General features: G+C 40.3%; 1 protein-coding gene across 1 annotated transcript; it reads left to right on the top strand.

The window, feature by feature from the left end:
• The first annotated feature begins 21,579 nt into the window (after positions 1-21,579).
• Positions 21,580-56,469, top strand: LOC149300636 (pumilio homolog 3-like). Its single transcript, XM_089485124.1, has 19 exons — positions 21,580-22,217; positions 28,871-28,928; positions 32,421-32,514; positions 32,735-32,941; positions 33,805-33,940; positions 34,320-34,395; positions 35,019-35,112; positions 35,295-35,361; positions 35,913-36,087; positions 36,203-36,306; positions 37,311-37,389; positions 37,615-37,713; positions 45,246-45,299; positions 45,922-46,002; positions 52,649-52,791; positions 54,014-54,236; positions 54,637-54,724; positions 55,265-55,355; positions 56,337-56,469. Exons 1-19 carry the CDS (start codon positions 21,580-21,582, stop codon positions 56,467-56,469), a joined length of 2,640 nt encoding a protein of 879 aa, XP_089341250.1.
• Positions 56,470-56,739: the final 270 nt, after the last annotated feature.

Here is a 56,739-nt window from a genome sequence, read left to right as displayed (position 1 = left end):
GCAGACAAAACACAATCATTTTTCAGAGGACATTCCATTCGCAGCAGAGAGGTTGGACTACAGTGCCATTTACGTAGACCCAGATAACACGGTTTGTCAGGAACAAATGAATGCAGGGATTTTGTGCTGTATTTCTTAAATTGGTAGTTTTTTTAAATAATGATTTCATGACCACCCAAATTCTGTAGGGCCAACCCAGGAAGCTGCTCCTGTGAGAAGAGCTGCGTTGGCCATACATGATGCATAGTTGAATTGGTGAGATGCATTACGCATAATAAATCCAGCAACCCCCTGGGTTAGTGAATACTAACGTAGTTCCAGATTTTCATTTATATATGACATGTAAATACGAGCACAAACCTATCCTTGATAACGATATGATAATGAAATCCAAAAATCAACCAGAAGGGCCATTACGGCATGCACAAAAAATAGATCTTTCAACAGTAACTATTATTTTTTTAAATTATGCAAAAAAAAAAAAAAAAATTCTAGACTCTACTTTTAAAACTCTAGAACACCAGAAATCACTCTTGTGACATTGTCGATTGTTTTGTGTCATTAACTGTGTTCAGGTGTGCACCTCCATCTCTATGCTGGACGCTGTGCTATATGTGTGTCTTTATGAGGGTTAATCTTCAAAAGAAAACATCCATTTAGGCCCCTTTTTCCAATGTGCAATAGGAATACATAAGCAGAGTATCTTTCTTAGGTACATGATTATTTTATTGTTTGGTTTTTTTTATTTTGTAAAAGCAGTATACATTTTGTTAGGGACATAAAGACACTTATAAAATGAAGTGGCCCAGAAATCATTTTTGATCATCGTGCATTTCATTTTCAAGTAATGGAAATGACTCCTCTCCAGTTAAAACATCATTTTCTGTTATTTTCCGAGCAGACGTCATTATGTAGCAAACCAAATGCATGTTGGAGTCCATTTATACAGAGACCTCAACATTAGTAATTATTATCCTTCTTGCGAGTGCTAAATATTTGCCACGGTCTCATTAGGCCAATTACGATGCCACAATTATGTCAGTGAATTATTGGGAACAGACCTCCTCACTACATAGCTTCATCAATCATCTCAGTTTATTCTTTTCCCTGCCATATTTTTCCTTCTCTGTTGATTCTCGGTAAAGCTGGATATGTGAGGCTATAGCAAGAGATTTTATTAGCATGCTGATGGACTAACAAGATCCATGCTTGCAATAAAAATGAAAAGGTTAGATAGACTCAAGAGAAACTAAAGTTAGAATGTGTGATTTGGGAGCGAAAATAAATTAACCATATTTCGCTTACTTTCTGGGAGCAGATTCTGCAGCCCAAGAACCGAATATCCAGTTATTTCATTACATTAAGTTCCATGCCAGTAGATTATATAGCGTGTATTTCCTAAAATAAAATGCACTCAAAATGATTTGTTTTAATGAAACAGTGACTACTACTAATCATGTTGCAAAGTGTATTAAGGACACTTGAATATGCATTTAGTAAAATCATCCACTTAGATGTTTTCAAGACTCTAGATAATGGGTTATCATTCTAGAAAAAAACATCTTTGTGTAACAAAGAGGGGAACCCGTTTCTTGAAAGTCATATACTTGGTCTGATATATGCCTCTGTATGAACTAATTTTTTTTACACGTATACATAATGCATTAAATAAGTTTGGAAACGGTGATCCGTCACAAATTTTCTTTTGGTCATTTTATGGCAGAGACAGTGGCTCTGTTGTCTGTTGTCAATCACACTCATTTAAAGGGAAATGCTAAACTAAAGACTATTGTGAATCATGTTACGGATATGTTTTAAAGTCTCAAGCCGCCCATTTTTTTTTTTCTCAACTGAGGGAACTAAATACCGGCACCTTATCCCGCCGACAAAACCCTTTTTAGAAAAGCGAGCTACTTTTCTGTTTAGAATTACTACAGACAGTTTTTAGACAGAGTATATTTTGTCATTTTTTAAATGAAAAAGGATAAGTTAAAAAGTATAGATTGTTTAAGACTAAAATATAGTGTAAATGAGATACATTGTTCCCAGTATCCTCTTTGTTTTGTGTGTGTGTTTGTTTTGATCATACAGATATATTCCCACAAAGCACTGGATTGTCTGTTTTCTGTACGTGTGAACCCATCTCTGATACTGGCGTCTGCCTCCCACCTCTCACAGTGTAATGTTCAGAGTTTGCTAGTCAAACCGGATACCAAGTAATAGCAAATATTTAAATATAGTGGAATAAATTACGTGATAGATACTGAGCCGGGCCCCCAAAACTATCAATGTTTTAGGTTTTCCGGAAAGCAGAGCTTGTCCCGTTGGAAGCGGATTCTTCCCAACGCATATGGTGCTTGCCTGTGCTCATCTATGTGCTAACTATAGCGACAGCCAGCGATGTGTTTGTATGTTATACATTCCATCGGGACCAAATACTCATACGTAAGATTTTTTTTACTTTTATAAATTCTCACTATGTTTCTAAATGTCTTGTAAATGAACTGTGCAGGCCACTGATTTTATTATAATGTTATTCACTATGGGCATTCTCCCCTCCTCCCAGTAAAATCATTTTATTAAATCATTAAATCAAGCTCTGTTACCCCATACTTTGTGCCTACAACTTTGTAGTCTTCTGGTTGTGGAGTCCTAGCTGTTGTGGACATTTGGCACTAGTGCTGGAGAGCTCCTTCTTTAAACGCCCCATTCACGACCACCTGCTTGTTTTAATATTTTGGCGAGTATGTAAAAGGATCTGCACTACAATAACATATTTATCAGTTTCTATTATTTAATAGTTTCTTATTTAAAGCGTTCTGTAACCCTTTGAGCATTGTCAAATAAAAGATTAGTGATTAGTTGATAAACTTTACTCAACCTGTGCCTGTTACCTGTTCAAAAGGTGAATTTGACCCAATGGTTAGATGTTCTATGTAGATGTTTATTAAGAACCTTCGTGGTGCTACAAATTAAAAGTGATCATATAGTTACAAAATAGAGTGGCCAAGTCAGTAGGAACATTTAATTGGTTGCTATGGTGATATGGCTCCCTTTAAACCTTTGCACTTGAAAGGTTCTTTCTAAAGAATTTCGCTTGTTTGTTATTGAGATATGCAGTACTTGTATTGGTTATCATAGCATCCAATAGATATTGCTACACAAGAGCTTATCGCGCACAGTCCTTATGTAGACTGTGACAACATAATCTTCTGCATAAAAGCATTTAGTTTATCTCTAATGGTAGATTATGTAGCGTCCTCTATCTAGAACATCAGTTCCAACATCTGTCTGCCTTCACTGACTGAAAGTCATGTCTGCCTAAAGCATTTTCTCTGTGTCTTGTCCCCGTCTATGTTTTGAAGATGCTGTATCTAAAAGAGCCACATGCAGAGCTATGCGTCCATAGTTGTATAATGGTAAGAGAGATGCTTCTTTAAAATGACTGTTGGTGATACTGTATCACTGTAATTATACTGAAACTAATTTACTTGCCTTTGATTACTTATGTATCTGGATTTATTAAATGTCTGTGTACTAAAACATGTTCATGTATACAGCTGCCTCCTGCTTTTGAGGCAAATGTTCCTTACGTGCAGGAAATAGATATCGCCATGCTAATCACTGGAGAGAATAAAAATCATTCTTTACTTGCATATAGAACTGAATGTAGAATCACATGGCTTATGGAAATGGACCTCTGCGTTCTTGAAGCTTGATAGCTTAGGTCGGAAACACTGGAGAGCATACATGCAACATTAAGGCATAGCATGTCTCAAAGCAAAGTGATATTACTAAAGGCTTTATGTAGGACCAGATCAGAGCCATAAAAATACAATATTGTTCTTTCTTATGCTCATAAATGAGGCAGGAAAGATGTTTAAAATTATAGAATCATCCATGTAGCACAAGTCCCCAAAACGATTTCTTTATCCAATTCCACTCTGAAGTCCTGCAAGTAACATTAGGTCCAATGTCAGGTCTCGTAACACGGCTGCTCCTTCTCTTTATCATTATGTTCATACAGCTGTACAATACTCAAAGGGTTGTAGTTTGATAATTTATTATGTTGCTCTTTACTAATGATTTACTGTAAATGCTTCTCAGTTTGCATGCTTTGATCATTGCTGCTAGTGGGTGTACGTGCCAGTATAGAAATGAATATCGTTTACCTATTTTGCAAAGTATAAAGCCACTTTCAAAGGTGACGGCCTAATTTTGTTTTGTTCTGTTGGATTGTTTAACTGTTAAGTTACGTTTGTACGATATGCCTTATTTTAACGCTGGCTTTTAATACATTGGGAATGAAAGCCCTGAGTTCCAAACATTTAAATACATATACCTTGTCCGTTTCCATTTAAATCCATATGTTGATGTACCTCTACCTGTAAGTATAAGGTAGTTGGATAACTGAGCAGGGCCACATCTACTATGTGTGTCGTGATGCAGTACCCTTTCATGGAGATGACATTAAAAGAAACTTTAAAAGTGAAATAATGTAAAACCTTGAAATTGCTCAACTTTAGGTATGCCTTCGTCAATATAGACAAAACTAAGCAAGGTGCTGTTCCACTTGGACAAAACATTAATTGCACTCTCTAATGCTAAGTGATTAAACCTTAGCAGATCATTTGCTTTCTTCTTGTTTTTAAAAATGTGTTTCAGTCTCAGTGCTTGCTTTTTTTGTCACGTGACAATTAAGCGCTCCCATCAAGAATATGAATAAGGCGAAATTCTACATTATTAAACAATTATTTAACAGTAGGTGGAACAGCACCTTTAGGCCGTTAAACTATACTTCTATATGTAGGTGATATTTCCTTTGGTGCCACAAGCCCTCAGGAGTTGGGGCAACGTCTTAAATTTCTAGCGTACGCCCATCAAATGCGCTTGTCAGGCATAGTACATTAAACTTTAAACCGGTGTCTTCATTAATATACATGCCTTAAATCAAAACACATTCTGTTACCAATTTGCTGTTCTCATCAGACAAGTGAGGATCTATCAATGGTTAGATCGCTAGTCTAGCGCTGGAGTAGCTACCTAAAGCCAATGCTTTAAAGCAGTGTGATGTTCAGACGAAACAGAGTGCCTTTATGTTAAAGTGAAGATAGGAAACACCTGGACAAGAGAGCGAGAGAGAAAGAGAGAGAGCGTGCCTGCAGTGAGCTAAACTAGAACTGGTTTTTAGTGTTCCTCATGCCATTAATCTGGGACTCCTCAGGGCTTTCTTACCCTACACGATTAAAAACACCTCCCCTTCTGTTATTTTAGGTTGTTCTTTTTTTGTTTAAGTGCCATTTTTTCTTTTTCACTTAATAAGTGGCAGAGAGGACATTCCTTGAGTCCACAAGCACAGACGCAGAGTAACAGTGAGATATTTTTAGCGTTTCTGTTTTGTTTTTTTATTTTATTTTCACATAGAAATAATGTTACGAAAGTAACTGTAAGATAGGCAGCTTTTTTTTTTTCCTTAGTAGAGTTTGTATGTATGTGATAATGTAATGTTCCTTTCCAGTTTTGGTTTACAGTTGAATATACATATTATTTAAAACTTATTTGGAAAAAAAAACATGTGATGAATCCCCCACTCCTTTTTTGTATAATTATTAGATTTTGTAAATATGTATTTCCTGATGTGATTTTTGTGAGAAATGCTACATCTTTTAGTATATAATGTCCTCTCCAAATTGGCAGGAGCTAAATGATAGTTTGTGGGCAATTTGTATTGTGTACTGTACAATAACTGGGGAACTTTTATATTATAAAAATATATATTAACTTTTAGTGTGTTGTTTTAAAAAAAATGACTGGAACATACTAAAGATATTAGTAGGATTTTTCTGAATATTTCAGACATGAACTCAGGCTAGCTTTCTTGTGTTGTTTTTCAAAACAAAATTGTGTCTTGTCTTTTAAAAATTAATAAATTTGTTTTCTTGTTACAAATGCTGTCTATGTTATTTGATTTCCCAGCATTCACTCCTTTGTCGTAAAAAAAAAATAATTGAGACATTTTTGTATATGCACATCACACTTTAATTGGGAAATACCACTATTAAGGGCGCAGTTTGTCACTTCCAACACCAAGTCACATTTGAACAGGTAAAATAGCTCAGAAAAATGAGATCTTGATTATCTCACTGTATTAACTTTTACCGCTTCTGCTGCAGGGCTGCTCTACTTATCCACCAACCTCTCAGAGTAAAGTAAAATTCCCTTACAAAAGAAATCAGTGTAGATAGATGGTAGATCCAGTTGCTAGCTTTGGCTTATAAGGTATTTGAAACACTCAGTTCAGAGCCATAGAGAACATGTTTACCCAAATGATGGCTGGAAGTCAAGGACAACAACAATTATATAATAGATCAATAGACCAATAATAAAACACATATTGTTAGCAGTTTTATTTTACAGATAAGAAAGCAATTCTAAGAATTAAGACTGGTTATGAAGTTCAAGAACACATTGTGTAACATAAGGTAGAGAACATGGAGTAAATCTAGAATAACAAGTCAAAAAATGAAAAACAAAAGTGAAGCTTGATTCAAGAAGAGGTAATTAAAGTATAATTCCTTAATAAATGTTAGCTGCATTAAAGTATTGTATTGGAAAAGTTAAAAGGTTAAGGATACATAAGTTAAACGTGACCAAAGCAGTTAATAGCTACCATTTTGTCAAATATTGTAAGGAAAGATACCTCAAAACATGCTTTCTGTACAAGGAATTATGTTTTTAATGTTGTATTTTATTAAAAGAAAAGGTTTCAATAAAGCAGTGTAGGTGGAAGAGCATTTTTAAATTAATCATGAATATATTTGGTTTAAGCTAAATGTCACATTTCTGATCTGATAAAGATACCAAACCTAAAAGAGATATTGCTGAAAATGTGTTGCCTTGATGGATCATTTACATAAGAGGTGGAACACAACATTCTTTCCGTCTCTAAAAAAAATTATAATTTTGGGTCAAGCTTTTGTTTCAATTAGAAACTTCATTTTCTTGCTCTGGTTTGTCATTAAACAACATATGCACATTTGAGGAGTTTTGAAACTGAGTCCTGATTGCTGAAAAATATTTGTGGAAGATTGTAATTAAATAAACATTTTGTACCTACATGAATATTTTTTTCTTTTTCATTTCATGGCAAGCTTTAACTATATATTTTAGACTGGAATTGTAATTTGTTTTTTTTTGTTATTCCCCAGGCAGGATCAAAAATAGCACAACTGACTGATAATAAAAAATTAAGTTTGCACCTGAATAATTTTGAGAATAAAAAGAGTTGTTATCTTGGCAAAGGGAAGTAGCACAAAGCATTGACTAAAAGGATTCCAATAATTGAGCCACACATATATTTATCATTTTCTTTTTTTATAAACCTATGTTGTGTTTTCAATTGTTTGATATCCATGACAGCAATTCTAGGTATACTTGCACAAAGTCAGGTATCTTGTAGCCATAAACAATTATGCCAAACAGGTGATAATGGTCATCAGTTTGATATGCAGGTTGAAACATAATCATTAACTGAAACAGAAGCAACTGTGCAGGATGAATAAAACTGGATGAGGAACAGCCAGACTCACTAACAATGAGGTTGCAGAAGATAGTTTAATGTTTAAGGTCATACACCATGGCAAGACTGAGCACAGCAACAAGACACACGGTAGTTATACTGCATCAGCAATGCCCAGTCTCCCAGGCAGAAATTTCAAGGCAGACATGGGTTTCCAGATGTTTTGTCCAAGCACTTTTGAAGATGCACAAAGAAACGGGCAATGTTGAGGAACGTAGACACAGTGGTCAGCCAAGTAGATGAAAGGCACATCATGCTTACTTCACAATTGGAAGATATACAGGAGTGCCGTTAGCTTAGCAATAGCAGCAATGTTGGGAAACTGGTACAACCATCTACTGTCTGAAGAAGTCTGGTCATAAATGGTCTTCATGGAAGACATGTAGCCAAGAAGCAATACTTGAAAAAATTTGTTCACCAATGAGCTTTGCAGACAACAGTGAAGCATGGTGAAGGTTCCTTGCAAGTTTGGAATGGAATGGAAGATTTGGTCAAAATGAATACTATCCAATACTATCAGGGTGGTATCTGATTTCTCCCAATTTGTTGTGCAGCATGACAATGACCCCAAACATACAGCCAAAGTCATTATGAATCTTCACCATAAAGAAAAACAAGGAGTTCTGTAACTGATGGTATGGCCCCCACAAACTGTGTGCAAGTGTCCCTAGAAGATTTGATGCTGCTTTGAAAGGGTGGTCACACCAAATATTAATTTGATTTACATTTTTCTTCTGTTCGCTCACTTTGCATTTGGTTAAAGGTTAAAAATAAATTAGTAATAAGTCTTTCTGAAAACATTCTTGCTTCACAGCATTTTTTTGTACTTGCTTAACGCTTTTGCACAGTACTGTGTAAATATATATAATTTTAAACGACTTGAAGTCTGCAAAAAAATTTTCACTACTATATAAAGGAAATAAATCACCCTTTCTACATTTTAATTGCATTTTAATCAATTAACCCCAGGAATGGGTTCACTACAAGGAACATAGTGACACTGCCCAGACATTATAAAAACTTCCTCATCGTTATCTGCTGAAAGTTGTTAGTTGGTGTTACCAAGGTAACATCAAAGTAGACTTTGATCTTGGTAATTTATCTCAGAGCACCTCTGTCATTCCACATCTGTATCATTTTTAGTTTAGTTTTTTGTCTGAACCCAAGACTATGACTTTTCTGCATGTGGCAAAATTATTAGGATTGGTAAAAAAAAGTATCATTTGACATTTTTATATGATTCCCACATTTGTGTCTTTGATGGCCTATGTATTTTTTCATAGTTAAATAAAAAAATAAAATCAAAATTGAATCCTCAGAAACAAGTCTGAAGCAGGAATTTAATAAATAATCCACATTTCAATAAGCTTTTCAGAAACCTTAAATTACTTATGGCTCTACAATTTGCTGTTGATGGTTGGACAGTTTTGTGGATAATTATGAATGTGTATCATTTTGAAACTGTTCTCTGCATTAAAATGAGACACAAACTGTGTATTTTAGACTCGGGGAAAATCTGCTTATCAGTCTGACACCTCACAAGTTGCCTGAGAAGATGGCACATTGAGGCCAATACTATCATACAGTTGTATAGGCCAAGGAGGCCGGTGACGGCATTTTATTTTATTTATTAAATATGTATACTATACATTGGAGGCAAAACCAGGAATAGTCTATGGACAGCTAGTCCTTGGGCCCAGACATACACAGTCCAGATAAGACAAGATGTACACGTCAATGAACAATCAGCCCGTGTTTGGAACATATGTTCTTTGTATACATAATTATCTATTCACAATAGTTTTATGTGCATTTCAGATATGACAACCTATTTTTAAGGTATTAAATGCAGCAAGTATCACTGTGCAGATCTAAAAACTCACTAGCAGCCAAACTGAAAATTTCAACTAAACCATAAAATCGAAGATTGCGTTCTACTAGATGTGAAAAACCACTTCTTTCAATGTAACATTTGATGTTGAAATTGCTTGAAAATTTGAAGGTCAAACATAGATATTACATTTTCTGTTGAGTTGGCTTTTAAAATTCACTCTTGGCTGGTTCTGGCACTCTTAAGGATCCTATCGAGTGCCAGCCAATAAAGGTGTTCAGCCTGCTGGCCACAAATTGAACTATCTGCTGTAACCATCATTTACCCCTGGAGGGGTGTTACTTTCTTTATACTTAACTCCACATAATAGGTTGTCTGACTCACTGTTCTCCATGTGGGTCAGTGAGACTGGGAGGTTGAGCAAGAAGACTAAAGAGTAGGGAGAGTATGCCTGAGGAGAGAGACGAAGAGGAGTTCCCCACCTGGAATGTGGGGTGGCTGCTCATACTCATTTAATGTAGTGCGATAACATTTTTAATCTCATCTCTTTTCAGCGACAGCATGATTTAATAAATAAAGCACTTTTGTGTACAGCAGCACAATGTTTTATACCTGTAAGTATTTTAACTGTATTAGTGTTTAGTTGACATCAGTTATCAGTTTATAACATATTCTGTATATAGCAAAAAGTATTTATTTTTTTCACAGAATGCAACGTTCCCATCAAGCACTGAAGTCAGCTCCATCTCCCTAACAAGCTGCAGATTTTCTTTGAGATGTGGGAGGCTTGGTGCGCTGTACATTAGACCAGCATGTAGAAATTACTTTGGCCGTTTTTCTCTGAATTTAGAAGTTAAGACAGGTCCTCCAAATAACTCGACATCTTTCCCATACTAACCGTCACTACTACATCATCATCATCACCACAGTTCTTTATAAAATTAGTACCTTGGCAATATGTAATGGTTTTAGTACAGCACTTAGCAAGGACAGAAAAATAGCCGAACACATCTTAATCGCAGACATTACCATCCTGTACAGTATGCAAGAGTTCTCGTTTATTTTAAGGAAAAAAAATGATACTTTAGAATAAGACAAAGAACTGCTTAATTGCCAAAGACTGTGACCATGTAATTGATGTTCAGAAATTCCTGTTGATGATTTATGACAAAATAAGATCGTCTGGTATGGGAAGTGTCTTTATCTCTATTAAGTCAATTAAACCTTATTAACATACATTTCATAAACAGAGGTTCGTTCCTAAAACTCTTTTAACTGACCTCCCAGCTTCAACTTCTGTATGAAAATTCTTGTGTGCACCCTTATTATTTCTCACGTGTGTTTTCCATACATCGGTTTCTGGAATTAAAACCTCAAAATGCCTCTACCTATATTTTAAGCAAATCACACCGCCTGGTCATCCAATACATTTGGCTACTACATATATTTTCCATTACAACAGCCCTATGGACGCAAGCAACAACAGAATGAAAAGATAGACCTGCTTGGCCCGTCACTAAGGAGAAACTTCTTGGGTTCGTCGTTGCTAGGTATGACTCCCTAAGGCTTGTTGTGGTCTTCCTGTACCATAGATATGGGACATTTTTTTTTACATCCATTTTGCTTGACCTGTTTTCTTTTTCATGTATCAGCAACTTGTGTTTTTCTTGTCTGTATGACCTGCAAGACATAGAACAGAGAAATCTAGAATTTAATGGCCTAATTTTATTTATGTAAAGGCTCAAATATTGATCAGTCCTTGATCTTTTCTTAGATTTAGGATAGCCATGCATGTTTAAATTCCCTCACGGTACAACCATGTCTGCTGGAAGTCTGTTCCATATATCTATCATCCTCTCAAGACATGAAAGTTTTCTTACATTACACCTTAGCCTCTGACTCTCTAGTTTTAGATTTTTTCTAACATATATAATGTATTCTAAATCATATGCCAGCTGAGGACACATGGGGGTATGTTTGAGTTTGAGAGGGGGAACTGATGGATTCCTGGGGAGATTCCTTAACCGCCTGCCCGGTCCTCTCTTATTTCTAAGTCACTCTGTGCTCATTGTGGGGGGACACAGGAGCCCTAACCAGACTCCCATGAACTAACCGGTTATGGGGGCTCTACATGCATGAAAATGCTTGATGCACCTTGCTTGGTGCTGTCTGATGGTTGGAGTGGGCTGCTGTAATAACTTAGGACAGTACATGCGCTAAATACGCTAAGCTATGGCTAGCCACAGCGCCAATGCAGCTCCGGTGCAGCGGCCTCCCCCTTCTCTCCACAATGCTGGTTCTGTCTGGCTTGAAGGGGTTAACTTCTGGTGTTCCAGCAAGGGTAAGCATCGTTTGCTTCCATCACAAATGTCTAGAGAAAGTAGTCCCTTTTGTTCTGACAATGTACTCAATAAGTTAAATACTGGAACCTTGTGTAACTGGCAAAATGATTTATTTCAATGTTATTTTTTCAAGCATTACACTGTTAATAATACAGTGAAGTATTCTGGACTTAGGTGGCTGGTCCAGGAACTTTGCCACAAAACCGGAGGACGCATCACCTTCTTGGCCAATTGGGCCCTCTGGTGTACTGTTGCCCAATTGGTTGGTTACACTAGAGGTTGGTTACACTGAGAAGGCATATCCTGGTGCTCAGCTGGGGAGCTGCTTTGGGGTAGGCTTAGGGCAATGGCCATGGTAAATAAATCACGGATGACACATCCAATATGACTGTGTTTCAATTGACATATGTAGACAACAATTGCATGATACATAACACCACCTACTAATGCATTAAATAACACTGTTAGATTATCACCCATTGGAAATAGACAGATTGTGTCATCCATACAGTATGACTGTGCTCAGGTGGCTTGACAGCCCAACAGAGCAGCCTTATTAAACAGTTAAACATTATAACAACAACTTCTTCATGTTCTTCAATATGATCTATCTATTAATCAACATAAGTATCATAATATTCTAATGTAGATTTAGGTGTCATAATTGTATCTTCTAATATAGAAAACTGTTCATCCAGTAATAAGTTGTGTTGATCTTGAGAAACATGTTTGATAAGAGCCACCCCAGAGTACAGAATGTGTTTACCAATCTTAGCATTCAGAAGCAAAGTTGTGAGATTTCCTATAGTTGTTTGAGCCTCTTGGTATTTTCCTTTCTATCTTATGAACTTTGTAGGAGTTTCAACCTGTTTGTCCAAGATAAGATTCTTGTCTTGAGAAATGCAAAAAAACAAACAAAAAAAAAACTGGAATCAGAACTTTCAGACGAGCACCATTAATCCAGCCAACAAAGAGAAAATGTTAAAACCCACATAAGAGAAGTTGGGAACAAAGGGATAAATACACATAAATCTGGAATCTGGTATATCAATTTCTTTAAAGACAATCATGGTAAGCAAAACAAAAGTGAAAACACTTAAATTAGCAACATTTAAAACCTGGAGAAGATTGGGAACCCTTGGTCTGGCCTGGAAAAGGTATTGTCTTAAATGTAATAATTGGTTGACCCTTCCATGGCAGTAAAAACCAAACAGTTCATGTAGTTGCGGGTCAGACCTGTGGGCTAAATGGTCAGGAGGAATTTTGAACCATTCTTCTTTAGAATTGCTTCAGTTCGTTATTATTCTTTGGATTTGTAGTATGAATCACTCTCCTGAGGTCATGCCACCAGCATTTCAATTAGGTTAGGACTTTGACTTTTACGACTCCAGATTTAATATTTTCTTCTGTTGAAACTATTGTGTTGTTGATTTACTTGTGTGCTTTGGGTTGTTGTCCTGGTGCATCGCTCAACTTCTGTTGAGCTTCAGTTGGTGGACAAATAATCTTATATTCTTCTGTAACGTCTTCGTAAACTTGGGAATTTGCTTTTCCATCTACAAGGCAGCCCTAAACTGTGATGCGCCCTCCACCATACTTTATAGTTGGGATGAGGTTTTGATGTTGATGTGCTGTGCATTTTATTCTCCACAGAGCGTTGTCATAGCAGAACTCAAAACACCCAACGTAGAGGTACTCACATAGCTGATTGTACCGTATTGGCTGCAACGATCTTCTGCTTTTAATCAATGAACAGGGGTGAAAGTTTTCTATTGTCCTGTCTTAGACTTGCCTTGGTGTGCACTTATGCCACAGAAGCTAAATTGCTTACTTAGCTTAAAATGGTTGTGTTGTTGAAACGTCATTTCCTACAAAAGCCTAGATTTTAGATGGGTTATTGAATTGTGTGTCATGGGTTTATAAAACAATTCTTGCAAAAGATTAATGTGGTCTTACTACCTTAACAACCAATTGAATGTGCTTGGTTCCAATGAACCACTCTCTGATCTCTTTAACCAGCTCAACGAGGAGTGGCATGCTAGAGTTGCCCCTGGAAGTGCTACCCTAGGCCTTGTTGGCCTAGACAAGAAGACACCACTGACTTAACATGGTACTAGCCATGGTTCCATCTTTACCTTAATTTAACCTTAGCAACGGGATATACTATTTCCCTGCTGGTCATGTACAAAGCAAATTGTAGCATTGCATAGCTCTGATCACCACTCATAAGTGCATTACAATAACCACTTTGTTGTGCTTGCCTTAATGAATTGAGTGTACTTTTATATTTTGCCAATTAATTTTGCTTACGTGATCCTGTGATTATTCCAGTTATTCAGCGTGTTTTGTTATTTTGTTGGATTAGATCATCTTTTGTTTAGAATTGCTAAGAGACCATAGACTGCCTTAGTTACTTTATTAAAGGAATTAGCTGCAAGTCAGTTCATTAGTTAAACCCACCTGCCTAATTTGTGGCTTTTCATATCTTAGGAAACAGCCAGTCTCTGTATTCTCATATTTCTTTTGTATGTGCTGTTGTGTTAATCCGTGCTGTTGGCCCTGGACCCCTGAGACACACTGTATGAATTTATTCTCGTAAAGGATTTTATTCAGCAGTTTTGCATAAATGAGGTAAAACAGAATCATTTACTGAATTAGTAACCTGGGGGAAAATGTACTGTTGAAAACAGTCATATACAATTTAAACTGATCTTAAAAAGCAGCGTCCTATTTACACAAAGGAAAGTCAGCAATTAGTACGATATAAGATGATAAGGAAAAGATAATAATAGATGTCATAAAGTATACCTTGTATTGCTCTTGATTGTCGTCTTCATACAGGTAAGCAATACAGCCATGTAAGGATTAGATAGGATTCGCCAAAATGGACGTAGTGGCCGGCTTAGCAATATATGGCCATATACTGCGATGGAAGCTCCTCTATTTATTCTTCAGGAGAGTCTCGGTAGGTTAAAAGGCAGTGCAGTCCCACTGATTCAGTGTTATTGTAAACAATACAGCCATGTTATAATTAGATAGGACTCACCAAATGTGGGTACTATAACGATAATATCCAATATTTATGCCTCAGGTCAGTGCTTTTAAGTATTAGTATTTGTTGGGTGTGCACTTTCTTCTTGCTTCATTGAATGTACATACTGGTTATTTCAACAGCACCCCAAAATCTGAATTTGTATGTTTTAGGGTTCTTCCCTTTTTTGTATTTTTGTAATCCTCTTTGTACTGGTAACAACCCCTCTTCTGTTTTTCTTCTCTCTCCTCCCTCCTTTTCATCTGCCTCCCTAACCCCACCACACTACAATTCTACAGCTTCCCAGCACACCAGAAAACACCACCACTTACAACCAGTGGCGTCTCCAGCTTTCATATTTAGGGGGGCACATGGGGGGCCAGGGACCAAAGTAGGGGGACCAATTATAAAACGGTACATATAATATATATATCTATATATATGCGTTAGACGTGCATTTTTAACTACTTCATATGTACGTATCTCTTTGAAGTGATTGAAATATGATTTTAAAATAACAGCTGAACCGGCAGTTATTTTTCATTCTTTAATATTAGACCCTGCTGCCGATATATAGAAATATTACACCCTGCCTCCGATATATATTAATATTAGCCCCTGCTGCGGATATATACTTATATTATACCCTGCTGCCGATATATATTAATATTAGACCCTGCTGCCAATATATATAAATATTAAACCATGCTGCCAATATATATATAAATATTTGCCCCTGCTGCCAATAAAAATATAAATGTTTGCCCCTGCTGCCAATATATATATATATATATATATAAATATTAGACCCTGTTGCCAATATATTTTATATTGAAAAAATTGGACCATACCCAAGCATTTCCTTGGGCCCCGCTCAATGCTCCCTTGCATGCAATCACTCCCTCCGCTACCACACCAAAAAAATATATTTGCCACACTGACTGCAGATCAGGGGAAGACAGTGAGAGTCAGTCCTTCTGACTGCACCATGACATTGAGAGGTCCTCTCCCCTGTAATCATCCCTTTGTCCCCTCATTCACTAAACCATACCGCTCTTTTACTTACACCCTGTAGTTCAGGTATAGATCAAATAAACAACACATGGAAACAGCACGTGTATGTATAGATCAACTGAATAAGATTATACAAACCCTGTATTTGCAGGTATACAAAATGGAAGCATAGCATAGCAGATACAGATCAACAGAATAACACACAAACCCAGCTATGCAGGTACAGATTAACTGGAAATCACATAACAACTAAGCATTAACGGTATAGATAAAACCCCCTAAATTACAGGCATAGCTCACAGGATGCAGCTCACCAGCCCTGGTGTCCACACTGCCCACATAGAACCCGACCAGCACCAAGATAACATTAACAAATTACAGTCGAGAGTGAGCCAACTTTGTCCCCAAACAGCCCTGCGTGAGCCAATTTTGTCCTCAAACAGCCCGCCCTGACACCAGTACAGGCTCTGCCACACAGATACCAGGACAGGCTCTGCCACACTGACACCCAGACACACACACCAGGACAGGCTCTGCCACACCGACACCCAAACACACACACACACACACACACACACCAGGACAGGCTCTGCCACACCGACACCCAGACACACACACCAGTACAGGCTCTGCCACACCGACACCCAAACAAACACACACCAGGACAGGCCCTGCCACACAGACAGCCAAACACACACACACCAGAACAGGCCCTGCCACATCAACACCCACACACACACACACCAGGACAGGCTCTGCCACACTGACACCCACATCCAAAATGCTTTCCACACTGGTTTGCAGTTTGTTTGTTTTTCTCCCTTGTGTATTGATGCCCCCGCCAGCCCCCCTTTGGTTTAAATGTATTTCCCCACACACACCCTTGTGTATTGCCCCATGTGGATTTGTGCCCCCAGCCAGCCCCCTTTGTACATTATGCCCCTTGTGTATTGCCCCATGTGGATTTGTGCCCCCAGCCAGCCCCCTTTGTACATTATGCCCCAACACCCTTGAGTATTGATTTTTGTGATGTCCCCAGCCAGCCCCCCTCCCTTGTGTATTGATGTCCCCCTTTGCATTGTTAATGACCCATGTATATTGAACCCAGCCACCCACCTTTGTGTATTGATTTATGTGGTGCCCCAACCACCCTGTGGTGTACTTATACCCCCTAGCCACCCCCATTTTGTATTTAAATTGTTGTCCCAATGCAGCCCCCCTTTGAATATGGCTCCCCTTCCTCCTATTACCCAACTTTTTTTTTTTAATACTTACTCACTGCTGCTGTCCTCCAACGTGCTCTTCTACCTGTCACGAGGAACTGTTCCGTGTGACTCCGCCCCCTTGAGGAGCCCATCACATTGACGATGTGACGTGCCGCTCAAGGGGGCGGAGTCACACGGAACAGGACACTGGGCGGCACTGTGCAGGCACGCTGGCCGCTTAATGATTTTAAAGCGGCCAGCGTGTCTAACCGCCGCTTTAAGACTCGCAGCCACAGCGGCTGCAATGGCATCTCGGTCTGCCGGCCACTTCGCCCGGCCCACCGCGGATGCTGCGGGCATTAAAGACGGCCACTTAAATGGGCGGCCGCGCGGCCCTTTAATGTACATTCAGGGCTGCCTAGGGGGCAATTGCCCCCCTGCCCAGCCCGCCCCTGCATCCGCGTCTATTAAAAAAAATAAATAAAAAAAATGGCGTTTCAATTGGGGGGGGGCACAGCATGCTGTAGGGGGGGCCATGGCCCCCTCTGCCCCCCCCCTGCCGACACCACTGCTTACAACATCAATGAGCACTGCCCCACACCCTAGTCTCCAGCACTGTACTATGATTGGACCTTCAAATTAAGATTTCCCACGGTGACAAGGCTATGGATTATGTGACCCATAAACCGACTGTAGAGATCTTCCTTGCCGCTTAAAGCTCAATTGCTCAAACAATTTACCCTTTGTAATCACTCAAGCACTATTCGAGACTTAGTGTAGGGTGCAAACAGAACTGGGTTTCTTGAGAATAGCATGGATATTTATCCACAAAGCTAAAGTGTATAATCCCATCAACTATCAGACGGCCCGGCGCCTCCATACAGTTCCATAGCCAGCAATGCCCACCTGGTAAAGAGTCACTATTTCGGGGTGATCCCGTGGGAGCAGTGGCAATCCCAGGGTCCAAGGATGTTGACTTGATTCATTGTTGAGACCTTGAGCGACAGCGCTGGGAAAGTACCCAGAAATAGTTTGTAAAGTATCTGGGCCAAACCTCGGTTCTAAAGGGTAGTAAAACCAGGTTTCCCAAATGAGTCTCCGTCAGGACTCGGGTGATCAGGTCGGGTAGGAGCCCATGTGCAGGGGATACCTGGGGTTCAGTCTGTAACCCACGGTGCATGATTATGCAAACAAAGACACCACAAGCAGAAATCCAGGTAATGCAATGTATTTTATGTATATAACAGGACCAGCAAATAAGGGTAATACAGTCTAAGCAAGAAACCGGACGTATGGCAAAATAAATACCGGTAATAAGTCTTTTGGCCGGGAGCCCGCTTGGAAGGCCACGAAAGGCAGAGAGCCCACTTGGAAGGGCATGAAAGGCAGAGAGCCCGCTTGGAAGGGTACGAAAGGCAGAGAGCCCGCTTGGAAGGGTACGAAAGGCAGAGAGCCCGCTTGGAAGGGTACGAAAGGCAGAGAGCCCGCTTGGAAGGGTACGAAAGGCAGAGAGCCCGCTTGGAAGGGTACGAAAGGCAGAGAGCCCGCTTGGAAGGGTACGAAAGGCAGAGAGCCCGCTTGGAAGGGTACGAAAGGCAGAGAGCCCGCTTGGAAGGGTACGAAAGCCACACAGCCCGCTTGGAAGGGTACAAAAGCCACACAGCCCGCTTGGAAGGGTACAAAAGCCACACAGCCCGCTTGGAAGGGTACAAAAGCCACACAGCCCGGTTGGAAGGGTACAAAAGCCACACAGCCCGCTTGGAAGGACACAAAGCAGGGAATCCACTTGATCAGGACACAAAGCAGGGAATCCACTTGATCAGGACACAAAGCAGGGAATCCACTTGATCAGGACACAAAGCAGGGAACCAGGAACAGTACAGGTGCAGAGCCACAGCAGAAAGGTCCATAGGCTTCAATACAAAGGCCCTGACTGAAGGGCAGGGCAGGTTCATAAAGGCAGTGTAATCCAGGTAACAAGTCCCAGCTTGGATGTATTGACTAGGGCTCAACCCAGGTAACAAGGCACACCTGAGTTCTGAGTGCTCCAGAGGGTGGAGGGTGGCCACTAGTGGTAGCAGATTTAAATGCCACAGGTATAAAAAAGCCATGGTTCAGGCAGCGAAAAAGTGGTTCCCGACAGTAATCACCACTGATTGATGCAGTTCCTAGCCACACAGATTTGCGGCTATGTCCTGGTCAGGCGCAAGGAACATTTCTGGTCATGTAGAGCCCCCATGGCCAGCTAGTCTATGGAAGTCTGGTTAGGGCAGAGCAGGCTGGGTTTTCCAGTCACCTTGTGCCCCCAATTACCACAGGGTGACTAAGACTTAAATAGGGACTAGTATTTATTAGTCGGTGTGTTGGAGTGAGGGTGCATGTATGTGTGTGTGTGTGAGAGGGAGTTTGTGTGTTTGCTTGAGTGTGTGCATTATACAAATATGTAAATGGGACCAAACGTTCTCTGTTAATTCATTAATACGTCAACCATTTAGACTTGAAGAAAATATTTTTCACTTAAAGCAGCAAAAAAGAGTTCTTTACAGTAAGAACAATAAAGATGTGGAAAACCACAGAGGCTGAGCTATCACATTCAATAGATGCCTTTAGAGCAAAAGAAGAATATACTGGGATACGATTGATAAAAATTTGACAGGATTACTTATAGCTTGTTGATCAGTTAATGTGTTTTTTTTTTGCCTTTTTAACTTAAATTACTATGTTACTATGTTATTGTTACATATGTGAATACACATGGGTTGCAAGGTCAGAAACTGGCATTGGTTTATTGCGATGAGATCTTATCAAACAAATTGATTCTTTTCCACCGAGTACCTAAAATGATAGACTGAGGGATATCTCATCTATATTTCTGCAATGTATTTTACACTGTCCCTCACAAATAAATTGCAATGTTTATGTTGGAAAATATATATATGGATAAGGCAGTGGCCAAGGGACACGAGGTGTCTCAAATTTATTGTGAATACTCAGAGAAAGTTACTAGTGAGGTACCTCAGGGATCTGCACTTGGACCTATTCTGGTTAATGTTATTATTTTTGATATTACAAAAGGTCTCAAAAGTATGGTACACCACATTCTGGTGGAATAAACCACATGTCAGGATCCACTCTCTGCTGCCTGAACCATGGCTGAATTATACTTCGGGCTAATACTCCTGCTACCACCAGGGGCCACCCTCTTCCCTCTGGAGTGATCTGAACCTGATTATCAGGTACAGCTGGGCCTCATGAACTGAGTGAAGCCCTGCCTTTATAAGACCTGCCCTGCCCATCAGTCAGGGCCTTGACATTGAAGTTGTAGGACTGCCTTGCTCTGAGCCGCTGCCGCTGCCTGTGCCTGTGCCTGTGCCTGTGCCTGTGCCTGTGCCTGTGCCTGTGCCTGTGCCTGTGCCTGTGCCTGTGCCTGTGCCTGTGCCGCTGCCTGTGCCTGTGCCTGTGCCTGAACCCGTGCCTGTGCCTGAACCCGTGCCTGTGCCTGAACCCGTGCCTGAGCCTGAACCCGTGCCTGAGCCTGAACCCGTGCCTGAGCCTAAACCCGTGCCTGAGCCTGAACCCGTGCCTGAGCCTGAACCCGTGCCTGAGCCTGAACCCGTACCCGTGCCCAAGCCGGTACTCGTGCATGATCCAGTACCCGAGCATAAGCCTGTACTCGTGCATGAACCTGTACATGTGCCTGGCCCGGTAGTCCTCCGTTCCTGTCCGCCCTGCCAGTGGGCCTCCGTTCCCGTCCGCCCTGTCAGTGGGCTTCCGTTCCCGTCCGCCCTGCCAGTGGGCCTCGCCTGTGCCTGAACCTATACCTGGACCTGTACCTAAACCTGCCTGTGGGCTTACCTGCCAGTGGGCCCGCACCCGAGCCTGTACCTGTGCCTGAACCTGCTTGTGGGTTTACCTGCCAGTGGGCCCGCACCCGAGCCTGTACCTGTACCTGCACCCGAGCCTGTACCTGTACCTGCACCCGAGCCTGTACCTGTACCTGTACCAGCTCCCGAGCCTGTACCTTCCTCTGCTCCCGTCTCTCTGCCTCAGCTCCCGTCCTTTCCAGTTCTGCTACTCAGTCCCCCGTATCCCCTGCACATGGACTCCTACCAGACCTGCTCGCCCGGGTCCTGACAGAATGTCAAGGCCATACCAAGGAGTCTGCGGGGATGACTGCAGTTCTGGAATTACTGGCGGAATGTCTTCTGCAGCTGTGCAAATCTGTAAGGTTTGTGTTGGAATGCGATAGCACTAAACAAAAGCCTATGACCAAGACCAAGGGCAAGAAAGCTCCACAGAAGAGTGTTAAGCGTGAGCCTCTCACCAAAGAAGAGAAACAAAAACGGCGAGAGGACAACTTGTGTTATTATTGTGGTGAGACCGGTCATAGGATAACGTATTGTCCGTGGAAACCTGCTAAGTCACCCGCAACCCACACTGACCAACCCTGTGCCCAGGAACCTGCATATGACACCAGCAACCTGTCACAGCTGGAGCACACCCCGTCTCTTCCGCAGCACGGTGAACCAGAGGTTTCTCATGTCGCGGCACCAGGAGAACCTACGCCATCTGAAGCCATGTCAGAGGAACTCCAGACCATGTCTGACGACCCTGACTGGTCTGACATGGACGATGCTCCTTCAGAGGATGATATGGCATACACACCCGAGCTCCAACATACCACGGGTGTTTGTGCGGTTGGGACTACCACTCCCTTCACTCCTAGGAATAAGAACAAGGAACCCCAGACCGCTAGACACTTCCTTGGGGCTCCTGGTAACGTCCTGGCATCTGATGGGACACTCGTGCACAGGAAAGACCTGAACCGCTACGAGCAACTGCTGCGCGATCAGAGGTCTGGTACACCCTCCTACGTTCTAGCCTCCACCCAATCCAGTCCTGGTATTATCCAACGCCAGGGACTTTGTGTACAGGGGGAATTCCTAACCCCTGACGAATGCAGAAGTCGGACAAGACAATTGCTTCCCGGAACCATCGCATCTGCGCATCTAGCGGCTAAGGCCCATACCACCCAGGCCAGCGCACCTAAGGCCATGTCATCAGAGTGTGTGGTGGCGTCTAATGGGACTGTCGTACGTCGAGGTGACCTGCAGGTTTTCGAAAACGCTCTACGTGTGAGAAAAGCTTTCAGCACCATTGGCTACTGCCACACCACTATCCTAGGAACGCCCGGAGGCCGCTCCTTGAGGAGGGGGTACTGTCAGGGTCCACTCTCTGCTGCCTGAACCATGGCTGAATTATACTTTGGGCTAATACTCCTGCTACCACCAGGGGCCACCCTCTTCCCTCTGGAGTGATCTGAACCTGATTATCAGGTACAGCTGCGCCTCATGAACTGAGTGAAGCCCTGCCTTTATAAGACCTGCCCTGCCCATCAGTCAGGGCCTTGACATTGAAGTTGTAGGACTGCCTTGCTCTGAGCCGCTGCCTGTACCTGAGCTTGTTCCTGCCTGTGCCTGTGCCTGAGCCCGTGCCCGTGCCTGAGCCTGAACCCGTGCCTGAGCCTGAACCCGTACCCGTGCCTGAGCCGGTACTCGTGCATGATCCAGTACCCGAGCATAAGCCTGTACTCGTGCATGAACCTGTACATGTGCCTGGCCCGGTAGTCCTCCGTTCCCGTCCGCCCTGCCAGTGGGCTTCCGTTCCCGTCCGCCCTGCCAGTGGGCCTCGCCTGTGCCTGAACCTATACCTGGACCTGTACCTAAACCTGCCTGTGGGCTTACCTGCCAGTGGGCCCGCACCCGAGCCTGTACCTGTGCCTGAACCTGCCTGTGAGCTTACCTGCCAGTGGGCCCGCACCCGAGCCTGTACCTGTACCTGCACCCGAGCCTGTACCTGTACCTGCACCCGAGCCTGTACCTGTACCTGCACCCGAGCCTGTACCTGTACCTGCACCCGAGCCTGAGCCTGAGCCTGTACCTGCACCCGAGCCTGTACCTGTACCTGCACCCGAGCCTGTAACTGTACCAGCTCCCGAGCCTGTACCTTCCTCTGCTCCCGTCTCTCTGCCTCAGCTCCCGTCCTTTCCAGTTCTGCTACTCTGTCTGTACCTATCTCTCTGTCACCATGCATAAAGGGGTACAGACAGAGTCCCCCGTATCCCCTGCACATGGACTCCTACCAGACCTGCTCGACTGGGTCCTGACACCACATGACTAAAGATTTAAGTAGATTAGGAAAATGGATGAGAATTTCAATATTGAAGTACAAATCTAACTCACCTAGAGTATTGAGTCAGTCCTCACCTAGTGTATTGTGTGCAATTCTGCATATACAATAGATAATATAGAAAGAGATCAGAGAAGGGTGCTAAAATGGTGAATGGTGTGCGGGATAAAATATCAGGACAGAGTGAAAGATCTTAACAAGCCTTTGATTGCTCTTGCTCAACGCACATCGCAGGCACCACAGGTAGCTTCAGGGAAGGGGCTGATTGTTTCTTCGGCCCCCACACAAGTCCTCATGCTGCATTTTAGGTTAAAATATTCTTTTTTTTGTGGAAGCAAAGGAGAGACACAAAAAAACAATTTAAAAAAAAAAATGCCTCAAAACCCAGGGAAGGAACCTTATCAAAAAACCCTGCCCTGTGTGAAAGACAAAGGAAAGCCTGATAATTCATCCTGATATACTCATGAAATGTGAAAAGATAGAAGAAAAACTCAAGTTTTTCTGTTAGATTTGTGGTCATGTCGGTCCACATAAAAAGATAAGTGGGTGACTTTGAGGTCCTTGGGATTTGTGCTTTCAGGAAATATATAGTTTGTGGGGTTATTTTTTTTTATTTAGATGTAGTTTAACCCCCAAAAGCATGAGGTGCGTGTTTTATTTCTTGTTACTGATATCCATACCTGGGAACTTCTGGGCTCTGGCTACCCTTGCGGGACGCGGCCAGGACTGCACACTGACGTCAGCAGGAAACACCCCCATTTAAAGGAAAAATGGCGGGGAGCGGGGCATGTCAAGACCCCCTCGCACGACCCGGAGGATTCAGATCTTGAACTGGAGGAGCAGCGCTCACCCGGCAATCTCCGGGTCAAACCCGGAGAGTTCCCAGGTATGCTGATATCCCATCATGCAGCAGTTGCCCCAAAATGTTACTGACATGAGAAAAAGTAAAGGAAAAAAAACAATCTGTTTTCCCTTTACATCTGTCTTTGAAATCCTTAGGTGATGTGCCTTCAGGGAATATATAGTTTATGGGTATTTGTGTGTTTAGCGCCAAAAGCATGATATGCACCTTCCTGTTCCAACTTCTTTGCACAATTCGGTGGTCTCTTGGGACCATGTAATGCTGACATATAAAAATGTTCATGGCATGTGAAAAGGTAGAACAAAAACCTCAAACTCCTATGTAGCCAATAGATTTGTGGTTCCTGTGGAACACCTACAAAGGTAACTAGGGTGTCTTTGAAATCTTCAAGGTGTGCGCTTTTATGAGGTTAAATTGAAATGTGGAACCTCTACTGTGTCTCAAATGAGACACGGCCCAGTAATCTGCCAAAATTGTGAGACCTGAAATGCACATGTTCCAATTTTGACCCCACAATGTCTGAGGAAGGCAATGATCAAATTCTTCACAGCAGAATATAATGGGCAGACCAGGTGGGCAGAATTAGGGCCAGTCCAAAATTCTTGCAAAGATAGAAACACAGTGGGGTCACGCAATAAGATGTTTTGTGACCCCATGGTAAAAGTGTTGCATAGTGTCTGAGTAGCTATAAGGATGAGCTCCAGGCAAAGTAATTGTGCGAGGTGTGATTGATAGAGTGAGGTGTAATGGAATGGTGAAGCATGTATGTATTAGTCTGTGGTTTTGAGTGAGTGTCCATGTGTGTGTGTTTGCTTGAGTGTGTGTATTATAGTGAATGTGTAAGGGCGCGGGCTAGTGTATATATTAGGTACTGGGACCAGGGAGCCTGGTAGCTGTACCTACCCCCAAGCCAGAACGTGCCAGCCCCTTCCATGGGCAGAATTTGTTATCTATTCTGAAATCCTATGTTTTGAAAATATTTTAAGGGGGTAGTAGAAGCATTGCTAAACACTAATCTACAAACACCAGACAAGCCAGAAGGCTTTTTCCTTAGAAATCTCATGGTGCTGCCACAACCGCAAGGGGTTCTGGGTAGGAGCATGCAAACAATGATTAGATTTAAGTGGAAGGGTTTTCCCATCACCTTCACCCACCATACCTTTTTGTTATTGGTATTTCTTGAAAATATTTTAGAAGTGAACAGCAGATGGCGCTTAAGACTTCTACAAGTGGAAATGTGCTTTGAGAAATAAAGGGACATTTTACTGTGTAACAAGCAAGTTTTTATATGATCTGTTCCACCTCTCAGAAAGATGAGCTGCTAAACTGCAAAGACCCTCACTTACAAGAAACAAAAAACTTGGTTCAATAAAAAGCTTTGTAAATGTGTTTTATATGCGCAGCAGGGGTTTGCCAATAAGGATTAAATATGAATTGGAGTTACTGAGACGTATCATGGCATTACCTAGTTTTTAAGGATCTCAGTTCTATCCTACAATAGTAATCAATAAGAATGCACCGAGCACACTCTATTAACGTTACAGCCATAATAGCTTTCGTCAGAGAAGCATGTACGTGTTTTATAACTGTAGACCTGATGGGAGTGCAGAACATGTGGGAAACAAAAATAGCCTCCATGGTAAATGAGCCCATCAAAATCATGTAGAAAACATCTTCTTTTAATAACTACTATAAAAACAAAGAGTAAAAGCACATTGTGCAGCATCCAAAAATTGTATAGAATACCACCAACTGGTGGTGTGCAAAAAAAACCCAATATACATGGCTCCAAATGGCTGGAAACTTCTCCTAACAGGACCCAGTCTGTCAGTGTTCTTCCAAGTGTGGTATACATGAGTTTCATGAGAATTTTTTTTTTTTGGGCAATATTACATGATTGTGCTTCTATTTATATTTGTTTCACATATATTTTGCGCTCTCATCGGGTCTACATCTATGTTTTTGTTGTACTTGAGGAAGTACTTTTGGGGATTGCTGCAGAACTAGTAGGAGAGTTATTTTTCCATATTGGTGTACATGTTCATGTGGAGTGTGTATTTGTTTCTTAAGGTGTTTTCAGCTATTTCAGCAATGGGACAATAGGGATAAGGCCATATATACCTAAAATGATAAAACCATTTCATCAATAGGCCAGGAGATGTCACTAAAGATTCACTTATAACTATTCCAATCACCAATTATGTTCACTATGGAGATAAGATACTTTTGATTATTACATTTTGTTCTTGAATTTGAAACAGGGAAGCAATATGATTCTTCTGCAAGAACCCAAAAGATTCAGAAGCCCTCTCTTCTAACAAATAACACACTTCTACCCCCTTGACATGGTGACCAGCCACTACTCACTCACTCACTCTGTGAGGAACTTGCTCCCCACTATATCTGGCGCAGTGTTCTTCTATAGAGAGGAGTGAGAAGCACAAGAACAAAATTGTGAAGATGGGACATTGCCTTTGACTATCATTTCCAAGTGCCCTTCAACTAGAACACTGACATGGTGAGGTCAGGGTGTTCCTTGTTATGCATGCTGCAGATATTTGTGTTCAATGAACAAAGCATTTTTGGGTTTTTAGAAGCGAGTCTGATGTGGGTTGTTAACTATGTATGTGTTTTCCTCAGGCTTACTTGTGTCTTCACCTCACCTTCTCCTGACCATTAGAGCTGCATGAAAAGTGAAGTTTGGTACCCATGGGAGGAACTGTGAATACCAAGCAAGTTCCTGCTTTTCAAAAGATATCACTGGGGGAATTTTGCTCCTCTCTGAAGTATCCATTTTAACCTGAATTTAGGAAGGACACATTTTTGCACACCCAGCAAATATTCAGGCATCTAGATGTGTGGCTAAAGGTGGCAAAACTTGCTTGTCTAACCAGTCCTTGTCTCAAAGTTATCTCCCCCAAACTTAACCCCCATGACTTACAAGTTGCTACCATGCAAGATACTTAATAAAGCAGAATTATTACAATGGAGATTGTTGAGTGCTGCATATAAATACTGTCAATATAACTCTGTCCTGCTCAATCACAAACCTGACTGGTTAGTTTTTGATCTATTTTAACCTCCATTTTATCATGAAACAGATTTAAAACCTCTATGAGGTGAAACATTATATTATTATTTTTTTAATAAAATAAATTAAATGTGAAAAATTTGATGGTTCCCGGTGGAGGGGATTGCCTTGCACCTGAGGCAGTCTGCAGAAGCCAATACTAAATAGGTTATGTCGGAGGTCTTGTGTTATCACCTGTACATGCAAGACTTCCTATAAGTATGGAACTCACACAACAGAGGGTGCTGCTGATCAGTCGGTGATCAATCAGCAGGTATTCACACTTACATAAAAAAAAAATGATATCGCTACCTTAAAGCAGGATTGATGCGGGTTGCCTAATTAGCGTGGCCACGTGTTTTCCAGGACAAATATCATTTTCACATTTTGCTGACCAGGAAAAAAGAACACAAATTGGCCAATTTATCAGATGAAAACCACTTGGTCCTTAAGACATATTAAAGTGCCTTCAGCGCCCCTACAGAATGGTCCCATGTGGGCAGACCCTGATAAAGGGCACGGTGAGCACTTAGGTAATTTCATTGACCATTTATGTTTCCTTACTTGTTCCTCCTGTTTTTTGGCTGGCAGGTAGGGACAAATGTTTATCATGCCAGCCATGGGATAGGAATGTATTGCATATTCTGCTGCCACAGAACAGGAAAAAATGGGTTCCTACTAGTGTTCCACTTCGGTCTTATCATGGTACTATGGTCACAATGGTGGCCATAGTACCATGCTTATTAACTTGTCTTTAAAGACTATTTGTAACATGCTTTCTTTCAAAAAATCTTCTTTAATTTCTTTACTGTTTATTTGGAAAATTGGCCCTCTATACCATGTATGACGCTTTTCATAGTGTTGTGTACAGTTAGTTAGGTACTTATTTTTTTTTCTTAGATGCACTTGTACTATTATCTTTTTATTTATATAGCGCCAACAATTTACAAAGTGCTTCTTACAATATATATATATATATTTAAGGGGTATGACAAGACTAGAATTGACAGACTAAGAGAAACTAATACATTAGGTGGAGATAGCCCTGTTCAACAAATTTTAATTTAAATGGTATTTTAACTTTATTTATTTAACATAGTAATTAAGGTTAAAAAAAAGACCTAAGTCCAACAAGTTCAACCCTTCTACCTATCCTTCCTGCTTTTGATACAAAAGAAGGCAAAGAAATTATATTAAAACTACAGTGGCATAATTTTATTTATTTTAATCTAAGAATATATTAAATGAACAAAATACAATATAATAAAATACAATAAAATACAACAAAACATATATTGCTTTAACTAACTGAATTTATATAAACTTAACTAAAACTGTATGAAATACTTACCAATTCAGCTATTTATTTAAATCTATACATGTTCTGACAGAAGACATTTAAATTCTGGATGTATCAAATCATAATTCCTGTTTAGTGAGAAAAATGAGATGTGGATTTCACTTGACACAAACAAGATAAATTTCGAAGCTTTTTTGACATTGACCTAAATTACCATAACATGACAAGCTTTACAGCAGTAAATGAAGTTGTAATTTCCACATGAAATACAGTCTTATTGAGCATCTCTATCGTATGCCTCAAGGAACACAAACGAACAAAAGGAATGTGCATTCCAAACACTGTTCTATATAATCGGATGCAAATCTGTGCTTCATAATACGCAAAGCAGGTCCATAATCCTACGTGCTTCTTATTCCAAATGCTTTATCTGTAATTTCTGGCTAGGTTGTTGGCTTTTCACGACTGGTGGTACTTTGTATCGGAATTAGAGCTTTTTCATAAAGTGAATGCATGTGATTGCACATTACTCTGGCAGGTTCCCATTGGTGCCCTGTGGTAGTTCATTCCCCTGCTCTTCCGATGATGTTCCATCTTGCCATACAAGCCCGCTTTTTTTATTTAAAAAAACCCAAACTAATTTAGATGGAATCTTAAGAAGACAGCTAACTTCCCAAAAGCCTATATGAAATTTTTCTATATTGACCCAATGAAAGGTATCACCTTCAACTAAAGAAGCCATCTTCTCTTGAACAAAAACAGATATATTTAATTTCTTTTTTTATGCATACAAGATTTTGACGCAATAGGAGACACATTTTGAAAAGGCTGAAAAGGTACACTTCTTAGTAGCTGTGGCTAAGATTAGACCTTGTTGGCCATTTCTATTTGATTTTCTGAATGACTTATTTCATTAGATAAGTAACTTAAACCAGCAAGCTAATGTATACACTGCATTGCAGTTTAAATATATTATTGTAAAAGCATATTGCTGAATTTGAATACATTGTACATTCTGAGGCTCTGAAACTTGCATATCTAGGTACTACATAAAAAACGGCATTCCCACAGAATTCTCAGGACATATACCTAAAAGCCACTGGCAAACCAGGCAGTTGCGTTGTGTTTGGAATGAGGTTCTTTCTTATATGAGTAAGCAAGGGCACGAAGCAGGAGGCCCCAAAAACACAGTGCATAAAACAAAAGCAATAATTCAGGGCATACCCAGAGAATAACATTCACCTGTGTGGCAGGTGAGGCTGCTCAACCCTAAGGTTTGTGCAAAAAATGAGAAAACCAGTATGAGGAGTAGAGTAGTGAATAATTGAAATAATCAGTCGTAATAACTTTCCTTTCGTATCTGGAACCACAGCTGCAGCCCTTAAGCAACACTCCCCGGGTGTTGAAGTAATTCAGCAAAAAGTCCACTAGGGGGCGCTCGTGTGTTCCAATAAATAGAAAATAAAACAAAGAAAAATAATATAGTGTAGGTGTACAGAATGGTGTACTGTGCCCTGCGTATCGCAGATTTTCCACTCACAGTGTATTGGTGTGTTCAGTGCGTCACAGGGGTAGCCTCAGGGTCCACATACGGAGATATGTACCGAGGGGATAAAACCAGAGAGGGATCCAATAGTGTGTTATTGTATATAGCGCTAGAAACGCAACAAGTGAAAATATACTCACACTTAAGTAAGTGTAAAGATGCCCGTAATTCCTGATGATGGTCTGGTTACATCCGTATATTCTTCAGTCTGGTGGGTCCAATGGTTAAATACCAATAAGTGTGTGGTGTGTCAAACAGCCACTGTCCACATAAGAGGTATATTTAAAAGAAGTATTTATTCTAAAGTAACAATAAACTGGATCTCCAACAGATGCAGCTGTAAAAGTATTAAGCAATTTAAAATAAATAAAAGTACTGGTACAAAATAAAATAAAAAATATAGTAATAAAAGTCCTATAAAGTCACTCAACGCGTTTCGCCGTGTAAGGCTTCATCAGTATCTGTTGGAGATCCAGCTTATTGTTACTTTAGAATAAATACTTCTTTTAAATATACCTCTTATGTGGACAGTGGCTGTTTGACACACCACACACTTATTGGTATTTAACCATTGGACCCACCAGACTGAAGAATATACGGATGTAACCAGACCATCATCAGGAATTACGGGCATCTTTACACTTACTTAAGTGTGAGTATATTTTCACTTGTTGCATTTCAACCCTAAGGTTTGGTCAGAAACTGCAAACATGAACAACAACAAAAATATACAGAAAGGAGGGTGCAAAGTTAAAAGCATAAAAGGCCATGGTAGGACCTTGATTTTGTGGTCAGTAAACCATGTGTGTGTTGATTTTGATGTATGTCTTAGATCATTTTTCTGAACGATGCAACCACGGCCCATTTTAAGCTTTCTGGCAGAGGCAGTCAGGTGTTAATTTAATATGTGTTGATATAGGAAACATAAAAACAGCACCAAAACATTAAAGAGCCACCGCCATATTTAACGGTGGGCATGAGGTACTTTTTCAAATGGCTACCCCTCTGTGTGCGCCAAACCTACCTCTGGTGTTTATTCACAGAAAGCATTATTTTGTTTTAATCTGACCATAGAACCCAATCCCATTTGAAATTCCAGTAGTGTCTGGCATACTGAAGACGGTTGAGTTTGTTTTTGGATGAGAGTAGAGGTTTTTTCTTCCAAAAACCCTTCCAAACAACTTGGTGATGTAGATGACTAGCAAAGTTAGGTGCTTTTTTAATGAAAAAAAAGTTTCTGCCCCCCCCCCCGAGATATGCTGCCACTCTGTCCCCAAGATGGGAATATATTTCAAATATAAATTCATAGGGGTGCCAATAACAGTGCTGTGTTTGCCATTGTTTGGCATGAGAACAGAATATTTTTGTGTATATTTTGAAGATTTTTCTCAGCCCTTGAGTGTATGCCAGCGTTCTAACAGTAATGTGTATAGAAATGGCAGAATATTTGTATTAATTAAAATTGTATAAGCAAAATACATTATTTGCCTTCTGAATGTACGAAGTCACGAAGTCACATAAATACCGGTAGTCTGAGTAAAGCCTCCTTATTTTGTATCTAAAGAGTGACTGTCTCTCATAAAGAAGGACACTTGGCAGATTTCCTAGTGGTGGCCATATAGATAATTTCTTATTGCAGGTCGCGACTGGCGCAATTTATACATTCAGAAATGAGTTTATGTTTTCATTGATAATGTTCTGTTACTGTAGATTTATATTATTCCGGTATCGTATTCTATCTCCCTACAGGAGCCAAACAGTTAATGGAAATGTCATAGAGTCGGATTACTGCCCTCATCAAAAATGGTTCTGAACGCCGCTACCGCTTTACTAAACTTTATTGAGAGATTACAACAGGCTGAGTACAATGTCGTGCTAACCGAGCTTTTTTGGCGGCTTCCCTTTGTGACCGTAAAGCAAGCTCACTGCGCAGGCGCAGATAGTTGGTATCGGCCTTCCCTTCCCTTTCCTTTTCCCACGTGTGTCGGTAATAGCTGCTGCCGAGCACGAAGGGCCCGCGGAAGAGGTAATTGGGAGACGTGGTGACCCCTGAAATAAGGTGCGCTGTGTAGTGCTTCACTGCCATGGCAACCGCTTAAAATCTGATTATAAAATTATGCATTTCGTGTAAACAGAGACGTGGTTGGAAACGTCTTAAGTATCTCGGCCCCTCACTTTTATTTCTCTACTTGCTGTGCTGTTTTTAATGTGTTAACCCTAAAGTATAGGTTTATCGGCACTCAATAACATTATATATAATTCTGAAAGAAATTACAATTTGTATGAATTTGGTAATGGCAAATTCCTGTTAAATTACAATGTAAAAAGTTAATGGGATATGTGCGTGATTTTGCAAGTTGAATCAGATGTGAATATCGTATTGATTTTGATTAGGTAAAAAGGAGTTGGTGTTAATTTACAGAATGTGACTTTTTTTTCTGCATTTTTAAGGTGATCATGGACTCAAAGAATAAAAAGCAGTTCAAGGGACAGCAGAAACCTCAAAAGAAAATGGCAAAGGGTGGCAAACCTAAGAACTTAAAAGGTACACTTGTTCCTTTTGGAACGGTCAGTGACATCTGTGTCCTGAATCGAAACGGTTCTATTGATTAGTACGTTAAACGTGTTGCTTGGCATATTTTTTGTGTTGCTTATAAATGTCTGTGTAGTGGTGTAGTGCTCAGAATGATCACTAAACACTCATTTTTTTCACCCACTGGAATTGCTCCTTATCACTAACTCCTATGGTTTGTTTTTGTTACTAGCTTCACCTGGTTCTCAAAAATATCATGGCAAGAACACCGACCAGAGTCCCAAAGGGAATGTCAGACCCAACAGATTTGAGAAAGGCAAAAAAGCCCCTGACAGGGCTGGAGGCAAAGCAGGGGTAAAGCATTTCTCATCCAAAAATACAAAACAAGGAGATGGCTTCACAATGAAGAGAAAACGCCAGACAGATAGCCAAGAAGGAGGTTAGTTTGCCAGTCTTGTTCACGAGCCGGTAAAGTTGTATACCAATGTAGTCCTTGTTCTTTTTCGCTGGGAAAAAATAATTGCACAGTGTTGAGACTGGTACATGATGCCTTTTCATAATATGAATCATATAATAAAGGATATAACTTTTGGTAACAAAGTGGAGTTTTATTGAGTTATACTGTAATATATGAAAACTGCTCATTGTGTAAGCTTATAATTGCATTTTTGCTAAATCTAGAGGACATTTTATGTTTTTATAGCATGGAACCCTTTTCCCACATTTCCTTTTCTATTGTACCGAACGCCAGCAACTAGAAACCACTTCTTGGCGCCCAGGGTTTTGCAGGGCTTCTATCATGAATCGGGCACCCAATGCTTTACTGCGGGGCATTGAGGCTCCCTGTGGGATCACTTAAGGCACGACACCCGCCTCACTGTGCTCCCACAAGAAAGCCTAGGGTGCCGATTCAGGATAACACACCATGGGTGGTCTCCACGAAGTGAGAAGGGGAGTAGTGTATGTGAGTGTGTGTATATGTATAGTATAGTCTGTGTGTGTGTGTATTCTGTAGTGCTGGAGTATGTGTATATGTATAGTTCTAGAGTCAGTGTGTGTGTAATTGGATGGTGCCAGTGTCAGTGTGACATTTTATTTATGTATAGTGTTAGCCTGTGTATGTATGTATGTATGGTGTTTATCATGATAATGATTCTAATAAAGTATGCTGCTTGCTACAGGCAAGTCTCATTTACAATCAACAAAATGTGCTGTATATACGAGTACATAATTATAATATATATACACACTTATTATTTTTACACACCAAAAAGCATAGAAATCGGTTTGTTATTGTCACAGGTTCAGAAGCCAAGAAACCAAAGTGGGACGATTTCAAAAAGAAAAAGAAGGAGCTGAAGCAAACTCGGCAGTTGAATGACAAGAACAATTATGATGTAATGACAAAATCCAAACAAATATGGGAATCCATAAGAAGGTATGTTAAAATGTATAAACCCTGACCTTGATTTATTTGATGTGGATGTGCGGCTTTAAGGAACACAGAGCTTAGTTTGGGCAGCAAGCAAAGTGAGAACTGGTATTTCCGACGCGGCTGTCGACGTTGGGAAATTACATATGTGTGTGTTTGAATGTGTATACAAATACATACCAAATATGAAAGTTTGCTAATATGGGCATGTCTAAAACATCTCCCCCCTCTGAATTCAGAAAGTATTTTATTTCCCGTTCATTTTACCAATTCTTGGGAAAGACGGGTAATGACATGAGATTTCACTGCTGCTTTATATGCAAATTTCAGCAGAAAAATAAACCTGTATGTGTATATATTTCTGTGAGTGTATATTTTCTTGTAGAAAGGACTGTGATGCAACAAAGCGATCCAAACTAATGAATGACCTGGAAAAGCTGCTGAAGGGCAACGTGAAAAGTGTGAGTATAATCGGAGTTGATTTGTTTGTTCTGTAGAGAGCCGCAGTCATGTGTTGCTCGGTCTGTCTGCAGACTTATTGCTGTTGGTTTTACAGGTAATCGTGGATCTGCTCTGCTTTTGGGAAGCATTAATCAGCTTAATTAGATTGTGTTACGTGTCAATGTGTTTTGTCTTTAAATGTGCAATGTCATAGTTTTTTCCCCTCTGTATGTGTACAGGTGATACAGAAATGTCATTGGGGGTGTGTGTGTCGCTTCTACAATTATCTCAGCTTTTAAAATGGGTTTAGTTATAGAAATCTCATTAAATGCCTTCTAATATATGACACTACTTTGAGCCATTTCCCAGGGTTTATACAGACCATACCAAAAATAAAATTTATAATTGTTTCTTATATATATTACATTCAAAAGAAAGGTTATTCAGCATAATCTTAAAATTCGCCAGCATTGCTAATTAGGATTTCTGATGAAATCCTAATAAATGAGCAATGTCAACACAACTTTAGTTCTTGGATAACATGTTACTTACATCCTTTGCAGGTATGTGTGTGTCAGTGTTTCTTTCCATATATTGTCTCTAGTAGCTTTGTCTAACCGCAAGCTTCACTTGTATTGTACAGGTTGCTTTTGCTCATGACACAACTCGGGTTATCCAATGTTATATAAAGCATGCAAATGAAAAAAGAAGACACGAGGTATTCGAGGAACTCAAAGGTATTTTTTGGGCTTTGCTTACATCATTACAGATTTTGTTTAAGATACTGTAGCTGTTTTTTTTTTTTTTTTGTGTAGGGTTTGTTTAGTTTGCTACGAAACCGTAATATTTTGGCATCCCTTCCTGTATTTGAATTGTGTGTGAATTGGTTTTTTTTTTGTTTTTGTTTTTTTTTTTACAGAACATGTTGTAGACTTGAGCAAGTCTAAGTATGCCAGAAATATTGTAAGGAAATTTCTCATGTATGGGTAAGTTTTTAAACCTTTACTTTTCTCGTTAATTGTGTACGTTTTGAATTGACAGCACAGCTTAGATTTTCCAAAAGATGCTTGTCTGTGCGTACAGCGCTGGCGAAGCTTCTGCTTTGCTTATGAGCTTAGCAATAGTATATTTAATCATTTATATGAGCATTTTGGTGAAACATCAGTTAGTTACAGCACGCTTTATTTTTTTCCCTTGTTTTAACTTGCATGCATTTACAATGTAGTTAAATGGTCCGATTTACTGGGCAGCAGTATATTCCTCATTTAGCATTTTGTTATCCTCTGCCCTCAAAATGTAGTAATAGTTTAAAAAGCTGACAACTTAACACGCAAGTTGAAATATGTTTTAGACCTTCTGCAGCAGTATCGTGGGCATTGCCAACTTCAACTTGTGTGTTGCATTTAGGTTTATTCCAATAGGAGAAGCAATACTGCTTGGTCTATGTGGGATGGACATCTTCTGTTTTTAGAATTTTTGTTCATAATTTAAATAAAATATGTATTAAGTTTGTTTTTCAATTTTCAAATAATGTCAGGTCAAAGCAGCAAGTGGCTGAAATAATTAAAAGCTTTAAAGGACAGGTGAAAAAACTGTTGCGTCATTCCGAGGCTTCTTACATTGTGGAATATGCGTACAATCACAAAGCCATTCTGGAACAGAGGAACATGCTGTGTGAGGAACTGTATGGGAACACATTCCGCTTCTTCAAGGTAAACGGTGTATCTGAAAATGGGGTGACCTCAGTAGACACAAAGCATGATCAATATTGTCATCTTGGTTATTTTACTTGAACGTTCTATAGCCTTCACCACTTCTATTTTGCAGTCAGCTGTTCACCCATCCTTGGGGGAAGTTTTGGAAGCTCAACCCGAAAAGAAGGAATCCATCTTGGAGGAAATGAAGCAGATACTTATACCCCTGGCCCAAAAGTAAGCCGTCCTTGTTTAATAACAAAATGACATTAAAAGGCACAGTTTAGTGTTCCCTGCAGCCCCACCAATGAAGAATTGGTGTAGGTTCTTCAGCCTGTAGAAAAAGGGTAATCATTTAAAGGGGACGCTCGGCTATCACATGCATTATTGGCTGATTGATTGGTACTCCTGGTCAGAATATTTCCTGTCTGCTTTTTTGTCTCGGATGGTCATTTAATGTTTAAACTTTTCATGTTCTTAAGATCCCCTTTAAAATGTGTTTTGTTTTTCTATTTACTATTTGTCTCTGTAATGTTTTTCTATTCTGTTTCTTTGTATATGACATGTTCCAATTTGTTCTAGAAACAAATGGGTGTATAAGAGGTCATTGATTATATTGCTTAATTAATTTACAATCACTACGACAGACCCATAAGTCACATCGCTTGTTCAAATCTAAGTCTTTAAATCAGTAATATTTAAACCACCACCTTATTTTAGCATAACCCTTTAACACTGACTCTAAATAAGAAGCGAAATAGTCTGACGTGTTCACGACTCATAAGGGACATTATCAAGAGCATTTCTTGGATGGGGTGCTGGTTTCCAGTTGGGTTGCTAACCCATTTGAAACTTAAATCGGAATTGCATTTAACATTTATATCCCAGCTGTGTATATTGCATTGATAGGTATAAGGATTACATTGTTGTCTTGTAGTCATTTTGTTTAATCTGGCATTGTATGCTAGTGGTATCGAGTTACAGCCAATTTTATTTGTTAAAATATATAGTGAAATCCTTGTTTCCAATCAACACAAGTAGCAGACAGTCGGTCTAAGAAAAATACAGATTACAAAATAAAATCTGGAGGGCAAGTAAAGGACATTTTGTGTAGTCTGGAAAGCATGTTATTATCAGATAATTGATTTGCGTGGAAAAGCAAAAGCTGTAATTGGTATACCGAAATTGTTCAGTGTATTAATTTCCAAAAAAGAATAACTGTCTTTCTTTCTGTCTTTCAGAGAAGCTGTCATTAAACATTCACTGGTGCATAAAGTATTCCTGGACTTTTTTAATCATGCAACTCCAAAAATCAGATCTGTAAGTTAATATTGATGAATTGGCCTTGTAAAATTAAACAATGGTAGATGTTACTCCGCAACTTGCATCAAATTGTGTATTCCAATTCTGAATTTAAGAATGCTGCAATGATCTCGTGTTAGGATCTTTGCAAAATGTTTAAAAAAAATCTACAAAATGTAATCTATAATAATTTTACATTTAAGCGTGATTATTGTATTTAATTTAGATTTGTGTTTGTTTCAGGAAATGATTGAAGCCATCAGAGAGTCTGTGATCTACATGATCCATACGCATGATGGAGCCAGAGTCGGCATGCACTGTGCATGGCACGGCACCGCTAAGGTATAGCTTTTTAAAAAAATAATTATATACCTTTTTTATTTTACTTCAGAAACAAAATATCTAGGAATCATGGATGATTGTTATCACAAGTGTTGCTGCAGCTTTAATTCTGAATTGGATTTTAATTGTGGAAAACCCCCACTTACCATGATCCTTTTTTCTTTGTGCCAAAAATGATGTGTGTACCGCAGTCTTGCCCTTGGGGAGACCAGTCTCTTTGTGATTTATTTCTAAGTTCATTCTGAAAGATTCACTTGAGCAAGAGATGGATCGTAACTCTGGTTTCTTGGCTTATTTGTCTCTCTGCACTTACCCTTTGAACATTTACAGGTCGTTTGGGCATCAGACATTGCTTGAGGAAATTTCTTGTAGCACACAGCCTGTTGATTTGATTAGAAATAAGTGGATCAAATTCCAGTCACCGAAATGTAACCAAAGCTCCAGCTTTTTTTTTCATTTGCAAAATCAATTGTATTTTTTAGCATTATTACTAAAAGCTGACTTTTTTGGCATGTTTTCTGAGATTTTTTTGAAATAGGTTTGCTATCTGCAACATCCGTCTATTTACATAACTTGTGCGGTGTCTGGTAAAACGTCTGTGAATATTTGCTCTTGTGCGCATATACTTACACTGTATGGACAAAAGTATTGGGACATACCTCTTATTATTATTGAATTCAGGTGCTTCAGTCAGACCCATTTCCACAGGTGCTATGTAGTCTGCATTTACAAAAGGGTGGGCGTTCTGGAGAGCTCAGCGAATTCAGTCGTAGTACAGTGATATGATGCCACATTGGAAAGAGTCCGTTTGTGAAATTTCACCCTTGCTAGATATTCCAGTCATCTGTAAGTGCTATTATTGACAAGTGGCAACTTAGGAACAGCAGCAAATCAACCCGTGAAGACCATGTCAGAGTGCTGAGGTGCTTAAAACTTGCCAAGCGTGGAATCTAGTGTTGTAATGCATGCCGCCACTGGACTCTGGAGCTGTGAAAACGCGTTCTGTGGAGTGGCAAAGCGCACTTCTCTGGCAGTCTGATGGGTGACTCTGGGTTTGGCGGATGCCAGGAAAATGTTACCTGCCTGACTACATTGTGCCAACTTTAAAGTTTGGTGAAGGAGAGATAATGGTTATGGGGCTTCAAATGAAGGGAAATCTTAATGCATTAGCATACAGACATTTTGGACAGTGCTATGCTTCAAACCTTATTGGAACAGTTTGAGGATGGCCATTTTTGTCCGACACGTGGTTGAATGAGTTGAACTTGGAAGAACTTGGGAGCGTGGCCTGCAGCCGAACAAGATGGACGCATAAATCTTTTGCTCCACGGACCCACTGCCTTAATTTGTCTTACATTGGCACTAAACCTCGGCAAATGGGGAAACATACCAAACTCACCGCTACTCCGAAGCATCCTCCACCGAAAGACAAGCCAGGACATGCCTCGGTCAAGTCGTTTTTTCATACCTTGCAGGATGCAGATTCCCGTGACTCCATGCAGAAGGCCTCACCACCGGGCAGCCCTGGGAGTCAATTTTCTGACCTGCCGTCTGAATCCGGTCGAGATCCTTTGCATCCTTTATCTAATCCGGACCAGGATAACTGGCGTAGTACACTTAAGGACTTACCAACTAAATCCGACCTCATTTCTATCATCACGGAGGCGTATGCGCCATTAAAAGCTGATCTCTCCGACATCAAGAAGGACCTGCAACACATGGGAGACCATGTCTCCACTCTGGAGTCTGATGCTCTCATTACCTGATCAACGGTTGATGCTATTTCAGGACAACTGCATACGCAAGCTACCACAATTACTCGGCTGATGCAAAAGATTGAGGATCTTGACAATCGCGGCTGTAGGTCTAATTTACGAGTCGGTTTCCAGTTCGGATGTAATACCTGTCATTAGCTCCATCTTTAACCGGCTGCTTCGGCAGCCAGAGGATGCCGAGATCAAATTTGACAGAGCCCACCGAGCGCTGAGGCCTCGACAACCTGACGATCGCCCTCCACGTGATGTTGTGTGCTGCTTTTCGGAGTATGTGGTAAAGGATGCCATACTCGCTGAGTACCGTAGAGCTGGCTCCCTGGAATGGGAAGGCCATCCAATTCAGGTATTTCCTGATTTATCCCCCATAACTTTGCAATATCGCCGCACCTTGCGCCCCCTTACCTCTGCCCTACGTGAGGCCGCTATTCCGTATCAAGGGCTCCGACCGGTTTACAATACGCAGTGCGGTTGATGTCCCTGGAGTGCTTGAACAATTGGGCCTACCGGCTATCGATGTTCCGGACTGGGAACTCAATTATGTTCCTCCGCCTAAATTGGCTGACCCTACTCGTGACTGGTCCTCTAGTTCGTCCATCCTGTTGTTTGGACCTCACCTTACTCGCCGTGCTCACGTCTTCGATCACCCGGCGTTCGCACCGGACAATCAGCTTCTCTGTCTTTACTGGGATCCGGCGTACCCTATCTGCTGCAGCGTGCCCTTTCACACCTACTACGAGGGACTTCATCTAGATCCTCCTCGATACTCGGGGTCCAGGTATCAACGAGATAAATCTGACCTTTATGTTTGGGGTCCCCCTCCCCCTACAATGCACCCCTACACACACACACCCACTCTATACATTCACGCACAACCCGTCTCTCACCGCTGACATTCCTCTAGCCCTTAGTGCCTAGTGATGTGTCTTTCCCTCCCCCCACTCCTGTGGGATGTGTTGGGACTCTGTCACCCTCTCTTACACAACTCTTATGTCCATGTCACGCTTACTGTCCTCATTCAAGTGTTGGGAAGTCCTGCTCCCTTCTTTGCACATTTGTGCCTACACTCCTACACTACACCTCTTATGTTTAATTTTGCCAATGTTAACAAGCTGCGCCGTCAGCTTTCTGTTATAGTATCAAGCAGTGGCTCCTGGAACCTACACGTTTTTGGTTTTTTTTTTTTTCTCTTTTCTTTTCCATTACATATATGGAATCTCTGTTCACAATGGATTTATGTTCACTTGTTTGGCCCCCTGAGCCGACCATCCGGACACCTTGTGTGTCGAGTTTTCGGTATCGTCCATTTCTTGGATTGAATGGCTCTCCCTTTGATGTATCTGCATCCTGCTGGAACCCGCTCAGCGGGAATACAGTGTTCTGTTTTGTTCTTTTCCTGTTGTTTTTAGCCCAGACTGCTGTCTGCAGTCTTTGCGATGCGTGTACTTCGGCTGTCACCTCTGTGTCTTTTCAGGTGTCACTCTCATGCAGCCTAATATAGTTAAATTTGTCACCTTAAACGTACGGGGCCTCAATAAGCCGGAAAGCCGCTCCAGTCTATCTTATTTCCTACAATCCACTAAATCTAAAGTGGCCTTCCTCCAAGAAACTCACTTCAGAGATGGCAAGGAACCGAAATTATGCGCTTACCGCTTCCCCCTCGCCTTTTTCTCAAGCTCCCGTTACACTAAGTCTAGGGGAGTAGCTATTTTACTTCATAAATCTTTGCCATTCCAGCTAGTTGACACCTGGAAGGACTCTGAGGGGAGGTGTGTCTTTATTAAAGGATATATTATATCTCAGTTGGTTACCTTTGCCTGTATATACGCCCCCAATTGAAATCAGACGAGTTTCTTGGTGTCGGTGCTTCGTAAACTTGCCGATTTCCAAGAGGGGATTTCTGTGGTGGGGGGCGACTTCAACATGACGCTTGACCCCAGACTGGACTGTTCTTCTGGACGCTCTCACATCCCGTCTAGCGTCTTGTTTTCATAGTTACTATAAGTCACTCTATGGATTGCCTCCTTCCCCTGGTGCGACCCCTACCTTTAGGGAATCGCTTAAACGGTATTTAAATAATTTCCTTCCAGCCCGCATCTCTAGGGCGGATTCAGCATTGTTGGATGCCCCTATTGACTTGCAGGAAGTGGAAACCGCCATTAAGTCTCTGCCGAATGGAAAGACCCCCGGTCCAGATGGTTTAACGAAAGCCTTGGTCACTTTGTTTAATAAACATGCGGGCGGCGATCATTTTGACCCGTTCACTAACACGGCTCATATAGCCCTTATATTGAAACCCGGTAAAAGTGCGGACCTCTGTGGCAATTATAGACCGATTTCTTTGCTTAATACCGATATCAAACTGCTGGCCAAGATATTGGCGACACGTCTGAAACCCCTCATTCCTAATATAATACATTTGGATCAGGTGGGGTTCGTCCCGGGGCGGGGGGCACGTGATAATACCATTCGGGTGCTTGATGTGATTACTTATGCTAAACGCCACGATACCCCTATGATCTTGGTCTCCACTGATGCGGAGAAAGCCTTTGATAGGGTCTCTTGGCCCTATCTTTTCCAGGCTCTCCAGCATTTGGGTCTTGGACGGATATCCGCCCTCTACTTTAACCCGACCGCTCAAATTCGGGTCAACGGTTCCCTTTCGGAGCCCGTGGTCCTGTCTAATGGTACACGCCAGGGATGCCCCCTCTCTCCCCTCCTTTTCATCATTGCTATGGAACCTCTCGCAAACGCCATACGTGCCAATCCCGACATTAGAGGGGTTAAAGTCTCGGGTGTAGAACATAAATTAGCTCTATTCGCTGATGATATGTTGGGCATGTTGACGGACCCAGTTTCGTCTCTCTCTAGTTTTCTTACTGAGCTGCAGACTTATAAGTTATCCAACTATAAAATACATTTGGAGAAATCCGAAATATTAGGAATACGGATTCCGACCTCTGTCGCATGTACCCTTCGCCAGCGTTTCCCCATCAAATGGTGCGATACTCACTTTAAATTCCTGGGACTGCTGATCCCGGAAGACCTTTTTTCTATTATTTTCCCTTAACTTTCTCCCCCTTTTGGATAGGGTATCCAGGGACCTGCGCCGATGGTCTTTCCTGCATGTATCAGGGTTTGGAAGAGTCTCCGTTATTAAAATGAATATTTTACCGAGGTTTTTATATTTATTCCATATGTTGCCAATTTTCATTCCATGGGCCTATTTCAAACAGTGTCACCGTACTTTTCTGAAGTATATTTGGTCCTCCAGCACGCACCGCCTCGCCTTCGCTCACCTCGTTCGCCCTAAACTCTGTGGGGGGCTGGGGGTTCCTCATTTGGAATTGTATTATCATGCAGCTCATCTGCGTAGGGTGATTGAGTGGACGATCCGCTCCCCCAAACAGTGGGTTTTGCTGGAGGAGGAGATGCTGCCCCATCCTATCCATGCCTTCCCGTGTTTGCCGACTATCGGGCCGCACCACGAACATCAGACACCCCACCATCTCACCAACTGTCCGCATCTTTAAAAAGTAAATTTCTCAGGGGCGCCTTTTAGCCCAGCCTAGCCCCTTATATCCTCTTTCTGATAATCCTGCCTTCCCACCCGGGTACCTCGCTGGCCGAGCGGCTCGTTTTTCGCCCTCCCCTATGGGTACACTGCGTTTCCACCATGCCTATGTGGGCAGCGCTGTGAAACCCATGAAGGAGTTGTTGGGCACTCGCCCGCCGCACGCACAGGACACTTTCTTTTATCTCCAACTTTCACACTTCATTACCTCTCTGCCTCGCCGCTGACTACTGTAGACCTTTGACGGACTTTGAACACTTATGCACCGCCTCTTCTGAACCGGCCCATCTGATGTCAGTGTTATACTCCATGTTACTTGCCTTGGACACCAAGTCCAAACCGTATTTCCTAGCCCTTTGGGAACGAGACCTCCCCCACATCTCGTCTGACGAGGACTGGGATAAAATCATTCAACTAACACACAAGGGTGCATTGGCTAGTAAAATACAAGAGGCCTCCTACAAGCTACTCATTAGGTACCGTGTCCCTCATGACCTACATAGATTTATTTCTGATATACCTGACATTTGCTGGAGGTGTGAGGGGGGACCCGGGCACCTTCCTGCACATCTGGTGGGATTGCCCACTGGTTGTACCGTATTGGAAGGTTGTGGAGTGTGTATTACGAGAGGTGTCTGACCCGGCTCTTATCCTAACCCTGGAGGCAGCTCTCCTGCATCACACCTCCCTCTCAGTCACTTCCTATAAACATTCAGTCTCCTAGCACATCCTGTGTGCCGCCAAGGCTGTCATTCCTCTCTTTTGGAGGAAGAAAGAAACCCCCCCCCTATACAAATATGGCTCAGTAAGGTACAATTTATTTCACACATGGAGGAGTTGGTTTGGACGTCCCGAGGCAAGGAGTTTCAATATAATCGGCGCTGGTTCTGGTGGAAGGATCTCACTTCCTCCCAGAGATTCCCTGAGCTACTTCATTGATTGTATTCCCTCCCGGTCTGCGTCCTCCGTTGCACCCTTTCTGGGTTCTGTCCCTACCTCATGTATGGGCCCTCCTCTGCCTAATAATGACGTACCGCGTACACCTTCACTTTGACAGCTGTTAACACCAATACACGCATCGCTTTTCATCCCTTTATTTTCCCTGTTTTTTTTTCTTTTCCTTGTTATTGTTGTAATACTGGGTTCCTACAGTGTTATGTTTACCCAGCCATGGTTCTCCGGTACTTACGTACGACTTGATTGTTCTCTAGCTGTTTGGGATGCTCATTCTTCCCAATTGGCAATTCCATCAAAGCCTGCGATCCATGAGGGAAGCTTTACTTGTTTATGTTTACTCCCTAGTCTGACGCTTTGGGCTACTCATGCATATGTGACCTTTTCATGGCTACAAGTATGTTACATTTTAAGATATATCATCTTTGCATTGGATTTTTCTTGCCTTATGAATGCTTTGTTTTCCACGGTCTTACTGTATACCTTATATTGACTGTATTCATTATGTACCTCCCTGCAGCAATGTGTTACAATCTGTTGTCTTCTACCATAAATCTGTGCTGAGAACGGACCTCAACACCATCGAACACCTTTGGGATTAAATGTAATGGAGATTGCGAGTTAGCCCTTCTTGTCCAACATCAGTGCCTGACCTCACAAATGCAATGGGCAAAAATCCCCACAGAAATATCTTGTGGAAAGTCGTCCCAAAAGAGTGAAGGCTGCTATAGCTGTAGTTGGGGGACCAACTACATATTAATGTCTATAATATTTAGAATGCAATGTCATAAAAGTCCCTGTTGGTGTAATGGTCAGGTGTTTTCTTTTGTCCATATAGTGTATGCATATAGGAAGCGTAGAAGTTTGGATAATCACAAATGGATTTTCCTCCTTCTTTAAATGTTTCAGGCATATCTGAAAGAAAAATGTTTGTTTTTTAGAGGGTATACCAACTCTGCTTTTAAGTTACACTGTGTCATGTCTTTATGCCATGCAGTTGACACTAAAAAAAAATCTAGTACCCCTGATGGAGTTGTCCAATTGGGAGGTGAATCTCACTTTTGGGGTTTTAATGTTCCCTATACATAACAATATTTACAGTGTTGATGTTGATAATGTCTCATAATGTATGCAATATTTGAACCAGAAAAAAGTAATACTCTGAGATGGAATATCTGGTCTTCATATAAATATCTCTAAATGTACATTACTTACAGAATTTTGTTTTCTAGGACAGGAAGGTTTTTTCAAAAACCATGAAAAGTTTTGTTGAAAAGATTGCCACAGTAAGTGATCATTAAGTATTCTGGTATATTGTTAACCACTCATGATTTTACCTTTCCTCTTGAAATTAGTGGGTTTTTTTTGCTTTCTAATTATCTTTGTGTTAGTTTGGAGTATATTATGCAGTGGCATTTTATAGCATGCCGGAATATTAGAATTTGTTTTTCAGGGTTGCTGGGTTTTTTTTGTTTTTTTTCTTTTTAATATACTTTTAGCTCAATGAGCTGTAAATGTTAAAATTTCGAATGGAGGTCCTAATTGTCAGTCAATATTTACATGGATAGGTTAATAATACAGGCCCTCCCTATTCTTGCAGTAGTCTGATTTCTGAAACTCGTCCTTGGGTCTTCCAGTGACCCACATGGCTAACACAAACTAACTTGTGGTTGGCTCTTACTTATGTCTCGTTCACTTCACTACACTCAGTTTTAAATGGTTCTAACATTTTTCTTTTTCCTGTCATGCTAAGAAAATTAGTATTAGAAAAGGTATTTTGCAAGCAAGATTTCGTTGTGAAAGAAGTGCTCACATATTTAGCTAAAATGACACTTGGGATAAAATAGGGGTTTTTTTTTTTTTAATACACCCACTTAACCCTGATCTCTGCTGTTTTTATTTTTTTAGGGGGAGTTTTCACATTTGGTCCTGCTCGCAATGTTTGACTCCATTGATGACACCAAACTTGTTAAGCAAATCATCATTTCTGTAAGTGTTCTGTTCCAAATTTCTCTGTAAATGAGTTAGAAAGTGTTAAATGTTCAGTTAGGTGGTGGTGTAGTGGCTTTTTATGCTTTTTTCTTTAATATAAATTAACTCTTTTACCTGCAACAAAGTTTAACCTTTTCAGTACCAAGGATTTTTCGGACATAATTTCCAGAGCTTATTGCCATTTTTATCATATGTTGGGTTCAACGGTTATTCCCATTTTCCGTGTTTGATGTACCAACACAAATTAGACTTTTTTTTTTTTTTGCAGGACAAGTAGGACTTTCATTTGAAACCATAGAAACACAAAAGAACTAATTATTAGTGCCTTCTAAAGAGCGGGTGCCACCTCTGAACAGTCGCTCACTTTATTACAGTAACACCCCACATGTATAGTTCCTATGTTGTAGAGGCTTACATGTATCCCTTTTATAGTCTATTTTTCTAATACTAGTGGCTTAAGGGTTCTTCAATTTTTTTTCTATTAATAGTAGGGGTAAATGGTGTTGGCATGTTATAATTTTGTTTTTTTCCCCCCTATTTTTCTTAGTCCACACACAATGTGTGTGATCAGCCAGTAGGGGGCACAATCAGATACCAGCAGGTTATTTACAGGCACTCATGGGCATGTCTAAAACCAATCCCTCTCCTATTATAAGCTGTACAAAGTTTCCAATGCACGTGTATTGGATACTTTGCGCTTTGAGTTCAGAACAGAATTGTTTTTAGACTTGTTTCTATATTCTAACAAATATATTCTGTGTATCATTCATGACTGATGTGAATACACATCATTATTGTACACTAACGACGTCTCCATAACAAACAGTAACCCGAACGGAAAACACCCATGGCATTAAGTGTTTGACGGCAGTGGTAGCATGTAAGCTTTGTATTCATTTATACGCTGTCAAATCAGATTTTATTATTTTTATATATTCATACTAATAGATAAGTTGTCCAGTTAATGTCTGTGTGTAGGGGGCTCTGTGGAGCCTATTCAATACTTTGAAAATAAGACTATGCGAATTACCGGAGGTTTCACTTGAGTAAAACTCCCTCTCCCTTTCACAGCTTGTGCCTTATTGATGTAGCAATCTCTAAACTATAAGGTTTGACTATACTGAATGCCGATTATTAGTAAAATAATATATACAGAATGTGTAATGTAAGGATGAATGGATAAAGCATTCCGTTGATCTTTATCATGAAACAGATTGACTATATATTTTATAGTGACTTAACTGTAGTTGTAAGTGGGTGAACAGTTCTGAAAAGCTGAGAAAGTGTAAAAGTAATTAAAAGCAATTTAATTTCCCGTGCAAGTCTGGGAACCTGCATTTTTAAAAAGGTCATTATGAAGCTTGAAAGTCTAGAGGCATGGTACAAATTTAATAAGAGGAATTGGACACTTTAGTTATGAAGAAAGGCTAGAGAAGCTAAATTTGTTTACGTTAGACAAAAGGCGTCTTAGAAGGAATATGATATTGCAATTCCAATACATACGGGGACGATTCCAAACGATCACATGTTCATTAATGGGACTTTGGAAAGTACATTCATACTCTAAGAAACGCATTTTCACTTAAAGCAGTAAGAACAACAGAGGTTGTAGATTTCACTACCCACCGAGGTTAGGCTTGACAAAGAATACTGCACAATGTTATGATTGGTTACAAGGACAGGATTACTTATAGCTTGTTGAGCCAATGAGAAATCAGATTCCCATGTGGGTTTTTTGCCTTCTGTATCAGCCGCTATGTTGAACATTACACACTTGGGTTGTTTTTCCCCCAACCTAAGTAACAGTTACTATTTTACTATGTATGTTAGGAAGCTCTTGTACTCCTAGCAGAAAACATTGGTTGATGAGTTGCAATACACTTAGTCTTCCTTGAAAGGCATGTGCTATGTCATCTGCATGCATTTGTTTTCTCCAGTTTTGCTCATAGTATGAGCTCGCTGAAACGCAATAATTTGCCCTTGTCCAGTATTGAACCCTTACAGAAAAAAATAAGTCCTATCAGACATGTGAACCATTCTCCCTAGAGTAAATTCCTCAATAAAAGATTTCCACCATCGTAAACTGTAAGCCGGGTAATCGCTACCTTGAAGCTCAGAATTTCATCAAAACAATCTTTCGTTTATCGTTTAAAATACTTGTTTAATGTCTCATACGTCAGAAAATGACTACTTGGCACCCCCCCAGAAGCACAGTTCTTTCGGTTCCTTTTATCCTTTTACCAACTGTTACCAGGAAAGGGATTCCGTAATGAAAACCAAAGATTAAGAGCAGATTAATTTTTAAAAATACTCTGTGGCTCCTACAACCTTTCTGCTTTACGAAAAAGCGTTTGTTTTGGCACGGAGGTCTGGAAAGTTACGTGATTGACCAGATGGCAGCAAAAAAATGAATGAAAAAAGTAGCCTCCGCGCCCGTCAAACGTTGTGTAACAGGCAGATTGTTCACTTTAACCCCTTGACTGCTAACGACGGCATGGTGCCGTCGCTAGCAGTCCCAGTCAGGTGCTAGCACTATCTTACCTTAATGGTGGTCTGTGGACCCACATCACCTCCTACCCCGGCGATCTGCCCCTCACACTGAAGGGCATCACCGGCGCCACCCGATCCGGCCGGTGACGGCGCGCGCAATGACGCGATGACGTCACCGCGCAACTTTATTAACAACTGACAATTGTCAGTTAAAGCGGTATGGGGCATGCTGCTTAGATGCCTGTATCTCAGGCATCTAAGCAGCTACAGACCCCCAACATATACCGTTGGAAAGGTAATCGCCTCACCTTTCTTACGGTATAATGTCTGTGAAAAAAGAATACAAAATATTAAGTAAAAAAAATAAAAATGTACAAAAAAAGTAACAAAAAATATTTGGCGGTCTCTAAAGGCAGATAAATAAAGATCAAAATTCCCTAGAGACCCACAAATTAAATTATCTAAACATAATCTAGTTTAACTTTAAAAAAAAAAAAAAGTTTAAGTATTCTAGCTAAATGAACACTGTGGTAGCCAATGTTACCACAGTGATCATATAGCTATGAAAAGTCACATTCCCTTTTAAAAAATGGCCGATACAAAATTTTAACCCCATGATCCCTTGACCATGGGGTTAAATTTAGCCAATGGTAGAGGAAGGCAATTTTTGAAATCCTGATGAACTGCAAATATTATTAAAATCAGCCATTTAGCCCGTGCGGTACATGAGTAACCATCTCATCCCTGGCGCTCCTTGCATTTTTACTGCAAAACTTATTTTTGCTGTAAAAGTGATTTTTTTTTTCTCCCTTTACCATCATTTTTTGGGGATTGTAAGGGGAAAGAATGGTGTGTGCTTCTGCGAGTGAATGGAGATATGAAAGGCGTGTGAATGGTCAGTAATTAGCGTTGAAGCCTTGACTGCTCACGTAAGAAATTAAATTATGGCACAAAAAGTACACATTTGCAAAAACTACACCCCTTGGCGCATCAAATGAGGGGCTGCATGTGTTTCTAGTACAAACCTGGAGTGCGCAAGACACAAATGAACATGTCGCTATGGTTAGAAAAAACATATTTTCTAGCCAAAACGACATATTCCATCATTATTTGTGCACTCAACTTTTGTCCTAGAAATAAATGTAGCCCCTCATTTGAAGCTCCAAGGGGTGTAGTTTCTTGAAATGTGTACTTTATGTACCCTAATTTAACTTCCCAGATGTCTAGACCACTTTAACTTCAGATATGGCAGATTTGAGAATCTTGTAAAAAAATTGTCTTAACATTTAGAGGTGATGCCTGCAATTAGACAGCTCTAGACAGCTGGAAAGTTAAATTATGGTACATAAAGTATATATTTTCAGAAACTACACCCCTTGGCGCATCAAATGAGGGGCTGCATGTATTAGTAGCACAAGACTGGAGTGCGCAAGACATGAACTTGTCACTTTTAATAATTTTTTTTATTATTATTTTTAGAAGTGTGAAATGCACTTATTTGTTGTGCACGTCAGATTTGTGATACAAATACAAATAAGACCTCATTTGCTGTGGCTGGGGGTGTAGTTTCTAAAAATATATAGTTTTGTTGGCATATTTTAACATCCCAGGCAGCTAGAGCTGTTTAATTGATGGCAGCCATGCATTCAATTTAAAGATGTTTTTTGTGAGTCTAATAAATTTAACTTTTAGCAATAAAATATTAGAAAAACACAGTCTACTGTTCTCAATTTCTGTTTATTTTAGACCGGTTACCTACTACAAATATTTAGCAACACAGGTTTTGATATTAGAGTTTAGAAAAATAAAATTACAAACTAGTTTTTATTGAGTCGGAAGTGAAAAAATACACTCTTTTTCCCATTTTTGGCTTTATTTTGCAAACCTAATGAGACATACACATATAAAAATTGTATATTTGGAATCTGCTGGGTGTGCTGAAAAAACAATATATGGTTTGTATAGTTTATTCCCAAGAAATGTACTTCTAAACGCGTTTAAACGAGAGATGCACCAAAATGCCGAAAACCAGCTTAGCACCCAGGTGGGAAATGGCTTAGCAGCCAAGGGGTTAAACCTTCTTGTAAGTGGCAAGTCACTGAAGGTTAATGTTTGACATTGTTTTCTGTTTGTCTACTTGTATAAAACAACTTTGCCCTTATTGTAACCTCATTTGGTGTGTCTCCACTTAGCTTGATAATGATCGTATTCAAACTCAACACATAGTTTGAAGAGTTGGAGAACTACCCAGCCTTAGACCATTGTGTAGAGAGAGAGAGAGCGTTTCCTTTGTGGTTCCCTCCATATCTTTATCGATTGCCTTTTGCTTGGTGCTTGAATATTATGTATCTGGAAGTCTGTATGATTCAGACTCCAAACAAGTTGGCAAAAGTAATATACACCTGTAAAAAAAAATAAAAAATAAACTAATCCCAAACTAGATTTCATGGTGCATTCACATCTCATTGTAACATTTAATGCTGCAAATATGACATTTAAAATCATTACACTTTAAGTAAAACTTTTTACTTAAGATCAACTTTTTTTTGGGGGGGGGGTTCCTTTCTTTATTACCCAACTTGCCTCAAATTCATATATATAAATGTCTACTGTATAAAAAAAAAAAAGGCCTATGTTACTTTGCCAAATAAACATTATATTTTGCCTGTCCTTAAATCCTTATTTTCATTGTAGAAAATAAAGTGAGTGCTGTGTGTTTGACTTGCTCACGTAATATTTGCTGGATAGATTATGCTGCGAAAGATCTGACTTAGGCTAGGTTTCCACTTGTTTGGTTTTTTTTTTATAAAAACGCCACTTCAGCCACACAGCGTTTTTTTTCAATAGGAAATCGCACAATGCCATATCCACTTGCCGTTTTTCTGTTTGGCGTTTTTTCAGTCCTCTGGCGTTTTTCTGCTTTTTTGGGCTCTGTGGCAGTTTTTCAGAATCGCAGCATGTTGACACTCTGGCGTTTTTTGCAAGGAAATCTTGGCGTTTTTCTCCAATAGAAGTCTATGGGAGAGAAAAAACGCCATGAAAAAGCCATGTGGGTTTTGCCTTGGCGTTTTTTATGGGGTTTTTTTTCCACAGTTTCAATGCAGAGGATGGACCCAGTATCTGTGTGTCCTACGAGAAATAGGCTGGAAACAAACAGTTTCACACAAAACAAAGTTCATATTGAACTTAACACCATTTGGAACAAACATGCCATTACAAACAAACATACGCGACGCATCAACTGGATCCTGCGTGGCAAAAGCAACAGCAAACAATTTGCACCATCATTTGGGGCCAATCTTCCTAGAGGAGCAGACATTCGGAATAAAGCATGCCTTACAAACCACAGAAAAGAAACAAAAGGGTCCGCCGGGACGCGTTTAAGTAGAACTCTACCAAGGAAATGACATCAGGAGGGGGCAGATACTTGCCATTTATCCTAATCCCTTTTAGCTGGGTGAAAATTCCAACGTGTAAAGGCTGGAAAAACTGCCTAAGTTCAAAAAAGCATTTTCCACAGAGGCTGAAACGCCAGAAAAACTCCAGAAACAACGCCAAAACGCAGGTAAATGCAATGGCAGTTTTCTTGGCGTTTTTCGTCAAGAAAAAAATGCAGGACAAAAACCCAAGTGGAAACCTAGCCTTACTGTGACGTGAAGTACAGCAACATATTGTACTTGGATTGCTTTCCAGTTCACTTCTCCTGAAGTCATTAAGTAATTTATGTCCAGTAACTAGTGGAATTCCCCAAAATTTTACTGTGGAATAGGATTACTTCCCTTTAAAGGAAGTTACCATTTGTATTATTTTATTGCCATTAAGAGTGTAAGCTCTTATGGGAAATCTTTATTGTTCTCAAAAGCGCTGTTTACTTTTTGGATTTTGATACAACAATAAAGCATCTGCTTTGTTTTCTGCATTGATCCATACAAAATCAGTAGGGCCATCATGCCTGCCAAGTAGTCTAGGTTTATATTTAATCATAATCGGGAAGTAATACATTGAAATTATTGTTCAGCAGTATTTTTTCTTGTAATTTATTTGCAAGTAACGTGTCCGGATAGGTATTAGCATTCCTGTGTTCCAGCTTTTTGCATTGATGTAATGTTGTGCTGGTTTATTAAACATATTTATACCCTTGACTGTTTTGCAGGAGCTTATCAGCTGTATGTCCAACTTGTTAAACAACAAATATGGAAGGAAGGTAGTGTTGTATTTGTTGAGCTGGAGAAGTCCTGCGCATTTCCTGCCTGAGATCGTCGAGGTGCTCAAACAAGGTGACGAAAACGTGCACAGGTAAATATTGAATGGATGGTTATAAGATAAAGCGAGAAGTGGAAACTATTTAATATCCGTTCTGTTCAGGAATAATTGCTTTTAATTGCAACGTTTTCATAAGCCAGTATGAAGCTGATGTAGACATATGTGCGGTTGATGTTAGCATGTATACGTTTCCTTCCATATTTGTCGTGGCATGTATGTGTTTGCTTTCCTGCCGGTTCATTAATTTTGTGTCCGCTGAATATGCAAGTCCTGTTTGCCTTTAACTTGTTCCACTGAGTGCTGGTTTAATAAGCAGACTGAAAATCAATGTTTCTTCCTGCAACTGATCCTTCACTGCCTTTTTGAAGTTTAGACAGGGATTGTGTGCTCCAAAGATTATACAAGAGATTTGTGTTTAAATTAATCCTATCACCCTTCCCTTGAGGAAGCTGGGTCAAAGAAAAAGTATTCGCAGACTCTACCTACAAGTGATGGCTTTTTTGTAATACGTGCTTTATAAATGTTCCATACCTGCATGGGTAAAGTCTCATCCCCCAATATGTAACATACACGCGCAGCTGAAATAATTGTCCGTGATGCTAATATATAAATTGCTAATCTTTTGCAGAGACCTCAATATATTTACAAAACAAATAATAATGCTAAAAAGTGAATAGGTATACTTTTAAAACAAAGACTTAGTTTTACATTGAGAGATCTTGTGGCTAGTTTATTGTGAAAGATTATACCTTACAAAAAGTGTTGGATGAAGTTGGGCACAACTTGTAGTATAATTGTGTTCATTTCATATTTCACACAGTTTTGCTTGAGCTCTTTCGCCATAACATTGACTAAATACTCACTTTTGTGCCAAATTTCTAAACACAGAAATGTTTGGTTTTCTTTTCTTAATCATGTCATAACTGGAAGGGCATTTTCGTGAAAAAATGCTTCCTTTAGAAAAATCAAACCGTATTTACAACCTTAGAAAAGCTGCTTTTATTAACTTGAGGAAGTTGTTTTAATCAGGGAATACATATAAACATCTGAGCATGGGCTTTCATATTAAAGGGGCTGCCTAATGGCCCAAACAGCCTCGACAAACATGCCACCTGGAATATATTGAAGTACTTAGTGACACTGAGTGACACACGTTTATGGACACATTAATGTGCATATGATGGCTGGAGTGCAGCTGCTCAGCTGGGAGACTTTTTCACATCTCTACCACTTTCTTACCCGTTTCCCTAATCAGCAAGAAGAATAGCTCAGTGAGACAGCGTGAGCTTCTGGATGCCGTTTCTCAACCTCTGCTGAAACACCTGGAGGAGAACATCAGAGACCTGGTATTGCAGAACGCAATGTGTGCTGTGATCACAAGTGCTTTGCTGCATGCAACTGAGGATCCACAGCCCATCATGTCTGCCATAGCTAGTATGGCGGCTGAAAACTTTGTTCCTGGTGGCAAGGACGGAGAGGTAACGTCGACCTGACCTAATGCCAGTAAATAGACTAAACTACTTATTGTGAAGGGCCAGAAGTGGCAGGTTCCCCCAGTACTGAGCTTGCCCTGTATAATGTATAATATTTAAGCAACCTAAAGAATTCTCGTTTCTGATTTAATTATACAATATTCAGTACCAGGCAAACTTCTGGCAGCAGGAGATCACTCTGGTTGGCCCTGTATTGGCCCCTGTAAGTCAGGAAGTTGATATCCCAACTCTCCTGTCAAATCTCCTTTTATCATATAAACTTTGGTATTGTTTGCTAATCTTCATTAATAGGCTGAAATGTTGTCCTTCAGATTTTGTACGTAGTTTAGCGGCTGGTGAACGGTTAAAAACTAGGGCTAACCCTCGCCCCTCTGGTTTATTAAAGCTTCACATTGCGGAACACCCTGCGGGTCACCTGGTGCTGAAGTGGCTGGTAAAGCAAGACAAAGACATGAAAGAAAATGGTAAAGAAGGTGAGTGCCATATAGGAGTACATTATTAAAGGTTCTACTACGTCAAGGGGAAGTTTAATGTTGTCCAGTTATATCCAAATGTACTTTGTGCAAATGTATCTTTACTGTGGTCAGGAACTATAATAAGGGTAAAATGGTGTGTATGGTATTTCAATTGTCAAAGGCTATTTTCTGAAGAATATTTTTCATGTGGGTTGTCTCCTGCCTTCTGCATGTAGCCTTACACACGATTCTTTACATGTATATGTAAGTTCCTTTTGGGGTATTTCTTTTTTTCAGTCTTTAAGTCTTTAAAAATAACGAATCTCTATAAGCTGGGGAAAGCAATATTTTCTGCCCTAGAGAAAACTCTTGCAGGAATAACGTTTTATGTCATATGACTGCTGTAGGCAGCACAGTGCACCCAGTAATTCAGGAGGTTTTGTGCCCAACGTGGCATGGATACAGCTTTTCCTGGAAACTTGTGAGTTTAAATGTTTTACCTGGTTCTCCTAATTGTTCATTCCATAAATCTATTTAATCCATTTTCTTCAATTATAGGCTGTTTCGCTAGGACGTTGGTGGAACATGTAGGAATAAAAAACCTCAGCGATTGGGCGCAAGTGAACAGGGGGGCCATTGTCTTGTGCTGGTAAGGAAGTCATTTGTTTTTGAATGTCCACTGGTCACTATGAACTTGGACGTGTGTTACACAGGTTCAGAACTAAACTTTTTCTTCTCAGCCTATAAAAATAGGCTTTGCTTTCCTGTGTATTTCTAGGGATATTATAAATGATAGTTTCCATGTAATAACTGGTATTGTGACACTGGTATTGTGTAGATCTGTAATCCTTCTGGTTTTCCAAATACATAACCTGTCTTGTATATACTACTGTATAGTCTTGTTGTGTGAGTCTAATTCCCTCTTCCAGTAATGCACTATCCGCCTCTGTGTAATCCTAGTTAAGATAAGGCTAGCTGAGTTTTACAAGGTCATTGACTTTGCAGAGACATGGCTATTAGGTGGTGCGATAGACTGAGTGGTATTTAAGAGTCTCTCAGCTGGGACGTTGTTTTTTGTTTAGTTGAGGTAATCACATACTCTCTCTTCTATTAAGTCATTTGCTGTCTTTATTGACAGTCATTTGCTGTCTGGTAGCAGTACTCTATTATGGTTAGAACAGAAGTAAGTTCTAGTCCAGTTAAAAAACAAAAAAACAAAACAGAGAAATGAGTAATGGCACTCATTTTAGGCTGTTGGGTTGCTCTGTCCTCAATATGCCATCTACAATGTTGGAGGGGTTGCTCAACCATGCATTATAGATACCTTGGCATGTAGATTGATTGACTTAATAATGTTCATTTGATGATATCCATAAGTTTGTTCTTAAACTGGAGGCCAAGGGTCACCAAAATTCTCTAGTTATATATATCTCCATCATATCCCGCGGCTGGAAACTGAATGTACCTAAAGATTTCTAAAACTATTTTTGTTAGTAGGCAAAAAAAAACATTTTTGTTAGTAGGCAGAGCTTACATTTTTAATGATGCGTTCATCTTGACGAGTGATTGCTTCTTATTTTAGCATGTATGTGTTTGTGTATATAAATTTTTTTTTTATTTTTTTTTTTAGCCTTCTTGAGAGCTCAGACGAAGAGATTGCTGCCGAAGTAAAAAATGGACTCAAGGAACTGGTCTCAAAACCTAAAGACAACACGAATACAAAAGCAATTGAAGCTTTAATTAAAATGTTAAATTCTCCCTAGTAACGTTCTTATGTTTGGTTAAATAATTATACATCCAAAAGAAAAACAATTTTTAGTTGTCAGAGGGTTATACAAAACAATGCTTGGAATCCCTCTCTGGCAACCAGAGGGTTATCCTTTCTCTTGGTAGGGAGATGGACTGTATTAATGTTTTATATTTATAAATAAAACTCCTACCAACTTTGCGTTTTGTGTTGTTTAGTTATGGCGCAGTTAATAGGATCAGGAACTGGGATAAGTATTATGTAATCTTAGAGGGTCAGAAGGATT

This window comes from Sceloporus occidentalis, unplaced genomic scaffold, assembly GCF_023333645.1.
Source record: "Sceloporus occidentalis isolate IW3139 unplaced genomic scaffold, rSceOcc1.0.p SCAF_24, whole genome shotgun sequence".
Taxonomy (NCBI): Eukaryota; Metazoa; Chordata; class Lepidosauria; order Squamata; family Phrynosomatidae; genus Sceloporus; species Sceloporus occidentalis.
This window is presented reverse-complemented; position numbering and strand designations above follow the sequence as displayed.

What these genes read in the sequence shown, in the direction of transcription:
- LOC149300636 (XM_089485124.1), top strand. Translation starts at nt 21,580, where the DNA reads ATGTCAGAGGAACTCCAGACCATGTCTGACGACCCTGACTGGTCTGAC. An exon ending in CAAACCTAAGAACTTAAAAG is followed by an intron (nt 32,515 to 32,734) that starts GTACACTTGTTC and finishes TTTTGTTACTAG; the next exon opens with CTTCACCTGGTTCTCAAAAA. An exon ending in CATGGCACGGCACCGCTAAG is followed by an intron (nt 37,714 to 45,245) that starts GTATAGCTTTTT and finishes TTTGTTTTCTAG; the next exon opens with GACAGGAAGGTTTTTTCAAA.